The sequence below is a fragment of the Stenella coeruleoalba genome, assembly GCF_951394435.1.
Source record: "Stenella coeruleoalba genome assembly, chromosome: 7".
NCBI lineage: Eukaryota > Metazoa > Chordata > Mammalia > Artiodactyla > Delphinidae > Stenella > Stenella coeruleoalba.
The window spans coordinates 122131111-122196102 of NC_137153.1; the positions used below are offsets into that span (position 1 = coordinate 122131111).

At 60.2% G+C, this 64992-nt stretch overlaps 5 protein-coding genes across 8 annotated transcripts; 2 read left to right on the forward strand and 3 right to left on the reverse strand.

The window, feature by feature from the left end:
* Nucleotides 1–1536: 1536 nt before the first annotated feature.
* On the reverse strand, nucleotides 1537–6965 carry ENTPD2 (ectonucleoside triphosphate diphosphohydrolase 2; the record flags this gene model as incomplete). The annotated part of the gene is given in 10 exon segments (XM_079926980.1): nucleotides 1537–1740; nucleotides 1842–1976; nucleotides 2917–3036; nucleotides 3126–3380; nucleotides 3837–3900; nucleotides 3902–4044; nucleotides 4098–4257; nucleotides 4423–4573; nucleotides 5135–5252; nucleotides 6676–6965. Coding segments are annotated over 10 exon segments (1476 nt in total). The 5' UTR covers nucleotides 6802–6965.
* Nucleotides 6966–17151: 10186 nt separating this feature from the next.
* On the reverse strand, nucleotides 17152–23155 carry SAPCD2 (suppressor APC domain containing 2). The gene is made up of 6 exons (XM_079926779.1): nucleotides 22505–23155; nucleotides 19789–19901; nucleotides 19083–19229; nucleotides 18674–18781; nucleotides 18456–18578; nucleotides 17152–18382 (listed from the first exon to the last, which is right to left on the reverse strand). Exons 1-6 carry the CDS (start codon nucleotides 23088–23090, stop codon nucleotides 18254–18256), a joined length of 1206 nt encoding a protein of 401 aa, XP_079782905.1. The 5' UTR covers nucleotides 23091–23155; the 3' UTR covers nucleotides 17152–18253.
* A 4360-nt stretch (nucleotides 23156–27515) lies between these two features.
* UAP1L1 (UDP-N-acetylglucosamine pyrophosphorylase 1 like 1) lies at nucleotides 27516–34572 on the forward strand. 3 transcript variants are annotated; one of them, XM_079927299.1, is made up of 9 exons: nucleotides 27516–27847; nucleotides 28513–28717; nucleotides 28946–29121; nucleotides 29420–29592; nucleotides 29769–29962; nucleotides 30388–30528; nucleotides 31114–31299; nucleotides 31882–31948; nucleotides 32402–34572. In XM_079927299.1, the coding sequence occupies exons 1-9, from the start codon at nucleotides 27559–27561 to the stop codon at nucleotides 32483–32485; spliced, it is 1515 nt and encodes a 504-aa protein (XP_079783425.1). In that variant the 5' UTR covers nucleotides 27516–27558; the 3' UTR covers nucleotides 32486–34572. The 3 variants fall into 3 exon arrangements, with proteins under 3 accessions (XP_079783425.1, XP_079783424.1, XP_079783426.1); XM_079927298.1 differs by lacking the exon at nucleotides 31882–31948; XM_079927300.1 differs by lacking the exon at nucleotides 31882–31948 and having other exon boundaries at nucleotides 29835–29962.
* A 6282-nt stretch (nucleotides 34573–40854) lies between these two features.
* Nucleotides 40855–53067, forward strand: MAN1B1 (mannosidase alpha class 1B member 1). Of its 2 annotated transcripts, none has more exons than XM_079927133.1 (13): nucleotides 40855–41085; nucleotides 41467–41575; nucleotides 42277–42392; nucleotides 44033–44187; nucleotides 44448–44557; nucleotides 45589–45774; nucleotides 46500–46648; nucleotides 47020–47208; nucleotides 49208–49398; nucleotides 50080–50200; nucleotides 50745–50942; nucleotides 51028–51159; nucleotides 51796–53067. In XM_079927133.1, the coding sequence occupies exons 1-13, from the start codon at nucleotides 40975–40977 to the stop codon at nucleotides 51997–51999; spliced, it is 1971 nt and encodes a 656-aa protein (XP_079783259.1). In that variant the 5' UTR covers nucleotides 40855–40974; the 3' UTR covers nucleotides 52000–53067. The 2 variants fall into 2 exon arrangements, with proteins under 2 accessions (XP_079783259.1, XP_079783258.1); XM_079927132.1 differs by having other exon boundaries at nucleotides 51028–51149.
* A 72-nt stretch (nucleotides 53068–53139) lies between these two features.
* Nucleotides 53140–57849, reverse strand: DPP7 (dipeptidyl peptidase 7). Its single transcript, XM_079927135.1, has 13 exons — nucleotides 57674–57849; nucleotides 57491–57604; nucleotides 57266–57405; nucleotides 57020–57183; nucleotides 56659–56794; nucleotides 56498–56579; nucleotides 56236–56402; nucleotides 55989–56049; nucleotides 55436–55554; nucleotides 55184–55340; nucleotides 54978–55042; nucleotides 54584–54654; nucleotides 53140–54460 (listed from the first exon to the last, which is right to left on the reverse strand). The coding sequence occupies exons 1-13, from the start codon at nucleotides 57753–57755 to the stop codon at nucleotides 54280–54282; spliced, it is 1539 nt and encodes a 512-aa protein (XP_079783261.1). The 5' UTR covers nucleotides 57756–57849; the 3' UTR covers nucleotides 53140–54279.
* Between the last annotated feature and the right edge of the window lie 7143 nt (nucleotides 57850–64992).

Consider the following 64992-nt stretch of genomic DNA (forward strand, 5'->3'; position numbering starts at 1 on the left):
AAGATGGGGCTGGCTGCCCTCAGGTTTGTGAAATGGCTCAGAAACCAGCAGAAGTGTACGTGGTGCGTGCGTTGGGCAGGGGGGTGATGAGCGAACAAGGACTGCCATCCTCCCACACAAGGCATGACCAGACAGAAATAGTGTCTGAGCTCACTTCCCAGAAAGGGGGAGGCGGCGGGGAGATGCCGCCAAGACCACGCGTTCCCACGCTGGAGAAAACAGTGCTTAGGGAAGGGGGGTTGCAGGAGCGGCAGGTGGGGGCGGCTGATGTCTCTTGAGGACGCGGAAAACAGCACCCAGGCAGCAGGGACGCGACGTCTGGTGTGATTGCACGGCTTGGCGCCAGATCCAGGCTCCTGGCAAGGGTCATCCTTCTGAGCAATGGGCCCTTCGTCCGTCTTGGCCCCGATCTCCACATCCCCCGACACCACCTCCTGTTGAGGGTTTGCCCCTCACCTCCCCCCCGCCCCAGGTCTTCAGCATTGCCTGCACCCTAGGCAGCTGCCTTGCCCACTCACTCTCCGGCCTGCCATTCGCACCTGCACCCAGGCCAGCTCGAGGCCGGGGCCCAGACTCCAGTCTGGCCTAGGTCACTGCTGCAGATCTGCCATTGCTGCAGGGGCTCTGCTGGCCAGAGAAGACTCAAGGGACTCAGGGACTCTTTTAGGCCAACCAACTGGCAGCTACTCCAGGCCACAACCATGGAGCAAGAGACCAGGGTCAGTCAACACCACCCCAGGTCTGGGCCCAGAGAGGAAGGAAGTAGAAACAACCGGGGTCCTCCCTCGGGTCCAGGAGGGGGCCTGTGCACCCAACACAACTGCGGGGAGGGCTTCCCTGGTGGCTCAGTGGTTAAGAATCCGCCTGCCAATGCAGGGGACACGGGTTTGAGCCCTGGTCCGGGAAGATCCCACATGCCGCGGAGCAACTAAGCCCGCGTGCCACAACTACTGAAGCCCGCGCACCTAGAGCCCGCGCACCGCAACGAAGAGTAGCCCCCGCTCGCCGCAACTAGAGAAAGCCCGTGCGCAGCACCGAAGACCCAACGCGGCGAAAAAAAATTTTTTTTAACTGTAGCGAGGGAGGGCCGGCAACAGCAGAGACGCCCCACCCCACGGACATTCTCTCCACTGCTCTATGAAAAACTTTTTACTACAAAATTTTTACAAGTAGGCGCTGGGCTGGCTCCCAGCTTGTGGGCTCTGACCCTCCCCCTAAAACCCAAGACTGGGGGTGGGAGGGGACTCTCAGGACTCCATTCCCTGCGGACCCAACCCCGCATTCACAGGCTGAGGGCTGCGGGGTGTCTGAATCCCCACCCACAGTAAGAGGAGGAGGCACACTAGGCCCAGCGATGAAGCCAAGGCAGGAGTGGGCAGGAGGGCGCTGGAGCCGGTTGCCTTCGCCGATCCGGCCAAATGTGGGCGTGGTCGCCAGAGCCTTGCTCCCGGGCTTCATTAGGGACAGAGATGTTGAGAGTGGGGTGGGGTGAGGCATGGGGGACTTGGGGCTGGGGCAGCTGCCTCCAACCCGCCCCTAGATGGCGCTCGGCGACTTGGCAGAGCACGCCCGGTTCAGCAGAAGGACGAACGCAGCCAGGGTCATGGCGGCGAATAGCAGAAGGAGGACGACCCGAGAGCTGAAGTCTGTGCCCTTGCGCAGCCCGGGCGGGTCGGCGGGGATCAGGTTGGTCAGGTTCGGCATGTAGCCGAGCGCCCAGCCGACAGCGGTGTCCCCGGCCTACGGTCGGGAGGCGCGGCCTCAGCCTGGGCGCAGCCCGGGAGACCCCGCCCCCCCGCGCTCGGCCCCGCCCCCCTGCGCGCGGGCCCACCGGCTCCCACTTTCTTCTGGAAGGTCACGCCTCCAAAGGTGCGCTCGTCGAAGCCGTAGCCGCGGCACAGCAGCGGCTGCACGAATGTGGCCCCAGCGCAGTAGTCGGGCAGGCGGGCCCGCTCCCCCGGCGCCTGAGCCTGCAGCTGGAATGCAGGTGGGAGACTGTAGGGCCAGGGGCCACCGGGAGATCTCTGCCCCACCAGACACAGAAAGGCAATGCAGGGCTGGAGACCCCCCCGCAGGTCCCAGAAAGAACGAGGCTGAGGGGGCCTCTCCCAGGCAGAGCTCTTTCCTCAGGGCAGAACAGCGTGACTTCCAGATGGCAGCAAGAACCTGCGCCTGGGAGGGGGACCTCCAGGGGACAGCAGGGGTGGCCACGCAGCGGGCAGAGGGCTGCAGCAAACTTGGCGATGGTCGGGGTAACAGGAGAAGCTCTAGGCTTGACCCCAGGCCCCTGGGCTTGCCTCCCGATCCCCACTTTTCCAGCAGCCCCAAGTCTGTCTGAGACTAGCCACGAAGAGGACAGGATGGGGCCTCCGTCACCACCGAGCCCCACTCCAGAGACACTCCAGTGCCTCTCCCGGAGTCACCTCTTCCTCTGCATGTCCAAACCCCTCCATCCTTCACCTGAGCCAGTGTCCAGTCCATGGTGGCAGCCAGAAACCTGGGGGTTTCTCACTCCCCCACCCCCAGTTCTATCTGCTAAGTCTCCCCTGAGTCCTCTGCTTCTCCCCTGCTTGGCTGTTCTCCCCCACACTCTCCCAGCTACACGCCTCCCCACCCTGTCCACTCCATGCTCCCTGCTGCCCCAGGGCCTTTGCACTGGCTGTTCCCTCTACCCTCCTGATCTTGGTTCTAGGGTCAGGCCTCAGGGAGGCTTCTGCAATCTCATCTGGCTCCCGGCCTCCTTGCCGTAGCCTGGCCACTTTTCAAGTCTGATTAACAGTGTATCCCCCACTGCAGTGGGCACTCTGAGAGGCCTAAGACTCCCTCTACTCGTAGAGCAAACGAATGATCAGGACGCGTGACACTGGCTGGCGGAGCCCCCTGAGCAGCCCTGGAGGAGGGGGGTGCAGGCCTCACCTCACTCCACGTCTGGTTGCAGATGGTGACCACGGCCGCCTCTAGTTGCTGCAGGGTTGCCACGGGCAGCCCCATCCCAGTTCTCAGGAAGTCCGCCGTGTGGAAGAAAGCAGAGAAGGCCTGTGAGGGGGGTACAGTCACACCGTGACCAGACCCCAAGCACTTCGGGGCACGCCGCCGGCCCCCCAACCCCAGTCCTCTGGACTCACAATGAACTTTCCAGGCAGAGGGGGCTGGAAGATGCCGTTGAAGGAGCGTCTAGAGAAGCGGCAGGAGGAGAAGTTAAAGAGCTCAGACATGAGGCCACGGCACGGGGCAGGGTCGCTGCTTCCCGACAGGCTGACCTTGGCGCTCCTGTTGAAGGTCTGGGGCCGCTGGGCTGCAGTGCATGGCGACTCATACACATCCTGGAGCAGCACATGAGTGGAATAGCCCTTCGGCCAGCAGGGGTGGAAGCCGTGGGTCTGGGCAGATGACAAGGGTGTGTGTGGCAACACCGCCACTCCAAGCACTGCCCACCATCCCCGCCCTAAGACCCTAGGAGGGCCTCCCCAGAGGACCAGCTGATAAATCTCCCACAAGTTCCACTGTGGCAACATCACTTCTGAGCTCAGGAGCAATCCATGGCTCCCCCTTCTTGCTGGACAAAAAGCAACCCCCTTAGGCAGGCTGTCCAGGTCCTCTGAGATGTGGCCCTGGCCCTCCTTCCTCCCCAGCCAGCCACTCACCAGGCTCACCTCCAGCCCCTGGGCCTTTACCCATGCTGGATCCCTGCCCACCTGTCCTTACAGCTGGTGAAAGCCCAACTTTGGTTCCTGGAGAAGCCCCCCTCAGTACGGCTGCTGTTCGGGCTCTGCTCTGGGCCCTCGGCCCCCACTCCCCCTGGCTCCCTACCTCCAGAAGGACTCAGTGGAGGGTACCTGGAGTGCACTGGCCAGCAGCCTCCAAAGGACCTGGTCACGGCCATAGCAGAGGAAGCTGTGGGCCGTAGAGCCGCAGCTGGACCTCATTGGCCGGATCCTCAGCTGCGCTGGCCGTCTCGAAGGTGATCTGTGTGGAGGCGCCCCCCAGGTCCATGGCCCCCAGCGTCCCCTTCCTTGGCCGGAACCACTGGCCCACCCAGCCATACTGTGGGAAGTGGAGGTTGAGGTCAGTCAGTGGGTGGGGGCCACCGGGCCCACCTTGATGAAGTTCTCCAGCAGGCAGTTGGCGGCCACCCAGCCAAACACCCCCTCATCCTGGGCTGAGAGGATGCGGGCATCACGGAAGTCAAAGGGATACTGGGTCAGCGTCTGTGTCGCGGACGCGAGCACGTTGGCCGCAGCCTCTGGATTGGTTAGGCTGTGACACAGGGAGGATTCTGAGGGACATCTTCCCCAGATGGCCGTGATCCTGCTGCTGGGGTGCACAGCCAGCCGAGGGGGCCCCAGCCCAGGGCTGCTGCGGGGGACATGCAGGGCCCGCCCTGTGCTGAGGCCGTCGTGGTCCCCGGGGCCAGGAGGTAACTTGAGCAGGCGCATGCCCGCTGTGGCTCCCAGGTAGAGGGGCGTGCCCGCGTGTCTCTCCTTGGGCACATCCCGAAGCGCCTGGTTCAGGCATTCCACAAGACTCTGCCCAGCCCCAGAAGGGTTGTCAGCGTAGCTAGAGATGCCCCCACCTAGAGGGAGGCAGCAAGAGGGGCCTAAGCCTGGTGGGCAGCCTCTAGGTGGACCATAGGCCAGCAGGGCGGGGGCGGTGGGGGAGGGGCTTGCGCTCCTAACAGGCGGCAGTTGAGACCAGTTCAGAGACAAAAGGGCCCGCCCGTGTGCCACCCACAGTCTCTGAGCTGCCACCTGCCCAGTGGATGTGCACACAGGTGGCAGGACAAAGCACTGGCTATTGTCAACCCAGCCTAGCCTGCCCAGGGGCCTGCCTGGGTGTGCCCACTGGCTCCTCGGACCCCCTCCTGCCCCACCTGGGATGTAGAGGCCAGTCTTGGGCCAGGGAGGGCCCAAACCTTCCAACTGTTTCCTGGGGCTTCTCTTCCAGGAAAAGAAGGGACGCAGCCTGTCTTTGGGGGAGCTCCTGCAGCTCCTGCCTGGATTGGGCCCCACCTGGCATCAAGCAGCGGGTTCTGATGGCTGGTGTCTGCAAAGGCTAAGGCCGGAGAGGGCTCCTGAGACCCTACAGTGAGTGGGTGTCCAGGCCAGGGGGCGCCTAGTGCACAGGGGACCCTTACCACGCACATCACAGGAGCTGTGCTGGCCCACGATGCCTGTGTCGTTCTCTTTGTCCGCTGGCCACTTGTAGATGAACATGGATGTGTGGGAAGAGCCGGCGTCCAGAACGATGCCATACTGGGGGTGGGGGGAAGGTCAGCCTCGGGGGCCGCGGGGGCCTGAAGCCATGCCCTTTGACTCTCTCAGCTCTCCAGCCCACCCCACCCCACCCTGTGTCGAGGGTGGAAGCTTCAGAATGAAGCTCTGAGGCTCAGAGAAGGCCAGGGACAGTCACTGTGCCACAGCTTGCCTGGGGGGAGAGTGGGAGTGGAGGCGGATGGCCCTCTGACTGTGGGAGCCTTCCTGGCAAGGGCAAATGAGGGGCAGGATCAGAGCCAGGTGTCCCGGGACCACGCTTGGAACCTTGCCCGGGGGGGCATGAGGTCCCCAGGCTGCAGGAGAAAAGCTAGAGCTTCAGGAAGCGCCCCTTCGGGCCTGCTCTTCCTTCCTCCCCTCTGTCCTTATCTCTCTGACCTCAGCCCAACCTGAGGATGTGGAAGCGAAGGGGAAAGCTGGACTGAGGCTGCGCGTGGGCCTGCGATAAGCAGACACCCCCTCCCTGGGCCTCAAAGGCAGGGCCAGAGAGAGCTGCCCCGGCGCCACATGGGCCTTCCAGGCAGGTCGGGCGGGTGACGGTCAGCACCCAGGTTGCAAGAGCCACTTTCCAGCACCTGCCCCCAGGGGCCTGGATTCCAATAGGAGGAGGCGGTCTGGAGAGCATGCCCTCCTGAGCCGGGAAGGGGGCCCCTCTGGTCCTCTCCCTGACACAGGGAACTCCAGCAGCAGCAGGCCAAGTGGCCCGCCCCACCGCACCCCTACCGGGTGGTCGCCCTTGGCTACAGGGCACCCACCCCAGCGATCTCCATCCTGGGCTCCTGGGCCTTAGAGCACCTACCATCCACCCACGCATCAGGCCGGCCCACAAGCCCAATAGAGGGTTAGGGAGGGCGGGCTCCTGGAGGCTGAGTCTGGCGGGGATGCGTGGGGGGATCAGGCCTAGCCCGCTCCGACCCCTTCAGGACCAGCCAGGGCTGCCCCCTCACTGTGGGAGCCACCGGAGAGGCTGGGGAGGAGTCCTTGGGCCCCAGCTCCTGTCGCACCCCATCTGGGCCAAACCCCGAGGCGATGCCTCCCTGGAGGCCGAACGTGCTGGGGGCGCGGGCCGGGCCGCGGTCAGGGAGCCGCGGGGGTGTGGAGAGACGCCCCTCGGCCGCGCCGCGAAAGGCTCCGCGGCGGGCGCGGCGAGCGGAGAGCTCCCGGGACTTCGGCCTCCCGCACCGCGTCCCCCGGAAGCGCCGCTTCCGCGCCCTGGACCGGGACCCGGAGCGCTGGTGAGGGGCCTGGGACCTCATCCCGCCGGGCCGGGAGCGGAGCGCGCGGGGTCCCGGCTGCCACGCGGGCGCAGCCTGGCCCTGCTCGGTCCGAGCCTCTCCGCCCGGCGCCCCGGCCCAGCCAGCAGCTCCCGGACTGCGCCGGGTTGCCAGGGCGCTCCAGCGTGCACCTTGAGGCCGGGCGGCTCCCGAATGTCGCGGGTGGGGACACACAGCAGCAGGAGGCCGGCGAGGCCGGCGAGGCCCGCCGCGGCCAGCAGCAGCGGCGGCAGCAGCGACAGCGCCTTCCCGGCCATGGGGGCGCGGGGCGGACCAGGCGTTGACGGCGCGGCGGCGGGGAGCCGGGAGGCCGCGGTCCCGGGACCGCGGGGTAGGCGCCTGGGGCGGGGCGCGGACCGGTCCACGGCTGCCACGCCCACTGGTGGGCCGCCCCGCCCACCTCCCGCTTGGCTCCGGAGCACAGGTGAGAGACGCGGCGGCTGAGTCACCCGCGCTGCCCCTCTCGGCGCCCTGGTCTCAGCCCTGGCGCCCTGAGTCTATGTCCCACCTTCTTCCTGTCCGCTCAGCCCCAAAGATTCACCCCTTCTGACCTGTCCCGCTGACCTGTAAGCGCCTGCCGACCACGCTCTGCCTCTGGGCACTCCGCTCCAGCAGGACCTAGAGAGCCCCCAGCCCCTCGGGCCTTAGAGCACGGCGGCAGAAGGCCTGGCCTGGGGGTGGGCTGGGCTGCCGCCCAGGCAGGCTTGTTCCAAGGGTCTTGCCGCTTCAGAGCCGGCTGTCCCCCGGCCTGGTCGTGAAGGAAGGAGGCAACGCCAGCTACAGGAACCACGTGGGCTCCTGGCTGGGCCCCTGCCATGCCCTCCCGGCAAGAAAGGGCTGGCCAGCCTGCGATGCTGACCCAGTCCTGGGCTGCATGGCAGGGCATCGCCCTGGTCACCCCCCAGGACACTGAGCTGACCCAGGCTGAGCCTGCTCTGGAGGTGCTGAGACCTCAGAGCTGAGTGCCAAGCAGGGTGAAGCCAGACCTACTTCACACAGTTCCCAGGTGACAGATGAGGGCACAGGCAGAGAGAGGAACAGGGTGGCCACAGCCGCACCATGCCCAGAAACAAGAGAACCCACGCTCAGGCTGGCCCACCCCCCATCCCGGTGGCCCCCTTTTCCTGGGGGACCCAGAAGCCTGGGCTGGGGAGGCCAGAGGCTTCCCAAGGAGGGAGGAGGAGCCTCTGCGGATGAGGGAGAGGGTCCCCCAGGCCGGGCTTGTCAGCACCCAGGTCCCTGCACACTGGGCTAAGTGCTCAGCTGGTCGCAGGACCCAGCTCAGCCCTTCCACCCCATGAAATGCCTGGCCGCTATGCTTGGAATCCCCATGGGCCCTGTGTGCCACCCTGGCCAAGCATCACCCCCTTCTCTGGCCAGGGGCCACCCCCATTTTGTGCAAAATAGGAATTCCAGCAGCAGGGAGCCATGTGGCAAGACCACCCAGGAGAGCCAGCAGATGGGGGCGGGGTTAGGGGACCAAAAGGACAGCCTTTGATGGGCACAGGGTCTGGGCAATGGCCCGGCCGGGTGGAACCGGCAGGGACAATTGGGATCGCTGGGACGGCTGCCCAGGCTGAGGGTCTGGTGTCTCAGGCCCAGCAAAGGAGCCTTTCTTCCAGCTCAGGACCCCAGTGGGAAGGGTGGGCGACTCGGGACGTTGCTGGGCCTCCCCAGCCCCGCCGGGCTGGGTTCCAGCAGAGAGACGCTGGGTGCGGCAGGCCAGCACAGGGCTCCAGGCCCCGTTTTCCTGCCAGCTCTCCTCCCCCTCCCCCAGGCCCTTTCTTCCACCCCAGAAAGTTCAGAGGAGCCAGAGGCCTGCAGTTTAGGCTGAAATGTAAGAGACAAAGGCGGCCCAGAGAGAGGCCTTCACGTGAAAGGGCAGGAGACACTGGTGCTGCCGGCCGGCCCCTGCCCCCTCCTCACCCCTCTAGGCCCAAGGGAGCCCCACCAGACCTGAGAGGAGGGGTCCTGGAGAACAGAGAACTGGACCCTGCCCTGGTGCTCGTGGCAGGGGCCCAGACTAGCCTGGGGAGAGAAGAAGGGAAGAAGCCAGGGGACATGGAACAGCCACGGCGGAGACTGGGAGCGAGTTCTCTCCCAGGGAGACCAGGGCGGGAATCCCCTCTTGGCCCAGAGACTTCCTTCGATGGGACCCTGGAAACTGGGCTGGGGGACAGGCGGCAGGGAGGCCCTGGCAGGAGCCCACCGGCAGGAGGGGGCTCTGGCGGGGCAGCCCCAGGCCTTGGGCCTCCGGGAACCTCAGCAGGGGTGGGGCTCCAGATGTGCTGCACATGGCTTGGCCCTGGCTCCAAGCAGAGGCATGCGGCTGCAGAGAGGTGCCGGGAGAGGCCCTCAGGAGAGGGGTCCTCAGAACCCTCCTCCCCCCCGACAGGATCCAGACCTCCCAGGGGGGCCGGTTAAGGTCTTGGCTGTCCCTGGCTCAGTCTCTCCATCGGAAGCCACAGTGTCTCGTGGCTGAAACATCTCCTTCACTCACTGCGCCCTTTCTACACGTGCTCATCAAGTCATTCAACAGACGTTTGCCGAGCACCTCCTATGGGGCCAGAGGCATACCAGGCTGCGTGCATGCACGGTGAGCGAGGGATGCTCACGGACTCCATGGCATGTGGGGGGACCCACCACCGGTCCAGGGGAGAGCAGGCTTGTCAAAGGCTCCCCGGGTCAGGGGAGGCCCGTGCTGCCTCGTGAGATGCAGCAGACAGACAGGAGAGCAAGTGCGGTACACATGCCCTGTGGAAAGAATCACAGTGCAGGAACAGGCATATCAGAGAGCCTTCGGTTGTCCTGACCAGAGGTGTCTACTCTTGACTTTTGTACTTGCTACTCTCTTGCTTTTCTTTATAGTTTTCCATCTCTCTAAATAATATATTGTGCTATTTCTCCTGGTTGTTTCTTTTTTTAGAATTTTATCTTTTATTTATTTTTGGCTGCGTTGGGTCTTTGTTGCTGCGTGAGGGCTTTCTCTAGTTGTGGTGAGCGGGGGCTACTCTTGGTTGTGGTGCGTGGGCTTCTCATTGCGGTGGCTTCTCTTGTTGCGGAGCATGGGCTCTAGGCGCGCAGGCTTCAGTAGTTGTGGCACACAGGCTCAGTAGTTGTGGCGTGCAGGCTCAGTAGCTTTGCGGCATGTGGGATCCTCCTGGACCAGGGCTTGAACCTGTGTCCCCTGCATTGGCAGGGGGATTCTTAACCACTGGGCCACCAGGGAAGTCCCTTTCTTTCTACTTTTTTTTTTTTATACTGGAATACTGTTCTGGGATTTGCTTCTTTCACTCCCACTGTATTTTTGAGATTCAGCACGCTGGCTTGTGAAGCTGTAGATGGTCCGCCCTGTGGCTGCATCGTCCTCTGCTGTGAGTGTTGCAAAGCTCGCATTTCAGCTGTGAGTGTGTCGGGGGTCCTGGCTTCAGGCTGTTTTCACTAAGATTGCTCCTGTGCACATTTGCACGCGGGCAAGCCTTTCCCTGGGGAATAGCCTAGGAGCTGGTGACCAGAGCGCACCTGTGTGTGCAGGTTCACCTGCAAATAGCTGCACTGTTTTCAGGATGGTGGCGCCACCTGGCGATCTCAAGAGCACACACCACCATTTTGGTTGGTATTGTGCAACTCTTGGCTTTCTCTAGTTGCGGTGGGCAGGGGCTACTCTTCGCTGTAGTATGCAGGCTTCTCATTGCAGTGGCTTCTCTTTTTGCAGAGCACGGGCTCTAGGGCATGGGGGCTTCAGTAGTTGTGGTTCGCGGACTTCAGTAGTTGTGGCTCACGGGCTCTAGAGCGCAGGCTCAGTAGTTGTGGCGCACGGGCTTAGTTGCTCCACAGCATGTGGACCAGGGCTCAAACCCGTGTCCCCCGCATTGGCAGGCGGATTCTTAACCACTGCGCCACCAGGGAAGTCCTCTCTTTGAGCTTTTAATGTCATTTCCTTGATTACTGAAGAAATAGAGTCTTTCCTGTCTTCCATGAGGCATCTTTTCAAATCTTTGTTCATTCTCTAGGGATTGTTTATCTTTTCCTTATAGATCTGCAGGAATTCTTTATGTATACTGGGGACACGAGTCCTTTGCAGTGAAATCATAGAAGTGCTTGATTAGTCCAGATGTATCCATTTTCTGCTCTATCATTTGCTCCTTTTGGGTCCTGTACGCATAATCTACCATGAGGTATTTATCCACCGCTAATGGATTGGCATAATCTTGTTTAAAATATCCTGTTAGTGGGAATTCCCCAGTGGTCCAGTGGTTAGGACTCCACGCTTCCACTGCAGGGGGCACGGGTTCAGTCTCTGGTCGGGGAACTAAGATACTGCATACCGTGCAGCAGGGCAAAAAAAAAAATCCTGTTAACATCTACTTAATTTCTGCAGCATATGTTGTTATTTTTTTAAATTGCTCAATCATTTTATTTCTGCCTTTTATCTCTTTTATTCTTCACTATTCCAGGCAGATGCTTCTGCACTTCGTTAGTTTCCTCAATCAAGTCTTTGCCTTCATGGATGTTTTCTATAAAGTGTGTTTGTTTTCTATTTCACTAATTTCTGCTCTAACCTTTATTATTCTTACTCAAATATAACTTTATGTGAGCAGGAGTTTTTGTGTCTCTTTTGTTTGGATGTTCCCCAGCATCAAGAAAAGTGTCAGGGAATTCCCTGGTGGTCCAGTGGTTAGGACTCCATGTTCACTGCCAAGGGCCCGCGTTCAATCCCTGGTGGGGAAACTAGGATCCCACAAGCCACGCAGCGTGGCCAAAAAAAATGTGTCAAGTACATATATATAGTCAATAAAAATATTTTAATATAATGTGTTATAATTTCTTTCTTCTATATTCTTTGTATTTATTTCTATTTCTTTTTCCAACTTCTGAAGTTCAATGCTTATTCACTTCTTACAAGGCTTTCTTCTTTCCTGATGCATCTAAGTGTCTGTATACATTTCCCTCTGGTCTCTGCTTTCGAGGCAAACTCTTTTTATTTTCATTTAGATAATTTTTTTTCATTTTCATTGTGATTTCTTATTTGATGTATGAATTGTTTAGATGTGGGCGTGGGTTTTTTCCTTTTTTAAATTTATTTTTTCCTGTTTTTTATTTTTTGTGTGTTTTTTCTTTTTTTCCTCCCCTTTTTTTTTGTTGTTTCTTTTGGTTTTGTTTTTGGGGGGAAAGTGTGTGTGCTTTAATATCCAAAAGTCTGGGCTGTTTTCTAAGGTACCTGCATCGTGGTTGCATCATGTAGTCTGCATGAGAGCAATCTTCCGATATTTGTTGCATTGCCTTTTGGGCCCAGCATGTGGTCATGAATACTTATAGATGCTCTCCGTGTGCTTGAGAAGAATTCTCCAATGAGTGAGTGTCTCGGTCTGGATTTGTCCATTAGATCAACATTACCAATAATGTTCGAATCTACTATATCCTATCAATTATCAAGAGATATATGTTAAAATTTCTCACTGTGATGGTGAGTCTGTCAATTTTTCTTTATAGTTCTGATAAGTCTTGCCGTATAGATAGATAGATAGATAGATTTTTTTAACATATCGTACAATAGCAAAACCAAGAAATTGACATTGGTACAACCTAAGGAGCGTACTTCTCTCTCACTGGTTTTACTTGACTCATTTGTGTGTGTAGCTCTCTGCAATTTTACCACACGTGTAGCCTTGTGGGACCACCACGACAAGCAAGAAATTCAATTGACCCATCCCCACGAGACCTCTCACACCGCCCTTCAGCCAACCCACACCCTCCATCTCCATAATCATGTTATCTCCCGGTTGGTACATGCATGGGTCACACACAATGTATCCTTTTGAGATTGGCTTTCACCACCCAGCATAATTTCCCTGAGGTGCATTCATGTTGCTGTGTTATCAATAGTTCCTTCCTTTTCATTGCCGATTTGTATCCCGTGGTGTGGATGGACCATAGTTTCTTCAAACAGTCACCCACAGAAGGAAGGACATTTGAGCAGTGTCTGGTTGGGAGCTACTACCAGTGAAGTTGCTATGAACAATCATGTACGTGTTCCTGCGTGAAAATAAGTCTTCGTTTCTCTGGGATAAATGCCCAAGAATGCAATCGCTGTGTGTATGATGTGTTAGGGTGCTCCAGAGAAAGGAAAGAGAACCGACAGGAATATATATATGGGGGTGGCAGGGAGGAGAGAGGGAGAGAGGGAGAGAAACAGATTTATTTTAAGGAATTGGCTCATGCGGTTGTAGGAGCTGGCAAGTCTGAAGTCTGCAAAGCAGGTCAGCAGGTTGGAACCCAGGAAAGACTGGATGCAGCAGTCTTGAGCGCAAAAGCAGTCTGCAAGCCGACATCCTTCCTTTCGGGGTTTCTTGGTCTTTTCTCTTAAGGCCTTCAGCTGAGTGGACGAGGCCTACCCACACTATGGGGAACAATCTGCTTTACTCAAAGCCCACTGGAGTAAACGTCAGTCAACTGAGTGGACGAGGCCTACCCACACTATGGGGAACAATCTGCTTTACTCAAAGCCCACTGGTGTAAACGTCAGTCGTATCGAAAACATACCTTCACGGCAAATTCTGTGTTTGACCAAAGGATTGGGCACCCTATCCTAGCGAAGCTGACACGTGAAATTAACCATCATACGTGGTGAGTCAATTTTATGTTATTTTATTGGTTTTTAAAAATAAATTTATTTATTTTTGGCTGCGTTGGGTCTTCATTACTGTGTGCGGGCTTTCTCTAGTTGCGGCGCGCGGGGGTTACTCTTCCTTGCGGTGCACGGGCTTCTCATTGGGTGGCTTCTCTTATTGTGGAGCACGGGCTCTAGGCGCGCGGGCTCAGTAGTTGTGACACTCGGGCTCAGTAGTTGTGGCACGCGGGCTTAGTTGCTCCGCGGCATGTGGGATCTTCCCGGACCAGGGCTCAAACCCATGTCCCCTGCATTAGCAGGCGGATTCTTAACCACTGCGCCACCAGGGAAGCCCCTCAATTTTAGTTTTAAAAGGAATTGCCAAATTATTTTCCAGAGTAGTTGCATCATTCGACATTCCCATCAATAATGTGTGGGTGAGCCAGTGTCGTCTCCCCATACTCACCTGCACAGTGTTACCAGTGTTTCACGTTGGCCACTCTGATTGGGGCGTAGCCATTCTCACTGTAGTTTTTTTTTTTTTTTTTTTTTTTTTGCGTACGCGGGCCTCTCACTGCTGTGGCCTCTCCCGCCGCGGAGCACAGGCTCGGGATGCACAGGCTCAGCGGCCATGGCTCACGGGCCCAGCCGCTCCTCGGCATGTGGGATCTTCCCGGACCGGGGCACGGACCCGCGTCCCCTGCATCGGCAGGCGGACTCTCAACCACTGCGCCACCAGGGAAGCCCTCACTGTAGTTTTAATTTACATTTTTCTAATGGCTAATGACATTGAACATTTTTTCACATGCTTATACGTCATCTGTATGTCCCCCTTGGTGAAATGTCTGCATATCTTTGTGATTTATATTTTGGTATTGGGTGATTACAATTTTAGGGTTGCTATACCTTCCTGGTAAATTAAACATTTTATTATTAGATAGTTACTCTCTTCAACACTACTAATGTTTCTTGCCTTAAAATCTATTTTGTTTTATATTAATGCAACTACCTGAGCTTTTGTTTTTTGGTGTCATACTTCAGGCGTGTCTCTTAAAACAGCTTATATCTGAATTTCTAAAAATCCAATCTGATGACTCTTTCACTAGAGAGTTTAATCCATTCACATATATTGTGATTACTAACATATCCAATCTTATTATGTGTTCTCTTTTTTAAAAAATTTATTTATATTTATTTATTTTTGGCTGCGTTGGTTCCTCTTGCTGCGCACGGGCTTTCTCTAGTTGCGGCCAGCGGGGGCTACTCTTCCTTGCAGTGCGCGGGCTTTTCATTGTGGTGGCTTCTCTTGTTGCAGAGCACAGGCTCTAGGCGGGCGGGCTTCAGTAGTTGCAGCACGCAGGCTCAGTAGTTGTGGCTCGTGGGCTCTAGAGCTCAGGCTCAGCAGTTGTGGCGCACAGGTTTAGTTGTTCCGCGGCATGTGGGATCTTCCCGGACCAGGGCTCAAACCTGTGTCCCCTGCATTGGCAGGCGGATTCTTAACCACTGCGCCACCAGGGAAGTCCCTTATTATGTGTTTTCTGATTTTTTTATTTTTTCTTGTAGAGTTGAACTTCTTTTCCCTTTTCTCCCCCATTTCACTGTCCCTCCCTTCTTTGGAAGGTATACACCGAATAGCAGTTATTTTATCTGGTTCTCCCAGTTATTGTAACATACATATTTAATAAAATAAAATATAAAGTTAATATCTTTTCCCTCCTTATGATCAATTATACTTTATTATTTTAACACTTGATGAATTTTTAAAATTTACTATTAATTAATTAGGTTGCGCTGGGTCTTAGTTGCGGCAGGCGGGCTCTTTAGTTGCGGCATGCATGTGGGATCTAGCTCCCTGATCAGGAATCAAACCTGGGCGCCCTGCATTGGGAGCACAGAGTCTTAGCCACTAGAGCACCAGGCAAGTCCCCGAACAATTATACTTCAGAATTGTTTCTCTCCAATCACTCCTCCCCATTTTTATGGCATTACTGACATTATTTGGGTCCTGTCCTGCTCTCCCACCAATCATCATCATTAATTATTGTTACAACGGAGACAAGAAACGGCGATGTTTTGCCGACAGCCGTGTGGATGTGCTGTCTTGGAAGTGGGTCCTGCCTGTCAGTCGGCATCAGGGGAGACTGCAGCCCCGGCAGATCATCTTCACCGCAGCCTCACACGATTCCAGGCCAGAGCCACCCAGCTCCTAACCCACAGAAACGGCAAGAAAATATGTTGCCTTAAGCCACTAAGTTTTAAGTTGCCTCGTTCTGCAGCCACAGATAACTGACTCACCCCGGTCTACGATTCCTTCTTGAATTGTACCTTCTCTCTGAAATCCTTCTCTGGAATTTCCTTTAGTCAAGTGCTGTTGGTGGTAAACTCTCAACTTTGTACGGACATGTTTTCAGTTTGCCCTCACCCTCAAAAGACAGTTTCTCGGGACGTGGGCCTCTAGGTTAATAATTACGTATAGCATCTCAGCCACTGACGGCATTTCGCTCTCTCTGGCCTCTGATGCCACTGTGGCAGCTCTTTTGCAGCAAATTGTTTTTCTGTTTCTGGATTCTTTAACAATTTTTTTTCTGTTTATTTTTATTTTCTATTTTTTTCTATAACAAACATCTATAAGCTACATAAAACACACATATGCAACCCCCAACTAAAATCCTTCCATAGCTCTCTAACAGAGCTCAGGAAAAAGTACAAACTCCATCCATAGCCCATCGTGCCCTGGCTCTACGCCTCCTGAACTCTTCCTCTTCTAAACCTCTCCATTCCTGGCATGACCCATGTGCTCCCTTGCCTCTGTCTTACTCATCATCTGAGGCTTGGTTCAGGTATCCATTCACTTTTCAACTTGTCCAGGAGAGGTTTTCCCTGAACTGTCTCTTCACCCCTCCCCCAATAACCACACCTGCCCCCAACCCCACAGTAAAGGTTAGAGACGTCTCCCTCAATGTCTTTAGCAATCTTTTAAGAGAAAATGTCATTTCTTTTTATTCATCCTGGCTGGGATCCACTGGGATTCCTGGATCTGAGAATTGATATTTTTAGCCAATTCTGGAAAAATTTAAGCCAGTTTAACTTCATATATTGTCCCTCCTTCCCTAGCCTCTCTCTCAGGAAATCCAACCAGACAAGCAGCCCTCTCCCCCTTATCTTTCAAGACCCTCCTCTCGTCCATATTTCTCAACTCTGTCTCCCTGGGCCGTGTTCTGGACCATTTCCTAAGCTCTGTCTTTCAATTCACTAAGTCTCCCTTCAGCTATGCTGAAATTTTCCATCTGAGGTCCATTTGAGTTTTAAATCTTTATATATATTTTAAATTCCTGGTTCTATCAGACTCTTTTTCATGTTATCGGTCACCTTTATAGAAGAAAAGATTACACTTTTTTTTAACAGAATAAGAAACTATAAAGACTATTCCTTGTTCGTATTTTCTGGGGTCTCTTTTATTTCTTCAGGCGTACGAAACACAGCCATTTTATGTTCTCTGATTATTGAATATCTGAATCTGCTGTTTCTGCTGGCTCTCATGGTAGATTCTTTCCTTGTGGTGTTTGTGAAAATTTTGTTAAGCTGGAGATGCTCATTTTCCTTGGAACTTGGTCTGTAGGAGATCCTTGAGGCCTGGTGGAGTTGCGTTGCTCTAGAGCAGAGATGCTCAGCTAAGGGCAACTTTGCCCCCCGGGCACTGGCAATGTCCAGACATTTTGGTCATCACAACTGAGTGTGTGTGTGTGTTGCCGGCATCTAGTGGATAGAGGCCAGGGGTGGTGCTAACATCCTACGGGGCACAGACAGCTCCCCCAAGACTTAACGCGGCCCCAGACATCCCCCGTGCGTGGCTAAGAAACACTCGCTGCTCTAGCGAGGACGTTTGCTTCCACCAGCCGCCTGGGCCCCGCCAACCTGGGGCCACTCACGATTCTCCCCTTGGGGTCTCTAGGGCCGCACAGGCAGCCTGATTTCAGACTGCAAATGAATAGGATGCATTTTCCACCCTGCGTGGAAAGCCAGCGCCACGAGGCCTCTCCCTGAGTCGCGGGTTTCTTCCACACTCACCCTGCGGCTGAAGGGTCCGCCTTCTGTGGGCAGTACCCCTGGGGCAGACACTGGCTTCTGGTCCTGCCTTCCAAGTTCCGCGAAGACCTCAGGGGGAAAGCAGATACCCTCAGGGCAAAGGCTACCCCCTTTGCCGTTTCAGCCTCTGCCGGTTCGTTCCCTCTATATCCAAGGTGCAGGGCTGGGCAGGAGCCAGTCAGGTGAAGCAGGAAGTGGGTGTTCCCAGGGACGGAAGAGCACTTGCAAAGCCCAGAAACGGGAGAGCCCGGGCCGGCAGGGCTGGGGGCCGGGGATGTGGAGGCTGAACCCTGCTTGGGGCCTGGGTCTGCCCGTTTGTTTAGCATCTAAGGTCCGTGGGGAGGACCAAGCAGGCCAGCTTTGGCCCAGGCATGAATCCAGTGAATCCCCAACACCATGCCCTCGGGGCTCCCCTGGAACTGGACACAAGCAGAACCCCCTTCTTAGAGGACACCCTCCATCTGCTCCTGACTGAGGGACAGCCGCCTAGTCTTGAGCGGGGCAAGACGCCCTTGGACCCCCGGGGCCAATCACCCACTGAACCTGCAGGTGTCCCAGCCCGCCCCAGGTTCCCCTACTCCGGGCCCCATCTGAGACACCACAGCGGGGCCTCCAAGGCCGCAGTCACCAGCGCATGTGGCGCCCTCTGCTGGCCACTCTTGGGAACGCAGCCTAGTGTGATCAGTGCCTTCCACTGGAGACCCCAGGTGGGAGGGGAGACACACCAGCTGCCAGGGCTGCCCAGATCTGGTGAACACGAGGGGGTGTCCCCCACTGTCCACTGACAGTGGCAGGAGCAGCTTCGGGCTGTGTGTTGGCATGATGGAGTCCCACCCCAGGTCAGGCCCCCAAGACCAAGATGGAGTCAATGTCTGGGGTCTCAGGACATCCTGGGGTTAGGGGAGCCCGGACTGGAAGGGAGGAAGGAGGGCGGTGCTCGGGCTGGCCAGGGCGCCTTCAGCCTCAGGGCTGAGTGCCAGGCCGCGAGGCCCCTCGTCCATGCCTGGGGCCGGCTAGATGAAGGTGGAGTCCAGGGGCCCAGCGTCCTGCTGGCTGAGGGCACGGGCCTCAAACAGCTGCTTGATGAGGGCGGACTTCTCCTGCTCCAGCTGTGTGATACGCTCGCTCTTGTCGGTCACCTCCTGGGCGGGCAGGAGGGCAGTCAGGGCCTGCCCGGCCTCCGGCCCCGGGCCACGCACCCCGCCCGCAGCTCACCTGGGTGAGGAGCCGGTTCTGCTCCTTCAGCATGAGGACGGTCTGCTGCTGCCAGCTGGGGACCGCGGGCGAGGCGGGCGCCAGGGCGGGGCCCAGGGGCCCTGAGGAGGACGAGGGCAGAGCCTACAGGAGGGCACGGTCAGGCAGGCCTGGCAGCCCTGGCGCAGCCCCTAGGACAAGGGTGAGGGCGGCACCGAGCTGGTCTGGCGAGCACTCACCCTTCCGGCACAGGCCGCGGCCAGCAGCTCCCCCAGGCATCGGGCCACCTCCTGCACCTTGGGTAGCAGCTGCCCCAGCAGGCGGGGGCTCCCCTCAGCCCCGAAGCCCTGGGAGGAGAGTGGGGGAGGGGTGGTCAGAGCGCAGGCCGGCCAGGGGCAGCCCCAATGCCTCGAGGGGGGTCCCCACGGGTGGGGGGAAGTCACTGCTCTGAGCTGAGGGAGCCCAGGGGTGTCGCAGCAGGTGGGGAATATCGGGGGGGGGGGCGTGGCCCAGCATTCTAGGTGGAGGGACAGCCACTGTGCCCAGCTGGGGGTGCCCGGGTTTGGGTGGGTGATCACTGTGTGTGTTGGGCGAGGGCCACTCTGCCTGGGGCTGGGGGGCAGCCTAGCCCTGGACAGCATCACTCACGGCACTGGCCCTGCTTTGGCCCAGGCGGCGCTGGCGCTCCTGCACGCGCTGCAGCTGCTGCTGGTACCACTCCCGGCCCCGTGCCATCATCTCCAAGCCCTGCAGTAGCACCTCCTGCTCCTGTTCCAGCTCCTTCATCTGCTTCAGCTGCGACACACGGGCGCGCGCCATGCCAACGGGCGTAAGAGCGGGTGCCGCCTGCACCTGTCTGTCCGCAACTCACCCGGCCGCACAGGAACGGGCCCGCCGGCCCGCGTGCGCACACCCGCACTCGCGTGCGCCCGCCTGCGCTGGGAAGCACAGCCCGCCTCCTCCTCCGGGGGGCCCTGGCCTTCCTCGGGCCCTCCACGCAGCCCTCCCCAGGGGAACCTTCCCCTCTCTTTACGGTGAGTGGTAGCCCCCGGCTGCTGGGCCGGCCTACCATAGCAGGGAAGCAGGCAGGGGCCAGCGCAGTGCTGAGGAGGGGCCCAAACGTTCCCCCTAAAGGACTTCCTGACCTGGCCGCGGGCCGGCCCGCAAGGGGATTCAAAGCAGGATGGGGAGAGAGGTTTAGAACTGCCGACGTTCCTGCCACAGAATCCCCCAGAACCCGAAACCAGCTGTCCCCTCCCGGGCAGAGGGGTGGTCCAGCAGGCCACGTCTGGGGGCCAAGGCCAAAGCCAGGCAAGATGGAGAGCCCCCCAGAGCCCCCCGGGCCCTTACTCACCAGGTCGCAGTCCACACCGTTGGTGATGGTGTGTCTCCGACGTTCCCCTCGGGCACGGGGGCCCCACCGGGCGTCCCCCACGCCCAGCTCCCGGGCCCTGCAGGCCACTGCATCTGCAGCAGAGGCGAGGGCCTGGCTCACTTCCAGGCCTGCCAAGTCAAGCTTGACTCCCCCAGCCCCGCAAAGGCCCATCCCGGACCCCCTGCCAACAAAACCCAGCCATGCAGAGCCAGGTGTGCCGGCCTGCATGCCTCGGGATTCCTCAGCAATTCAGAACCTCCGCACCCTGCCGGTGCCAGGCTGGGGTCTGGGCCCCACTCGACCTCCACAAGCTCCCCTCACACCCGCCTTGGGGACAGCCGTGTGGCCGCTGAGGCTGCATGTTTGCACACACCCCACACACACGCCTCAGGTGTGAGCTCCCTGAGGGCAGGGGTTTCCTCTGGCTCATCTGTGCACACCCAGGGCCCGCACCTCAGGGGCTCAAAGGCTGCTAGGTAGGAGACAGCGAGGCGGCCTCTGGAGTCCACTCCTGTCTCCTTGCCCACCCAGGCCCTTTAAGGGTGACTGGAGTTCACGCAGGAGAAACGTGGGGCATGGGTGGCAGAGACCTGACTTCTCCCGGGAAGGTGACTGCAGCATGAAGTTAGTTCCCTGCGTGTGTGCACCAGCCGTGCCCTCAGCAGGCAACTCCTACAGCAAATGTGGCCAGCTGCAGTCGGCTGGGGGCTGGAAAGCCAGGTACTTCCCTGGGAGAGCCTCCTGGAGGGCCAGCAGGCTTTCCTGGGGGATGGGGGCGTATGTGCAGGGCTGCCCAGGAGGGCAGGAGTGGGGTGCGGGTGAGGAGGGCCCCCTCCACTGGCTCCCTAGCCCTGTGCCCTGCCCCGCACAGTGGTGGGCGGGTGGTGCAAGAAGGGGGCACAGGTATGCCTGCTCGGGGCACGCCCAGAGGACTGGCACCAGGTGGCCACGCAGGCCACCAGCCAGCCCTGGCAGACAGGCTCCAGGCAGGCCGAGTTCACGTTCCAACCTGCCGGGCTGCCTGGCAAGCAGAGAAGGCACCGCGGGGGAAGGGGGACAGGACACCCCGAACACCTGGGCTCGTCTGCACTGTCAGGTCTGCAGGGCAGCCCCGGGACCCCCAGAGGACGGCACGCTGGACGCCCAGCGGCTGAGCAGCAGGCAGAGGCATCAGCACCTGTGTCTGGGCCTGATAGAGCAGCGGGTACTTATGGAGCCCAGGCCGGCCTGCTGTGCACTCTGAGCTCCGAGAGGGAACAGGAAGCGGGACCTGGGCCTCTGAGAGGGCTTGGGAAGCTGTGCGCATGGAGGCCTTTCTCCTCCCGGGGTGCTGGGGGCTCTTGGAGCTCAAGGTTTGGCGCCCAAAGAGTGTGCCACACGCCCTGGCTGGGCCTCTGCCTGCAAAAGGTGACAGCGAGAGCGCTGGCCTGAAGCCGAGAGAGGGACGGATGTGAACCCTGCCCCGTGGCGGGCAGCAGGCAGCTGCCCGACCCCGGACCTGGACCTCAGAGGGCTGCAGTGAGGGACCCCACGTCACACAGGGCACCCGGGCAAAGCCGGGGGGGACGACAGGACTGAGGCCGCCAAACCCCAAACCCACGGCTGATTTCCAGCTGTGCAGCCGCGTGGATTGCGCCAGCCCTGGACTCAGGCCAGGCACACGCAGAAGCCCACTCCCCCTACACACGCCTCGGGGACAGGGAGGCTGGGCAGCGAGGCGCCTGCGTGCGGGAGCCCTCAGCCTCGGGTGGGCTGCTGGATTAGCTCACCAGGGAGGCTAGGGGGTCGCCGCAGCTCCAACTGGCAGTCTTGGGCTGGGGAATATGTCCAAGCCTGGGCGGGGGGGTCCAGCGAAGCTGGCAGAGCGGTGGGCAGCACAGAAAGGGCTGGCAGCTGCCCGGGTGGAAGGCCTGCACCTGCACAGGCTGAATGGGCCGAGGGGCCCAGCCCCCGCCCACAGCCATAAAGCAGGTCTTGTTCCCAGGGCAGACTCTGGGGGACAAACAGGGGACCATTCAGCCATCTCCTGTCCCTGCCAAGTGGACCGGACGCCAGGCCATCCCCAGGGGCTGTGGTCGGTCCCTCCCAGGTGTCAGAGGTGCCACGGCTCCAGGCCTGGAAAACTGGGCTGGAGACCACCCACCCCTCTGCCTTTTCCCGGCAGCTACGCCAGGTCCTCCTGCACCACCTCTGGCAGCTCCTGCCTGCCCCGGCCTCAGAGCGGGGCCGCGGGCCCAGGCCCCTTGGCGGAGCCGTCAGACTGAGAGGGACTCAAGAAGGCAGCAAGGGCCCTTCACAGTCTGGGGGTCCTCGCTCTACACCAGTGAGAACTGCCTCTGCCTAAGTCACCAGGTGAGCCCAAGGGCCCAGGTGTCCCCAGGTGTGGGCAGTTACTGGAGGTGGAGAGCCCCCTCATACTGGACAGGTTCCCCGGTGCCCCGCTAGGATTTGGTACAGAGTGGGTTCCTGGTGGGGTTTGCTGAGTCACCCACCAGCCCCTTGGCCCGGGTCCCTGAGCACACCGGCATGGGGACGAGGTTTCTTCCCCTCCGGGCCGCCAGGTGTGTACCAGGCTCAGAAGCCGATGAAGAGCTGTCCGCTCTTGTCCCCCCGCTGGGAGATGCTCGGGCAGCACCTCTTCGGTGCGCCGGCGAGGGGAGCTACGAGGCGGGGCCGAGGTCCGCCCCGCACTCACCAGCGTCCGTGTTCGGGCTCCGCTCCAGCGCCGCGCCCTGGGGCCGTTCGGGCTCCTCCGGGCCGGGCGCCGCCTCCGCCGGGCTGCACAGCTTCTCTAGGCTCCGGGCCGCGCCACCCGGGCCGGCCGGCGGGGGGCGCGCGCCCAGGGGCAGGGGCTTCCTCTCCAGGACCGTCCGCGGCTCGTCGGCCGGCGCGAACACCAGGCGCTGCGGCGGCGGCGGCTGCCCCCCGGGCCGCGCCGGGCAGCCTCCTCGGGCCGGGGCGCGCGCCGGGGCCCGCGTGCCGCCGTCGGCGCTCAGCAGTGAGGTGCGCAGGCCGGCCACGAAGCGCTCGAAGGTCAGGTAGCCGCTGGCCGGGGCCACCTGGCGCAGGCCCTCGAGTACGCCGCGGGGCAGCTCGCGAGCGTCGGCGCCCTGCCAGCGGGACTCGATCTCGCGCAGGTGCACGATGCCGCGCCGCCGGTCGTCCAGGATGTCGAAGAGGGTGCGCAGGCTCTGCAAGAAGGCGCGCGGCAGACCCTCCGTGCCGGGCGCGGGCGCGGAAGGCGGCCCGCGGCCGGGCTCGGCCATTGCGGCTCCGGCCATGGGCGCCCGCCGGCACGCCTCGGTCCTCGGCCTGCCCCGGGCTGGTCCCCGCGTGGCCCAGAGTCCGTCCCCGCGCGCCCCGACGGCGGGCCCGGCGGCACGCAACCCGTCGCGACAATAGCTGCGACTTTTTGAATGGGCTTCCTCGCGTTGTCAGCGCTCATTAGCATTCGCGGCGGCCATTGGCCGAGGCTGACCCATCTCCTCTCCGATTGGCTGAGAGGCCGGCAGCCCGGTTTGATTTTCGAGCGGAGGGGTCGGAGCCTCGCGCGGAGGCCCCCGGCCAGTAGAGGGCTGGGTCCCCCAACTCTGCCTCCCTCCCGACCTCGCGGGTGGGGGAGGGACCCCTGAGCGGCCCCCTTATACTTCCCAACCCCCACCACACCAGCCCTCCCGCCGCGGTTCCGCCCTTGCGGGGTTTGGCCGCCCAACCCACCTCCCAAGGGCGGGGCCAGGCGCCCTGCAGAAAACCTGTCCCCAGGTGGCCTCCTGGGATATGGATGGGGAGCACAGCCCTCCTGACACCCACCTTCCCCCTCTAGCTCCCCTGGGCGCTCTTCGCTGAGGGTCCCCCGGCGCAACCCTGGGGCTCCTTTCTCTTGCGCCAGGCGGGCCCCAAGAGGATTGTGGGCTCCAGCCAGCTGGGCGCTTCCCCTCACAGAGGCCTCTCTGTCCCCACGGCTGCTAGCTTTTCCTCTGGCCCCTGGGGATAGCCTGGCCTTTCCTGTCGGCTGCAGGACAAAGCCACGTTTCCCGTGTCCCCAGATTCCCGTCTGCTCGCAAGGTCCTCTGCTCCGGCCCCTTACTCTGGCTGGTCACTTCCTCCAGCTGCTCCTAGGGCTCTCATGGCCTCCTCAGGCCAGCTAGGCAGCCGTGTGTACCGCCGCCACCATGGCCTCTGGCTTCATTTCTAGCCAGGATGTGGTCACTCCATCTGGGCAGTCTGGGAGGGGACAGGGCTTAGCCTGCAGTCCAGCTCTGGGAGGCCATCTCAGGACCAACCGGTGGAACCCCTCCCCCAAACCAGGGACGTACCCCCTGGGACCCCTGCCTTCACCACAGCCTGTCCTCAGACCCTGCCCTGCTCCCTCCCCTCCCCTGCCAGTTTTCCACATGCAGCTGGCGCCTTGCCACTGAACACTGCACATGTGTTACCTGCTGCTTCAGAAGCAGACTGTCCGCCTTCAGGGGTAAAACAGCAAAGAGTCGCCAAACACCTCCTCCAGACAGGCTGCTGGCACAGGGCTCGGCTCCACCCTCTGGCTGGCCTGCCTACCTGGGTCTCTGTGTCCTTGGGCCCCAGGCACTGCTCTGTGTCTCAGGCTGTAGGGGCAGCTGCCCTGGCCAGGGAGTGTCCTGGGTCCATTTCTCCCCTGGGGTTACCCCTCAAAGTGAGGACTCTTTTGTGGTAAGGAATCTGGGGGTTACCTAGAAAGCCGTGAGCCTGGAGTCACCCCATGGAGACTGGTCCGTCCCTGTCTTCCCAAAGTGTCAGGACCAGCCGAAGTCCCAGGGGGCATTCAAGCCATTTGTCCTACAGTTCATCTCCCGCCTCCTTCTCTGCTTCCAGCAACACCCCCCCCCACTCCCCTATCCTTAGGGTACCAGCATTCCCTCACCTCTGGGCCTTTGCACTTGCTGGCTTTCCTACCAGGAACACCCTTCCTGTTTGCTCCTGGCTCAGCCCTGTGCTCTCTGGAAGCAGGGCCTGGTCCTCAGTGGTGCTCCGTGGAAACCACCCTGGAGGTCGCAGCAGAAAGAGCATCTTTGTGTGGGATGCCAAGCCAGGGCGAGGCCTGTGCGAGGGGGAGGCCTGGGGACAGCTCTATGGGGGTCAGTGCGGGTGTGGAGGCCGGCGGCCGGCCGCCAGCGGACAGCGAGTGGTACTGCTGCCTCTCAGGGCCACGTGGCCAGCGGGACCCAGACGAGACTAGGGCCCTTGTGAGCCTGCGCCCACTGTGTTGAGGAAGCAAAGGCCTCTCAGGGCATCTAGGGCTGTGGGGAAGGTGGCCCCCGCTGGCCCTTGGTCTGTGGGCTTTCCGTGGCCCCGGGCTAGGCACTGGAGGAAGCCATGGAGGCAATTGGAATCAGTGGCAGCTCTGGGCGTGGGACTAAGACGTGGCCCCCGTGTCCTTCCTATCCTGAAGTCTGATCATTTCCTCCTTCCAAGCTGCTTTCCAGCCTGGCCCACTTTCCCAGCGGCAGCTTTCAGATTTGCTGTCACCTGGGGCAGTTTCCTAGAGCCCCAGGCAAGGCAGGTGCTCTGCGGCCCTTAAACTTTTTGAGGTAGCCACCTCAGTTGTACCTTTCACTGTGCCAGCCTGGAGCTCCCTGGAGTGGGCAGGGGCCCTGGGCCCCTCTGTCCCCAGCTAGCACGGGGTGTGGGAGGAGGGACAGGCACCTGCCTCCAGTCCGGAGCGGACCCCAGGGCTCTCTGGCCTCCACTCCCACAGTGACAACCAGGAACCCTTGTTGGCCTTGGGGTCCTGCTCCCCCGAACCCTTTGGACTAGGCCCTAGCCCAAAGGAAAGGTGGCTTCACGGCCACAAGCGTGCCCTTGGCAGGGGTCCGGGAAGCTGTCGCCCGCCCCTGCCTCCTTGCTTCTCCCGCGTGTTTGCGCCCCGGCTGCCCGGGTGGGTCAGCTCCCACGCTCTTGGCCCTGCAGGGGCCTCTGGCTTCCCAGCCCCGATCGTCCCAACCCTGCTGATCTCACTTTCACCCACGCCTTGAGGTGGGATTTAGGGGTTACCCTGACCAAGATGGACCCCAAGTTGATGTTCTGACACCTGCCTTCCAAGGCACGTGTGCGGGGGCAGTAAGAGCTGGGTGGACTCTGGCCTGGGGTGTGGAGCCTGCTCTGCTCCCTGCTTCCCTGCCTTTCACGTCCAGCTCCAGCATCTGCCCCGGGCCGCCCTTCTCTGCCACAGGCTACAGGAGCAGGCCATCCACTCATTCAGCACGCGCTCTCGACCAGTTGTGTGGCCCAGTCACTGTGCTAGGCTTGGGGTCCAACACGTTCGTTCCGTTAACAAACACTGACTGAGTGTCCACTGTGTGCTGGGTGTGGATCTAAAGTGAGGGACAGGGCTTCCCTAGTGGCTCAGTGGTTGAGAGTCCGCCTGCCGATGCAGGGGACACGGGTTCGTGGCCCGGTCCGGGAGGATCCCACATGCTACGGAGCGGCTGGGCCCGTGAGCCATGGCCACTGAGCCTTCGCGTCCGTAGCCTGTGCTCCGCGATGGGAGAGGCCACAACGGTGAGAGGCCCGCGTACCGCAAAAAAAAAATTAAAGTGAGAGACAGAGCAGTGAACCAGACAGCATCCAGCTCTCATGGGGTTTACTTCTCATCGGGAAGTCAGGCAGGGAAGAATGTAGAAAGGCACGAAGGAACAGAAGAGGATGGGAAGGTCTCTCCAACTGTGACTTGTGAGGCGAGATCTGGCAAAGTGGGGCAGAAAGTCACGTGACTTTCTGAGGACGAGCCATTCAGGTGCAAAGGCCCTGAGGCAGGCTGACTTCTTTCAGGTCCAGGAGAAGGTACAGTGGGCCCCCAGGAGGCTGTGAAGCGCCACGTCCTAACCCAGAAAGGGTAGTGGAAGGGGTGGGGCTCTATGGGCAGAACCTGCCTGCCAGGAGAGGCAAGGGCCTTAACACAGGTTCCCTGGGACAGGCTGGGGGAGATCTTACTTTTCATTTTGGGTCCTAAAGCACCATTTGAACTTGTTTTAACCATGGGCATGTATTACTTTCAGACTTAATAAAACTCATTTCTAAAAGAAAGTTTTGTCTTCAAGTGGCTGAAGCTACTCTTTCATATTTTTCACAAGGGAGTTTGTAAACAGCAAGATGTTTAAAACCAGATAGCTAAGTAACAAGGCAGGGTGAGGGGCAGCTCCTGCGCGGTTCCGGTCACGTGGCAAGGGGAAGGAGGGAGGATGTGAAGAAGGGAGCCCCCAAGGAGGCAGGGTGGCCCTGCTGGGTGGCACCCAGCCCTGCTGGTGATCTGGCTCTGTCCTCCCCAGCCCAGCCGTGAGTCGGCTGGCCTCTTCACTGAGCCCCGGACTGTTGTCCCCGGCGCCAGGCGTCTTGGTAAATGCAAACAGGTCCACGGGCAGGGACAGACCCTAGCCTCTCCCTCGGGTGCCCCGCCCCCCAGGGCTGTGGGCAGGTTGGTGAATTAGAACTGAAGTCAGTCCTCCTGCGCCTCCGTGGGCAGGGGCGGGGCTCGGCGTGGCCTCCGGGGCCGAAGAGAGGCGGGGAGGATCGGGGGCGGGACCGGGGCGGGATCGGGGCCGAAAAGAGGCGGGGCGGGCGGGGGTCCGCGACCCGGCCGCGCTGGGCCTGGGCGGGGTCAAGGCGGGGCGCCCCGGGCCCGCCCAGCTGGGGTCGGCACCGCCCGCCGAGTCCCGTGACGCTGGTCCGAGAGCGCGGGTCACGAGTGCCAGCGGGGCCGACGGCGGCGGCGACATGGCCTCGGAGCTGGACGTGCGCGCCCGGCTGCAGCGCGCCGGCCAGGAGCACCTCCTGCGCTTCTGCGCCGAGCTGGCGCCGGGCCCGCGTGCCGCGCTGCTGGCCCAATTGGAGCTCCTGGAGCCCGAGGCGCTGCGCGAGCACTGCCGGCGCGCGGCCGCCGCCTGCGCGCGCCCTCCGGCCCCCGCGCCTGACCTGGCCGCGCGCCTGCGGCCCCTGCCTCCCGAGCGCGTAGGCTGCGCGAGCGGGGTCGCCCCCCAGACGCGGCGGCTCTGGGAGGAGGAAGGTAGGCGGGGCGGAGGTCCAGGCGGCGGGCGCCCCAGCCTCCGGAAGGCGGCCTCGCCCACAGAGCGGGGCGACAGGGGAGGGGGTACTTGGAGTTCAGTTTGCCTCCTTCGTGAAATCGACGCTCTCACACGCACCAGCTCGGGGCTGGGGTTTGGAGCCCCCGAACGCTGCCATGCTGGCAGCCGCCCCTAGGCCGCACTCCCTGGGGAGAGTGTTCTGTGCTGGGCACGCCTGGATGGCCAGCTGCCCAGCCCACGTATTGACAGCAGGGGACCCATAAGACACTTGCACACGCTCCTTTTCACACCAGCGCCGGCGCAGCTGCGCCCTTTGCCTCTTGGCCTGGAGGGGAGGCAGTCGCTCCTGCAGGGGAGCCTGCCCAAGGCCCCTGCTGGACAACTCCGGCCAGGCCCACCTGGTGTTTCCTCTGGAGGACCTATGTTGGGAGTGAACCCAGGAGGATATGGTCAGTGCCTCGGCGGGGCCGGGGCAGGGTTAGGTTTGGGTGAGGCCCAGGCCCAAATCAGAATGCTATCTGGATCGTTCTGTTCTGCGACTATCAGACGTCTCACCGTCCCAGGCACAAGTTTGGTTTGCTCTAAAACGAAAGGGTGGTTGTGTGACGGGTTCCAGGCATCCCCTCATGGCGCCCCATGCCCCCAGGTTTCCACCAGATCGCCCTGAACAAGGTGGCTGTGCTGCTGCTGGCTGGTGGGCAGGGCACTCGCCTGGGCGTGACCTACCCCAAGGGCATGTATCAGGTGGGGCTGCCCAGCCAGAAGACCCTGTATCAGCTGCAGGCAGAACGGATTCGGCGGGTGGAGCAGCTGGCTGGCGAGCGCTATGGGACCCGCTGCACCGTGCCCTGGTGTGCCCTCCTGCGTTACCCTGGCCCCAGAGTGATCCGCCCCGTGTAGCCCTAGCCCTGTTCTACACCAAGACTTGAACCCCAACCCCAGCACAGCCCCGGACAGAGCCCAGCACCCACCCAGGCGGAGGCCTGACCGCTGCCCTAAGGCTGCACCCTGATGTCAGCCCGTCTACCGGAGGGGCCAGGCCCTCCAAAAGCCTGGCTCAGGTTTGCCTCCCCTTGCAGGTACATCATGACCAGTGAGTTCACTCTGGGGCCCACAGCCAAGTTCTTCAAGGAGCATGATTTCTTCCACTTGGACCCCAACAACGTGGTCATGTTTGAACAGCGCATGCTGCCTGCTGTGACCTTCGATGGCAGGGCCATCCTGGAGCAGAAAGACAAGGTTGCCATGGCGCCAGGTACACCCCCCATCCCTGCGGCAGGGAGGGTCCGCCAGGCCTACCACGTGGAGCTGGCTGGGGGTCAGGAGGCCGGGGACAGAGGCCGCATGGTCCTGAGCCAGTGGCCTTCCCTCTCTGGGCCTTGATTCCCACCTGTCACGTGGAACAGCCGCAGGGCTACTTGGATGGCGACAGACAGCGGCCTCAGGCACAAGGCCCAGCCCCGGGGGCCCTCGCCTGCCTCTAGCGCGCCCTCAACTAGCTGGCTGAGGCCGGCAGGAGCCCTTCCAAGACCCTTTGCTTTCTCCCTCTGCAGATGGCAACGGGGGCCTGTACTGCGCGCTGGCGGACCACCAGGTCTTAGAGGACATGGAGCGGCGCGGAGTAGAGTTTGTGCACGTGTACTGTGTGGACAACATCCTGGTGCGACTGGCCGACCCGGTCTTCATCGGCTTCTGCGTGCTGCGGGGTGCCGACTGTGGAGCCAAGGTGAGCCTGCCGCCCCCTCGCGTCGCCCTCGCCTCTCCTTTCCGCCCGCCCTCCGCGCCCCGCCCTGCCCTCCGCGCCCCGCCCTCCTCCCAGGCCCTGGCCCCGCCCCTTCCTCCCCCGCACGCCGGGCCCGACCCAGTCAGCTGTCCCCGCCCGTCCACTCGTGGCGGCCGCAGGTGGTGGAAAAGGCGTCCCCCGAGGAGCCGGTGGGTGTGGTGTGCCAGGTAGACGGCGTCCCGCAGGTGGTGGAGTACAGCGAGATCAGCCCCGAGACGGCCCGGCTGCGTGCGCCCGGAGGGGGCCTGCTCTACAACGCGGGCAACATCTGCAACCACTTCTTCACGCGAGACTTCCTCCAGATGGCCACCAGGTGTGCAGGGCGGCCAGCCGGGCCACAGGGACTGGGGGCAGACCTGAGCTGGGTGGGGCTGTGGGGTGCGGTACGGAAAGGGTCTTGCGCTCAGACAAGCTGGAGGCAGCAGAGCGCTCCAGTATCTGGTACAAGGCTGTGGCCGAGTGGGCGTGGCCCTGCTCCCGGGAGGGGGCCGTTGCCCGTAGGCACCACGTCCACCCCGTGGCTTGGGCAGGGATGTGGCCGATGGTGCCCAGCTCTCAGGCCGGGGTGCATGAGGATGCCTGGCCCTCCAGAGACAGGGCTCAGCCCCCACCGCCCTGTGCCTGCTGTGTCCATCTGTCCACCTGCCCCGGCTGGCCGGGCATGGGGGAGGTGGGCTGGGGCTTCAAGATGTCCTGTCTGAGCTGTGTCTTTCCTCCCCTTGGCCTCCTGTCCCCCAGGGAGTTCGAGCCCTTGCTGAAGCCACACGTGGCTGTGAAGAAGGTTCCCTACGTGGATGACCAAGGGAATCCAGTAAAGCCACTCGAGCCCAACGGGATAAAGATGGAGAAGTTCGTGTTTGATGTGCTCCCGTTTGCCAAGTTAGTGGAGAAGTCATTCATTTCTTCCTCCTTCCCTTCCCTGACTTGGTGGTGGTTCTGAGGCCCAGCCAGGCAGGGAAGTGGAGGCTGGGGGCTTCACAGTGGGAGTGCCCTTTTGCAGGGGGGAGCTGGGGGGCTGCAGGCGGGTCTCAGGGCAAGAAGGCCAGAAGAAGCAGCCCCTGGGGTGGGAGCACAGGGAGCGTCTGGGGCAGTTGGAGCCCTTGGGGTTGTGGACTTTGGGGGGCACCCATGTTCTCTCCTGAGCCCTCCACCTGCCCCTGGCCGGGAGCTAGGAAGCTGTTTCCAGGCGAGGTTGCTGGGGACTCCCAGGGTATGTGGCCCTCACCCTGGGGTCCCAGGTTCTGGGGTGGGGTTGGTGGGAAGGGGAGGGAAGGGAGGACTAAGGGCAGCTCCGGAATCTCAGGAACAAAGACTCACGCGGTGCTTGCGGGGCCCTCCCCAGCCTGCTGCCTGCAGACCAGACCCCCACGTAGTCCTTGTCGCCCGGCCTGGCCTTCACCTGCCCAGGACCAGGGTGTCTGGGCTGGGAGGTTGGGTCCCCAGCTGTCGTCCCCGCCCTCCCAGGAACTTCGTGGCCTTCCAAGTGCTGCGGGGGGAGGAGTTCTCCCCTCTGAAGAACGCTGACTCAGCTGAGAGAGACAACCCCTCCACGGCGCGGCGGGCCCTGCTCGCTCAGCACCACCGGTGGGCCCTGCAGGCGGGAGCCCACTTCCTAGACGCACACGGGGCCCGGCTCCCCGAGCAGCCCAGGTGAGCGTGGGCTGCAGGGTGCGACCCGAAGGATGGGATGTCAGGGTGTCGTGGCCCAAGCCCCAGCCCCAGGGCCCTGCTGGCTGTGCTGTGGTCTGAGCTGGGGTGGGCACTTCCGCCCCGGCCCCACACCGAAGGCAGATGGCTATGTGCCCGGCCCCCGGCCCTCAAGCTCTGCTCAGAGCCCCAGGGGACATGGGGGTCACGCCTTCCCTGCTCATCAGAAGCTCTGAAGCCAAGACCCAGGCGTGACATCCAGAAAGCGGCACCAGGTCATTTTTCAGGGTGCAGAAAGAATAAGACCTTAGGTGTCTCCTTCTGTGATTGTCAGCGGCCGCCCCCTAAGTCTGGTTGCCCGGGCTCTGTGTGAGATGCCTGCGAGGGGCGAGAAGGGTTTTCCAGCCTAAGTCAGAGCCTGCTGCTCGGGTGGGGTCGGTGCCCGGGGCCCAGCTGTCCGCGAGGAGGGCGGCAGGTGTGGTGGACAGCTCGGCTGGGTGGGGACTGGGCCAGCCAGTGTGGGAGGGCAGGGGAGGGCCCTGGGGTACGCACCCCCGAGCAGATGCTGACAAGTGCACCCCCCAGCCCACCCGGCAGCGGAGAGCCTCCAGCCATCTGCGAGATCTCGCCCTTGGTGTCATACTCCGGAGAGGTGAGAGCCGCCAGGCCCATCTGGGGCTCTTCTGGGGTCGGGCTTGTGTGGTCAGAGGACGGGGGCGGGTTGGGAGCTTGGTGGGAAGTCACAGCTCTGCCTCAGTCGACGAGCGGGGTAAGCGGCCCCTTAGTTGCAGAGGACTTTCCGAGACGTGGGCTGCGGTGAGGTGTCGAGAGGCCTCGAGGGGTCAGGGAGGACAAGCCAGGTTCATCGGAGCCTGGGGTTTGGGCCGGTGGGAACGTCGCTGGGGCAGGAGACCTGGCTCCCCTTTCTCTGGAAAGTTCTGGCCTGCACTGGGGGACGGCTTGCCCTGACCTGAGGTCTCAGGACATCCAAGCCTTGTTTCTAGAAGCCTCTCTCCCCTGCCCCTCGCTGACTCCAGGCTGACTTGGCATCTCACCCGGAGCCCAGGGGCTGGATACCTGGGCATCATGACCTGCTTGTTTCCAGGGACTGGAGGTGTACCTGCGAGGCCGGGAGTTCGGGTCCCCACTCATCCTGGACGTGGACACGGCCAGGACACTGCAGGCCTGACTCCCTCCTAGACCTGCCGGCCCCGGGGTCCCCAAGGCTGAGGAAGCAGCCCCGGCCTGGGCTCCAAGGAGGAAAGCAGGCTGCTCTGAGTTTCTGACTGAGAACATGGACCACAGAGGGTGGGAACTGTCCCGCCTCCCGCTCCCCTGGGCCCGTGACCGCAGGCCCGCTGTGGGCCCACTCGGCCTCTCTGGCTTTGCTTCTGCTGTGGGGTCCAGGCCGCAGGCAGAGGGACTCAGGACCTTGCGCAGTGGGGCTCAGAGGAGGCTGATGGGGCCCGAGGGAGTGTAGCCGCTCCGGCCTGAGCTGAGGCCTGACGGGACAGGACGGGGCAGGACGGCATGGTGGCTCCCCGGCCCCAGGCGAAGCCTCACGGTGAGAAGCAGCAACCGCCCCGCGCTTCTCTGCAGAGATGAGGACAGTGTCCTCCCCTCACGGGGCGACAAGTTGGAAGCGGCTGCCCCTCCCTCCCTGGCAGCTGAACCTAGGGGCCGCGGCCCAGCCCCCTTCCCCGCCCGGCTGAGACCGACAGCAGGTCGGGATGGCTATCCGGAAACTTGGCCTGCACGCCTGGCACTGAGTTCTCTCGAGTTCCGCCCGAGGCCTCGGCCCCCAGGAACCAGTGGGACTGATGCCGGTGCCGGGGGCTCCCGTGGTGGCTGATTAGTCTGGAGTTTCACCAGGAGGGGAGCGCCGTCCCCGCTCAGCCTGCCGGCAGCTGCTGACGGATCCCGGGGCTCACACTCCGCCCCTGCTCTCTGGGGCCGTGGCCCCCTTGCTGCACCCCGGCAGCCTGGCCGAGGCAGGGAGAAACCAGCTGGCTCTGGTCTCTTGCCCCTGGCGTGGCTGCTCTGGGTGCCAGTGCCCGATGTCCCATCTGGAGAGCAGCAGGCGGCACCGGCCTCCTCCTGCTGACGTGGAGCGCATCATAAAACGCAGCCTGCCCAGCCGACGCCGGCCGCCCCCTCGCCGCTCCACAGTCCACGCGCAGCAGTGCCTTCCCCCGGGAAGGATGCTGTCCGGCGGTGGGTTCAGAGGCGGTGATCCCTCTAGCGACTTGGAGTGGACGGTGGCTGCGTCCACGCCTCCCGACCTGGGTGTGCCGGCGGGGTCAGGGCCACGCCCAAGGCCCACAGGACGACTTTGCATCCACCCAGGCGCTGCCACGTTTTTCAAGCCTCAGAATCGAACCTTGTGCCTTAGTTTCCTTCTCCCCGCTGCTCCACAGGCGAGCAGAGGGCCTCGGGCAGCGGAGGGTCGCCAAGGGGGAGGCCGAGGTTGAGGCTCCCGCCGCGGCCCAGGGGCTCCTGACTGCCACACAGGGGCACCCGGCAACTTTTTTTCTACACAAGTACAGTTAGTGGGGTAAACTGTTGAAGCAGCTCGCTTTTGAAAACCCTTTTTATTTCCACGGGAAGTTTCACACAGCACAGAGGGGTCCGGGGTATCCTGCACTGGGTTTCCTGCAATGTTTGCATCTTCCGTGATACTAGGACACCGTGACCAGGAGACCCTGCTTGTGCTGAGCCCTTTCTCACAGGTGAGGCTCCCCTGTGCCCACCTAGCACTCGGGGGCAGCACGGTCGGTGGGTCCCTTCGCCACAAGGGCCTCCCTCCTGCTCCCTTGAGGGCCACACGCCCCCACCATCTCTAACCCAGACGGCTGCTAGTGAAGCAATTGAGTTGAAAGACGGCAGACCCTCGATTTTCCACAGAATGTGGGGATTCCCAATAAACACGAGGTGCTATGATGCCACCCGGCCTGCTGACTGCAGTTTCTGACCAACACGTGTGGGAGCAACACCGACTGTTCCCAGGGCCGCGTCCATCCAGGGGCTGCAGCCGGCTGGGCCCTGAGGGGACAAGAGCCCACAGGCTGTGCTGACCCCGCTCTGGACCACCCAGGGATCTGCCCCATGCTCCGTCTAGCTCTTTCCCAGGGTCTCAGGGGAGCCCGAGGTGACCTAGTGGGGCTGGCACCCTGGGGGCGGGCCCAGAACATGCCCTTTGAACCAGGTCTCGGGGGGCGGAGGCTCCTGCGCCCTCAGGTTTGACAGCCTGTGACTTGCCCTCCTGCACATGCATCCTCCAGATGCCAGCGTTTCCCTGGTAACTCACTGCAGGGAGGGGCGCGTGAGGACATCGCTGGAACTGCCAGCAGAGCTGTGTGTGGGAGAAGACCCGAGGAGACCCCAGGGACGACCCCTAGAAGGGAAGAGGCAGGAGGGAGGAAGATCTTTCTGGAACGGGTTCAGACAAGCCTAGGAGCTGAGCAGTAGGTGCACGTGCTGGGGAGCCCTCCTGAGGCCCAGAAATGTCAGAGCTGAGAAGGCAGGAAGCAGTGGGCTCCCCACGGAGGGAGTGGGCAGTTGGGGCCTGGAAAACACCAGGGAGGGGCCCTGAGCTGAGGGAGGCCTGAAGGGGGAGCTTGCTTGCCCCTGGGCCCCCCACTCATCCCTGGACAGGAGGAAGGCGACAGCCCAGCCAAGGAGACTTGTCACCACCCTGAACTCTGTTTCCTCCCATGGACTTTCCCACAAGTGAAACATCCCCTTTTTCTCCGCAAAGTAATGGTCCTGTGCTTTCTTCTCCGCACTTGCCTGTGGTTAGCCGTGGTTTGCACGTCCTGAATTCTAATTCCTCTGCTATTCCCAGATAAACTCATCTTGCTGGTAAAAGAGCTAATAGCTGCTTTACTTGTAAAGTGGACATGACTTGGTGTCCAGAAGTGGGGTCTGAAGGAGAAGCCTGGGGGCTGACGGCCCTGCCACCCGATGCCCTGGGCCAGTCTCTGGTATTCAGGCCCTCCTGGTTGAGCTCTCTGGCTTTATCTGGGATCCATCTGTTCTGTTTTTTGGCTTTTGGGGAAGGCTCTGTCCTTTTGCTGAATACTTGTTTGTTCTCCTTATTGGAAAACAAGGAGACACGAGGTGTGTCCGCCCAGCCTGTGCTGGAATTTTCGTAACACTTCTTTGGGGTCACGTCATTTAGGATTTTCTCTTTTGCTCTCGGGAAATCCTCTGAGAGATGCGATCCCAGTCATCTCGATGCCCTAAGTGCGGCCCCTCTTCAGGAACCTCAGCTGGTTTCATGTTTAAAAACTATGGTCCCGGGCTTCCCTGGTGGCGCAGTGGTTGAGAGTCCGCCTGCCGATGCAGGGGACACGAGTTCGTGCCCCGGTCCGGGAAGATCCCACGTGCCGTGGAGCGGCTGGGCCCGTGAGCCATGGCCGCTGAGCCTGCGCGTCCGGAGCCTGTGCTCCGCAACGGGAGAGGCCACAGCAGTGAGAGGCCCGCGTACCGCAAGAAAAAAAAAAACTATGGTCCCTTAACCAGAAATAATTCAGAACACTAGTGGCCATTGTGGGGAACTTTGGTTTTCCCCAAACTTGTTTGTCTGAGAATCAACTCAGAAAGCCATGGCTCTGAAACTAAACAGACTGAGTGGGATTTTTTTTTTTTCCAGCCTGTGGGATCTTAGTTCCTCAGCCCAGAGATTGAACCCGTGGCCCCTGCAGTGGAAGCACAGAGCCCTAACCACCGGATTGCCAGGGAATTTCTGGGATGCTTATTTTCATTTGTACCCTGAGGCTTCCAAACATACCCAGGACTCTAAAATTGCCTCTTTACAAAATACTACTTCTAACCTAACTAATGGAGGCGAGCAAACACTTGAAAGAACACGAAGTGGCTTCTGAGGCCTTTCCCCTCCCCTCCTTGTGCCCCCAGCCCCGCCTTCCCTTCACCCTCTGCCATCCCCACCTCCTCTGGGCCTCCCACCCCCTCCTCTTAACCCTCCTGCTGAGACTCCCCTTTTTCTCAAAACCTCTGCCCACTTCCCCCTCCCCTGAACTTATTAAAGTTAAACCTTCTGGGGGTCCAAATGCTAAATCCCTAGTGTTTTATGTTCCCCGAACTAAGTAAAGTTGAATTGTTAGCCATCCATAGATGGCTAACAATTGGATTCAGAAAATCCAAAGATCTTCTGAAAGTAACTGAGAAACCCATAGGTTTGCTGAAGAATTTAACATTAGTGATTCAAACTTGTCAGCCTGGCTTCTCAGATATGTATCAGTTAGTCCACAGGCTTATTAGTGAAGGTCAGGCCCCATACTGAATGAAACCAAGTGGGAATCTGGAAGGGATTTGGAAAAACAGACCCTGACTCTTGACAGGCATGGGGACTTGCTGGAGATCTTTACTGAACATTTCAAAAGCTTTTCCTAAGCTTGTTGATGGGAACAAAATTCAGGCTGGCAGGCAACGATCTGACAAACGTGTTCACAGCTATTCTAGTCGACTTCAGGTTGTCCTTAAAGAAAATTCTGGTCTTCCTCTGGAGACTGAATCTGTACACGAGCAGGACACTATGGGGGCCTTCCCAGAACAGCCCCTCCCCCCCACCATGTCCTCCACCTGCCTCTTGTCTGTAGAAAACCTTTAGTCTCCCAGGCCTTCCCCGAGTTCCAAGAGTACCTTTAATCAGAGAAGTGAGAAAATGCAGAAGAAAGAAAAACAAACAATACCAAAAAACAATAGTTTAGCCATTAAACAAAGCCAAGGACCTTTAGTTCCTCCTCAAGGGCTATAGATAATATTCTGAGCCATGTTCTTGAGCTGTGTTGCAGATACTGAAAACCCCACCAGGTGGAAGAAGCTAACTGTATTCCGTCCCTCCAGCATGTAGACCCCAGACCAGTTGGAACCAGAAGGTTGATGATGCTGATTCCCAATAACCTCATCACCAACCCATCAGAGAATGTCCAAACTTCCCTCGCGGCGCAGTGGTTAAGAACCCTCCTGCTGATGCAGGGGACACGGGTTCGAGACCTGGTCCGGGAAGATCCCATGTGCCACGGAGCATCTAAGCCCGTGTGCCACAACTACTGAGCCCGTGCGCCACAACTACTGAGCCCACGTGCCTACAGCCCATGCTCTGCAACAAAGATGAGCCACTGCAACAAGAAGCCCGAGCACTGCATCAAGGAGTAGCCCCCGCTCGCCGCAGCTAGAGGAAGACCGCACGCAGCGATGAAGACCCAACGTGGCCAAAAATAAATGTTTCTTAAAAAATCAGTAAAGTTATTAAAAGAAAAAAGTGTCCACGAGCTGATCACACACCCCACAACCCTCCTCCCTCACCCTGTCTTTAAAAACCTTTACTTGGGGCTTCCCTGGTGGCGCAGTGGTTGAGAGTCCACCTGCCAATGCGGGGGACGCGGGTTCGTGCCCTGGTCTGGGAAGATCCCACGTGCCGCGGAGCGGCTGGGCCCGTGAGCCATGGCCGCTGAGCCTGTGCGTCCGGAGCCTGTGCTCCACAACGGGAGAGGCCACAGTAGTGAGAAGCCCGTGTACCACAAGAAAACAAAAAAACAAAAAAACAACAACAACCTTTACCTGGAAGAGTTAAGGTAGTTTGGGTCTTTTGAGCACTAGCTGCGTGGACTCCTTGCTTAGCGCCTGCAGTAAACGCTGCCCTTTCCTTCCTCACACGCTGGTGTCAGGAGATTGGCTTCACTGCATGGACGACCAGACCCAAGTTTGCTTTGGTCACGAATCCACTCAGGTAGCCTTTAACTCTGTGTTCATTAACAGGCGTAACTGGGATCCTTCCCTTCTAGATAAAAGGACCAGGCTTGAACCGGAAACCGTGTCCACTCCAGATTTAACTAATTTAGCCACCAACTCATCTGCACTCTAGACTATTCAGCTGAAAGGAAGTCCACTCAAACCCTTAACCTTCAACTCCAGCAAATGAAGGTCCCGAGACAAAACCCAAACCCTCCTAGTTCCTGCTATTATCGCAAAAAGCCAGGACTTTGGGGAAAAGATTGTCTCAAGTGTGCGTGCTTCAAGTGCCTTCAGCCCTCTAACCAGCCTTTCCAACGCCCTCCTGACCACCACCAACGGGCCTCTGAGGAACCACAGGGGTTCTTCCCAACCCTCCCTCTTCATCAGCTCAGAAAAACAACTCTCCAGATTGGGAATCAATCTCTTCTGGCACCAGAGCCTCACTCTCAGTTCAACTGCGGTAAAGCAGCCCCGGCCTCGGAGCACGAAAGTGATCCAAGTAGTGGGGGTCTCTGATGAACCTCAACAGGGTCCTGTCCCTGAACCTGCTCCTTTTTGCTTAGGCCCTGAGAGATACCCACACTTCCCTCCTTAGTCTCTCCGCCCCTATTCATTTATTGGGCCAAGACAGCTCAGCAAATATGCTGGAATTTCTTTCTCCCAAAAGGGGAAATAATTCTAGAATTTCACAGTAACAGTCAAAATAGCCAACCAGGTGAGTTCAGTGACCCTTCACTGGCTTGGCTTGGCTTTGTCTCTGACGGTCCTGGAGCTGATTCGGGAGACGCTGATCATTTATCCCTGCTGAGTCAGCTGCCATCCTCCTTATGGGCAGAACTTCTCCAACTGATACTGGCAAAACCCACAGTGCTCTTCCCATTAAGACTCAAATAGGTCCCTCGAAACCTCTCCCCAGAACTAATCAATACCCTCTGAGGAAAGAAGCCCTTCAAGGTGTAAAGCCCGTAAGAGGATTCCAAGGCTCAGAGCCTCACTACCCCTTGTGCTAGTCTCTGTAATACTATTAAATATAGCCCGTGAGAAAGCCCAACGGCTGAGGATGGAGGCCTGTCCAGGACCTGCAGGCAGTAATCAACGTGCTGCCCCTCGACACCCTGTCGTTCTTAACCTCCATACTCCACTCGCATCCGTTCCTACTGAAAGCAAAAATTTCACTCTAGGTGATCCATGCAGCACACGCTTTGCAGGCACACCTCGGAGATATTGCGGGGTTGGTTCTAGACCGTTACAAAAAGGCGAGTATCACGATAAAGCAAGTCACGTGAATACTCTGGTCCCAGTGCATATAAAAGTTATGTTCATACTCTAATGCAGTTTATTAAATGTGCAATAGCATTGTGTCTAAAAAACGATATACGTACCTTAATTTGAAAATACTTTATTCCAAGAAATGCTAACCATCACGAGCCTTCAGCAAGTTCTAATATTTCGCAATAGTAACATCAAAGATCACTGACCACAGGTCACCATAACACATATAACGGTAATGAAAATGTTCGAAAAATTCCAAGAATTACCAAAATGTGGCACAGAGACAGGAAGTGAACAAATGCTGTCGGAAAAATGGCGCCCACAGGCTTGCTGGATGTAGGGTTGCCACAAACCTTAAATTTGAAAAAAACACAAGATCTGCAAAGTGCAATAAACCAAAGTACAATAAAACGAGGTGTGTCTGAATTCCAGTTGATAAGGCTAGCTGAGACCTTGTCAGCCTTCACTTGGGAAGGACAATACATCTGGACAGGAATGCCCCAAGGTTTCACTGAAATTCCTTCCTCCTTTTCCCAGGCTTAAAGGCTGATGCGGATGCTGTTTCCTGCAGCCTCTACTTTATTACAGTATGTGGATGACTATCTGCTCTGCTCGCCTCCTCAAACCTCTTCACAGGAAGACATCATCCAACTGCTAACACTTTTGGTTTCAAAGGAGCATTAAAGCCTCCAAGGAAACACTGCAGTTGCTCGAACTCAGGATCGCTCTTTAGGTCACCGGATCTCGGAACAAGGACGCAGTAGGATCCAGGTAGGCTTCATGGCATTCTGAACTTCCCCAAACCTAACAGTAAGCCCCACCTCCAATGGACTTTCATACAAAGCAGCGCTTCCCAACTGCCCTTTTCTCTCTGTAAAGTACTATTGCTTTCCCTGGCCTCTGGACATGGCTATTACAGGCTACATTTGCACACCCTTAACTGCGATTCCTCTGCCATTCCTGAATAAACTCATTTTGCTGATAAAATAGCCAGCTATTTTTAAGGTTGATAGGTCCATGGATGAAAACTCCCAGAGCCTCTTACTGTGCAACGGGCTCCCCGTCCTCTCGCTGACCCCGGCCCCGCCAGGCCCCAGTCCCTCCAGGCTCTGGGGCAGGCACCCGGATCAAATCCACCTGGTGGGGGAGGGCGGGGTCGAGATCTGGGGTCTGGGGCGCAGAGGCACCCCGCCGACATGGCGGAGCGGTGGCACACCTGCCCGGTGTCAGCGCCAGCCCGAGAAGGCCCGGCCCATCCCACGGCCCACGGGCCCTGGGGAAGCCGCGCGGGGCCGCAATGACAGGGAAATCCCAGGGGAACCGGCTCGAGCGGAAACCCCACAGGCTGCGCAGCCACACCAGCGAGATGTGCGCAGGAGCGAGCAGGGGGGGCGTGACGTCACCGCGCACGCACGGAGGCGCGCCGTGGGATGTAAGCCCGCACGCAGGAGCAGCGACGGCGGGCGCAGGCGCAATGGGACTCCGAGGGCGCGGCAAAGGCGCATTGGCTCAGAGCGATGGGCGGGGAGTCGACGGCGCCGCGATGGCCGCCTACCGGCGTCGGACCTGCTGGCCTCACTGCCTAGCTCGGAGCCGGGCCTCTTGACGGCGCCAGAGGGCGAAGCTCCCCGGCCCGCTGCCGCTGTCATGTATCCGCCGCCGCCGCTGCCGCCGCGTCGGGACTTCATCTCGGTGACGCTGAGCCCCGGCCGGAGCTACGACGGCGGCCAGGGCCTGAGGCGGCGCTCGTTCTGGCGGGTGAGGGGCGGCCTGGGGGCCTCCCCGGGGCGAGCGCACGAACGCGGCTCCCGGGGTCTCGGGCTGCAGGGCCGAGGCGAGGCCGGCGGAGCCTGAGCCAGCACGCGCGGGCTGCCGGTCTTTCCCCGCTGTCCCCGTGGCAGCCAGAAACGGTCTCCGCGTGGGTTTGCATTCTCCTCGAACGCGGGCCCGCGCGGTGTGTCGTCTGCAGCAGGATCATCCCAGCCTGCGGCCCCTGCCGAGAGGCAGCTTCCTCCGGTTCAAAAGCAGCAGAGCCCACGCTGGGCTCCGGAATTCCTCGTCGCCCCCACGGAGTGTGTCACAGTGGGAGAGATTTCCAGCTGTGCTCTTGTCGGTAAAAAGTGTCATTGTCTGTCTCAGAAATGGAAGCAGCTGTCGCGGTTACAGCGGAACGTGGTCCTCTTCCTGCTGGCGTGCCTGATGCTCTGCGGCCTCCTGTCCTACATCAGCGTGGCCGACGAGTGGAAAGGTACCAGCTCCACGATTCCGCTGGGATCCGTGGGGGTTCCTGGGGTCGGACTAAGCGGCAGCAGCGCGCTCTCGCAGCTGCAGGAGGCATAGACTCGACACAGTGGCAGGAAGTCGAAACAGAGAAGCCTAGAGTGTTCCCAAGCCTCGGCTAGGAGGTGGCTGTTAATTTGAGGTTGTGTGGCTGTTCCCCAAATGTCTGCTGTGAGGACCAGCATCTCACCCTCTCTGTCTCGCAGTGAGATTCAGGTCCTGAGGCTGAATGCTGAGTCCGAACGCGTCGCGTGGATTCCTCACACGCGCTACCGGGAGCTGGGAAGGGCCGGGCAGGGTGCCAGGGAGGAGGTGCAGGGTCCCTTCCGAATTGCTCTAGTGTGGCTTCTTTGAGGAGGAGGGCTACAGAGCTGCTGTAGGTTTGCTCCAGTAAATGGCCCGTGTGCCACCTTGTGGCCTTCCCGAAACGGAAATCACAAAGGCAGAGCAACGGGGATGTGGGTGGGGATAAGGACAGAAACGGCCAGGTGCTTTGGAAAAGGTTTGATTCCCTTTGGCCATTCTTGAATTGCTTGAACGGCCCTCTCCGGAGGTCCCGCCGCGTCCTGTTACACGGAGTCATAGCTGTGTGGATGCCGTCTCGAGTGCACGTTGAATGTTCTCCAGGCTTTGTGGCGAATTTGAGATAAAGTAGATTCTCTTGTTTAGCCGTGGGCAGCAGGTCGGCAGAAGGGCCGAAGATGAGACCCGCAAATCCACCCGTCTTGCCAGCTCCTCGGAGAGCAGCTGAGAACCCGGAAACCTTCGCGGGGGCGTCACCTCAGGTACTTTGAATAAACTGTACGTGGAGTTGTGACCCGGGCCCGTGCCAGAAGCATTTCGAAACAGTGCGTGCTGTTTCAGACAGTCTGGGAAGGGTTCTGTTTCTTACCATTTGTTAGAGGTTTTAACCTCACACTCCTTGCTCTGGGCTGGTTGGATGAAGGAGACGGGGCAAAGGAAGAGGGCCATTCTGTCCCTCGTCTTCTTTGTGCATCTGCTGTGCCGGATCCTTGGTAGGTGTGAGACCCATCCCTTTTCTCTGGGAGCTACTGGCGGGGGACACGCAGGTGGGCACTCCGCTCTGGACCTGCCCGAGCGTCAGTCGGGGCCTGGGAGAGAGGTTTGGGAGTGTGCAGGTGCGTGGTGCCTGCTGTCCAGAAAAGGGGAAGTAGGGGCGAGGCCTAGCCCTGGGGCGCCTTCCGGCGGGGGGGAGGTGGGGCGGGGGGAGGACGTGGAGACTAGAGGGCAGTCTGGGCAGCCAGAGAGCCAGGGAAAGTCCCCTGCAAAGGGCGGTGGCTCTGAGGGGGATGGCCTTGGAGAACCCAGGGCGCTCTGCACCTGGGGACACCCTGCACTGCGGGTGCGCCGAGGGCCCCCCAGGGAGAGGATCCTGGGGCGGGTGCTGGCCTCACACCCCTGCAGGGCTGCCCCGGGGAGACACAGGCAGCCGTTCTCCCCGCGTCTCACTGGAGGGTCTGTGGGTAGAAGAGGGAATTTCTCCTCCGGAGCCACGAGCATTCTTCCTGCCGCTTCTGTGGCTGCTCTTCTGCCTACCGACCTTCACGGTCCTGTGAAAGCAGAATGCGGCACGTTTCCCCACTTCAGCGTCCACGACCCCGTCTCTGGTGTCTAGGAGGGGCTGGACGTGAGGGGCTGAACACCCGTGTCTCCCCTGGCACAAGTCTTGGGGCCGCTCGGACCTCCTCTCGCGCTCAGACGCCAGCCCTCGTCCCCAGGACCTGTTTGAGCAACGATGCATCCTTGTTTCGGCCACACCCGCGCTCTTGACCAGGGGGGCCCAGCTGGGTGGGGTTTGAATCCCTGGAAGGAGAATGCTTTCCGGGATCTGCCAGCAAGGTTTCCACGGATGCTGAAAAGCAGAGTCTTCTCCATTCACAACTCAGCGTCCTCACATCCTGGAGGGGTCGCCATCATGCACACTGGTCAGGGCTGGCTGGGCGCCAGGAGGGGCGCTGCCCTCCCCGCAGCGCTCTGTCACTGACCGGCCACCCCTGCCACGCCCTTCTGAGGATGAAGCTGGGGAGTCCGGGCGCGGGCCTGCGACGGTGTCTGCGGCTCCATCCATGGGGCCGTGCTGGCTCTCACCCTGCCGGCCCTGCTACCCTCAGGGTCTGACACCCGGAAACGTCCCTGCCAGCGGCTTAACCCGCTGTCCAGGGTGGCACTCGCCCGTTGGCAGCGCCTCCAGCCGGGTAGTCAGGGCCAGGAGCTGGCGAGTAAGGGGCTCCTCCCAGAGCTGCCCGCCGTATGAAAAATGAAAACAATTTCCTCTGGGAAATTGCAGCTGCTCCGCCAGTCCACAGTGCTCCCTGCACGGGGCCGGGTCAGACGGGGGCAGCGTCCCAGACGGACGACTGAATCATTTCACGAGTGACTCTTGTCTCTGCTTGTGTCTGTCCAGAAGCCTCCAAGGCATTTCCGACGGGGACCACCCAACCTGCAGATCAGAGCCCCCGATGGAGACGCCAAGGACAGGAGGCAGGACGAGGCCCAGAGGAGGGCAGAGGCAGCCGGCGAGGCTCGCTGGGAAGACGACGCGCAGGGGAGCCGCGTCAGGTACAGCAGAGCTGGACTGAATGGGGACGCAGAGGCCGCCAGGCGGTCTCTGTGGTGTTTCTTTTCCTGGAAAAGAGAGAAACAGCCTGACGCATAGTGCACCTTCTGGTTTCTGTTCCTCGCAGACAGTGTGTGCCCCGTGGGGGGTGGGAGGGCGTGGAGGCCCAGCCTGAGCCCAGCTCGGCTGCGACCTCGACCTCGACCGCGGGGCCTCAGCACCTCTGCCCCTGCCCTGAGCTCTCTCTCTACTCCCGCTGCAGCTGGAGGGGCACAGGGACCGAACCGGAGCAGGGCCCCCAGCTCCCTCCGAGAAAGGCAGAGGCCGCCCCCAGGCCTTCCCCGCAGGCCCTCAGGATGAGGAACAGTCCAGGTAAGGTCCCGCCTGCGCCCTCTCGGGCCTCCCCCGGGCACTCTGAGGGAGGGGGCGTGCGGACACGCACAAGAGCGGCGGGGGGGCGGGGGGCTCCTGCTGTCCCAACAAGCGCTGCTCAGCCTTGGACACCCGGGTGCAAGGACGCACGGGTCTCGGCGTCTGGCACCCCTTAGAGCTTTGCTGACGACGTGGGGCTCCTTGGTGGCTGTCGTCCCGTGTCCGGCGCTGCAGCCGCACAGGAACGTGTGTGCGGGAGGCTCGTTTCCTGCCTGTGTCCGGGCAGCCAGGGGCCTTGGGTGCTGCGGTCCTCATGTCGCCCCTTGAGGGCTCAGTCTGTCCTGTTCCCATTCCATGGACAGGAGAACTGAGTCTGGCTCCCCACTGGGACCCTCTGCTCTCGGTGCTGGAGCCCCCAGGGAGGACAAGAGAGCCCGGAGTGGGGACTCGTGGCCATGCACGTGGGGACACGGGGCGACCGTGTGGGGTTAGAAATGGACGGCAGAGCCGTGGGTGTCGACACTGACGGGACATGTGGTGAAGCTGTGGACACACGTGTTCCCCTGCGCGGTAGCCACGTGTGTGCACGTGGTCCCCCCGCGTGTGGCGGGAAGCAACCTCTGGACGCGCCCCGAGGGCGCCCTGGGGAGTGTCGGGGTGGCCTTGGTGGTTCTGCTCCCCGTTTCGTCCCCGTTGGAAGTGTCCGCAGCTGATCGGGCAGGACGCAGCACCGCCAGACAAGGTATTTTTGTCCGGGTCACCAGCGCCTGTCACGTTTGATGTCCCCAAACCAGACTGCACATCGCAGCCGTAGTGGTCCCGCGGCGTCCGATCTTCTGCTCTGCGAGTGTTCACTGCCCCCCGGAGGGTGGTCCCCGCCGGGCTCTGGTGGAGGCGGATGGGCCCGGGCCAGGCAGCGGGTCCTGCTCAGACCTTCACTGCAGCCCACGGTGCCCCCCGTCTGCCTCCCTCGCCGAGGGGCTGCAGGACAGCTCTGTCCGGGCGCCCACGCCCCGCTTCCCTCCTCGCAGCCTCGCAGAACGAGCGCCAGAAGGCTGTGGTCGCCGCTTTCCGCCACGCGTGGGCCGGATACCGCAAGTTCGCCTGGGGCCACGACGAGCTGAAGCCCGTGTCCAAGTCCTTCAGCGAGTGGTTCGGCCTCGGCCTCACGCTGATCGACGCCCTGGACACCATGTGGATTTTGGGTCTGAAGAAAGGTATCTGCTCATCCCTAGCTTGGGGGGCCGAGCTCTCGTGCGTGACCCTCGGGCCCGAGCGAGCCTGGCCTGGAAGGTGTCCACGCGCCGTGTCCCGCTGGGCTGCGCCTCCCCTCGTCCTGGGCGCCAGGGTGGCCGTGCTGGCCGTGGGCAGTTCCTTCGTCCCCTCACGTCCAGGCGGCCTGGGGATGCTCAGGCCAAGTGTCCCCTGCGCCCCCTGCCCAGAGCTGAGTGAGGCTGTAGGTGGGCTTCCAGGGGCGTTCCCAGCCCGTGTTTCTGTTGCAGTCAGGCGGGGCCCGGTGGTGGGAGGTGACACGTGATCTGACGGAGCCGCCAGCGCCCCGAATCTCTCCCTAATGTCCTCCTGTGCCGCGCAGATGGGGCTAAGTTGGGATGGTGTGTCTCTAGGTGTTTCTAAACCGGCATTTTAAACACCTGCTTTAAGTTTTCTGATTGGGCTGAAGACCGCCTGCCACTCACTCGCCCTCGTGGTCCTTCGTAGCGTGGCTGTGGTTGTCGCGCACTTGACCTCGTGCTGCATGGCCTTCCCCCAGCTGCACACTGGCTCGATTTTTTTTGCGGGATTGGAAGCCTTCAGGGCACCCTCTTGCACTAGGAAGTGATGTTGAAACCCTGCAGGGGATGCATGTGGCCCCAGAGGGAGCAGTCAGGGAAACGCTTGGACTGTTAATTTGTTCCTGTATCTCTGCTGTTTCACGTGATAGAATTTGAAGAAGCCAGGAAGTGGGTGTCCCAGAAGTTACTATTTCAGAAAAACGTGGACGTCAACCTGTTTGAGAGCACCATCCGTATCCTGGGGGGTCTCCTGAGCGCCTTCCACTTGTCCGGGGATGTCCTCTTTCTGGAAAAGGCCGTGAGTGTCCCGGCACCAGGGCGGCTCACGTCCTGGGGGCCCTGGGGTCTCGAGTGCCGCACAGTCGGTCCTTTGCTCGTGGGATCAGGGCGGGGAGGCGTTGTTCGCAGTCTGCGCTCCCCTCTGCGCGCTCGAGCCTGTTTCCGTGCACGTGCGTGGCTGAAGTGGCCCCGCTGCCCGCAGGCGTGGTCATTCAGAGCTGGTTGAGTCCAGCTCGGTTTCTGCAGCTCTTCAGGGGTGGGGCCACATGAAGCCAGCAAACTCAACTCTCCACTGGATTAGGTGGAAACGGGTGACAGGTTAGTGTCATGCCATGGAGACAGGCCGCTCTGGGACAGGGATCATTGACTCGTCGCTGTGTTGTGTATCAGGAGGACTTTGGAAATCGGTTAATGCCTGCGTTCCAAACACCCTCTAAGATCCCGTACTCCGACGTAAACATCGGCACTGGAGTTGCCCACCCACCGCGTTGGACCTCTGACAGCACGGTGGCCGAGGTGACAAGCATTCAGCTGGAGTTCCGAGAGCTCTCTCGTCTCACGGGAGTTAAGAAATTTCAGGTATGGAGGGGCTGTGCTTCCAGCTGGAGCGGGTTTGCAGCGGGGCCGTCTCTGCTTCAGTGGGGCAGGTGCAGGTCTGTGTGGTCATTGATCCTGGGGCCAGAGACCAGTGAGTTTTTGGTTTTGTCCCACGTTTTTCCTGGTGAATCCCATTATCTCGTGATATCAGAGGTGCAGGCATGAAAGGCATTGACTGGAGGGTGAGTCCTCTGCCTGGCCCAACCCCCGTGCAGTCCTGTGTCCTCAGGGTCCTGGCAGTGGACGTCTTGTCGTGTGGCGCTGTGCGTGGCCCCGGGTCCACCTACTGTTGTCCGGGACTCTTCTGAGCCAGCGAGGGCGGCCGGCTCTGTCGTGGCTGCTGCCGTGGGATGTGTGGAGTCACCGGGTTTTGTAGCCAGTTCAATGCAGATGACACCGTGGTCGTCCCAGCTGTGGCACCTGGACTGTGCCCACGCACATGTCTGTCCTGGGCGGGCGGCTGGAGCGGTGTTGCTGGCATGGCTCCTGCTGTGTGGTGGGACCAGCAGGTGCACGTGGAACGGAGGGCTGACTTGTGGGTTTTGTTCTTGGCTCTCTGTGTGTTATTGCCTCTAGCAGTGTCTGCTCACCGCCTTAGGCAGGGCCCCTCCTGTGGACGATGTCTCTGCTTGTGGGCCTTCCTCTAAGGTTGCCTCTATTCCTGCAGCTTTTTTTCTCCCTCTCCTTTTTCTCCCTCTTTTTTTTTTTTAAAAGATGGCATTTTATTTGTTTTATCTTTTTAATTAATTAATTACTTATTTTTGGTTGCGTTGGGTCTTCGTAGCAGTGCGTGGGCTTCTTATTGTGGTGGCTTCTCCTGTTGCAGAGCATGGGTTCTAGGCATGCAGGCTTCAGTAGTTGTGGCTGCAGGGCTCAGCAGTTGTGGCTTGCGGGCTCTAGAGCACAGACTCAGTAGGTGTGGCACACGGGCTTAGTTGCTCCGCGGCATGTGGGATTTCCCGGACCAGGGCTCGAACCCGTGTCCCCTGCATTGGCAGGCGGATTCTTTTTTTTTTTTTTTGCGGTACGCGGGCCTCTCACTGTTGTGGCCTCTCCCGTTGCGGAGCGCAGGCTCGGCAGCCATGGCTCACGGGCCCAGCCGCTCTGCTTCATGTGGGATCTTCCCGGACCAGGGCACGAACCCGTGTCCCCTGCATCGGCAGGCGGACTCTCAACCACTGCGCCACCAGGGAAGCCTTCCCTTTTGCTTTTAATTGAGATTTAGTTTACATATCGAGAAATCCTGTCTTCTGTGTACATTGCGTGTACTCACATGTCTGTGACCGTCGTCGTTATGTAATTCCAGAACAATTCCCTCACCCAGATTGAACCCAGCACTGTTTGCCGACCCCCCTTGGCAGCCGCACAGGGCTGGGCTCTGGCATGGGCCCCATTCTGGTCAGTTCGTGTCCCTCCTGCAGTGACTGCAGTCTGGGTGCTGAGTGAGCACGGAGTCCTCAAGGTTGCAGGACGGGTCAGAACCCTTCCTTTCCAAGCGCAGACAGGCTTCCTCGTGTGGGCTGACCGCGTGTCTGGACGGTCACCTGCTGAGCTCTGGCCTGTGTCCCACTGGGGATCTTGACAACACGGCTCCTGTCGGGTCCCGTCCTGCACAGACGTCCTCGTGTGTTGTCCAGCCATGCTTGTACCTCTTCGTGGGTGTGTGACTGTGTCTCGCTGGAGCAACTTTTCTGACAGTCAGTGGTTTGTTTTCTGAGTTTGTGTGTTGGGCTGCTGTGTATCTTCGCGTATAAGTGAGTCATCAGGTCCCTTGCCTATCGGTGGACTGAAGGGGTCGTGTGCATGTTGTCAGGACGCATACACGTGCTACGGTGGCCACGTGCTCCTAAGATGTCCCCCAAGGGTGGGGGCTGAGAACCGTGGCGAGGGCGGGGTCAGCCCTGTGGTCAGGCCCGTCGGGGCGACAGCATCCAGGGAGCGCAGCCCGCCCTGCTCACTGCACTGCCCTCCTGTGCCCCAGGAGGCCGTGGAGGAGGTGACCAGGCGCGTGCACTCCCTGCGCGGGAAGAAGGACGGGCTGGTGCCCATGTTCATCAACACCAACAGCGGGCTGTTCACCCACCTGGGCGTGTTCACCCTGGGCGCCAGGGCCGACAGCTACTACGAGTACCTGCTGAAGCAGTGGATCCAGGGTGGGAAGAAGGAGACACAGTGAGGCCCGTTTCTCAGCTCTCGGGGTGGTGGGAACAGGCAGCCGCGCCTGCTGGGGCAGGGCCCCTCCGCGGGGTGGGGTTCTCCTCACAGCCTGTGTGCAGAGCCAGGGCCCGGCTGGCCGCTGGGGTCCACGGCTCGTCAGTGCCGGGCAGCCGGGGTCTTCCTCGGGCCTGTGGCCGCCCCTCTGGCGTCCGCTCCCGTGGCAGACGACCGGGGCCACCTGGGCCTCCTCGAGCTTAGTGCCCTGACCCTGAAAACGCACGCTTTCCCGGGGAGCAGCCGTAGCTCCTTGTCAAGGTTGGAAAATAGAGATTAACCCTCAAGTCTCAGGCCCAGGGGTGACAGTGACCCAGAATCAGGGGCAGGGGCAGCTCCAGGCCATCACCCACGGGTGAAACGAGGGTGTCACCCACTGGGGAGCCCACGGGCTGGTTCAGAGAACCGGGGTGAGCGCGTCGGGGCCAGGGGCTTGGCAGAGACTGGTCTCTGGTGGCCCCTTGGGGCTGGTTGGGAGGCACGGGCCCTGGTGAGGGGCGGGGGCAGAAGCCCACGGGGCTGACGCGGGCCTCCACGCGGAGACTGGCGGGGCACCACCCCAGACAGGGCAGCCGCGAGAATGGGGACGGGCGCTCAGGGTCGTGCCCTTTCCCGGAACACGGGCCCCGCTGGTCCGCACAGGCTACTGGAAGACTACCTCGAAGCCGTGGAGGGCATCAGAAAGCACCTGCTGCGCAGGTCTGAACCCGGCCAGCTGACCTTCGTGGGGGAGCTCGCCCACGGCCGCTTCAGCGCCAAGATGGTGAGCCTGGGCTGACGCGGCCAAGTGGGGTCTTGGGGCTCCGCCCTCTGTCCTTGACATCGGACGGCTCTGAGACTCCGGACGTCGGAGGGAACCATGCGATTCTGGCCACGGAGCGTGAGCCGTCCCGAGTGGACGTGGGCTGCGCAGCCTGGGCTGTCCCGTGACAGGGGGAGCTGAGGTCTGTGTGGTGCCAGGGCCCCTCCCCTGCTCCAAGCCCCGCCTCCTGTGCTCCAGGGGACCCCTGCCCCCAGCCCCCCTTCCCCCGCCCTCCTGCAGCTGGTGTTCCATCGGCCGTTTGGGGCAAGAGGTGAGGGAGACCCGGCTCAGCATGGGCTCCCCGGGAGGTGGTGGTCCTTCTAGCAGCTTCTGCCCTGTGCACGTGGGGCCCCGGTGTGTGGCCTGCAGTTCAGTCCCCTGTTGGAGCCCTGCCGGCACTCAGGCCTGTTGGCTCCTGGGAACACGGGAGGCCTGATAACGCTGGACCCGTGTGGAACCCGTGAGGCCGCAGGTCCATGGTGGTGAGGTGACCCTCTGATTCCAGGACCACCTGGTGTGCTTCCTGCCGGGGACGCTAGCTCTGGGCGCCCACCACGGCCTGCCCGCCGACCACATGGAGCTGGCCCAGGCGCTCATGGACACCTGCTACCAGATGAACCGTCAGATGGAGACGGGGCTGAGCCCCGAAATCGTGCACTTCAACCTGCACCCCCAGAGGTCCCATAAGGACGTGCAGGTCAAGGTGAGCCACGCCGGGGCCGGTGCGGCGCAGGGGCGCCAGGGCAGGGGCGTGGCGAGGCTAATCGTGAGCCCGCATCCCTCCCCAGGCCGCCGACAGACACAACCTGCTGCGGCCCGAGACGGTGGAGAGCCTGTTCTACCTGTACCGCCTCACGGGCCAGCGCAAGTACCAGGACTGGGGCTGGGAGATCCTCCGCAGCTTCAACGCGTACGCGAGGGTGAGGCCGCCCGCCCCTGGGTCTCATCCCCAGCTCCTCGCTGTCGCCTGCCGCTGGACTGGGTGGGGGAGGGCCCAGGGGGCCAGGGCATCCCTCCTCCCTGTCTCGGGGGCCAGCCTGGGTGGGGCGGGTCCCTGCAGCGGCCCGAGGTGCACAGGGCGTGTCCCTCCTGGGTCGTCTGTGTCTCGGCCGCTGCTCCCCAGGACGGGTGCCGTGACCGCCACCACCCCCGCTGTGCTCAGGCCCAGCCGCCCATCGTGCAGCCGGGGCCATGGCTCAGAGAAGGTCTCGCCCTGCACAGGGCCCAGTGCCCAGTGCCCAGCCCAGCAGAGCTGAGACTTGGTCTTTGCCCCGTGGCACGTGAGGTGCTGGGTTGTACGCCCCTCGGGTGACCTCCGGGCTTTTGCAAGACCTGTACAGGTTTTGGAGGTCGCACTTTCCATCTGGTCACTTGCAGGCTGCTGGCATCCCCCAGGGGGTCCCTGGAGGAACCACGGCTGACCTCCGGGGCGGCCAATCCCCTTGTGGGCCTTGGTGTCCTCACCGCCCCAGACCCTGCCCTGGGGGGCCTCTAGCCTGCAGCCCTTGAAAGGGCTGAGCCTGCGTCATGACGCCGTGGCCTTGGCTCTCGTGCAGGTCCCCTCGGGCGGCTACTCTTCCATCAGCAACGTCCAGGACCCGCGCAATCCCCAGCCCAGGGACAAGATGGAGAGCTTCTTTCTGGGGGAGACGCTCAAGTACCTGTACTTGCTCTTCTCCGACGACCCAGACCTGCTCAGCCTGGACACTTACGTGTTCAACACGGAGGCTCACCCCCTGCCCATCTGGGCCCCCTCCTAGGGCGGGACGGCTCCCGAGTGGGTGCTGCCCGGGGGACTGATGAGTCCTGTCATGGAGCGTGCCTGTGGGCAAGACCCTGGCCCTGACCTTGGCTGTGCGGTGTCCTCCCAGCCGGCTGGAAGTGCTCCAGGCCGGGCTGATGACCGAGGCCAGCGGCAGCTGGGCCAGGACGTTTCGGGGCCTCACAGCTGCTTGGGGTGGCCGCTGGGCTTCTGGTGCTCTGCCACGGGTCTGGGCTCCTTGCCTGGTTCTCGTCGGGACACCGTTAGGAACAAGTAGGAGTAAATCAGTGCTGTGATTCAGGGAGGTCCCGTCCACCCGGGGAGCCTCTTCCTTCTTCCTGAGAAAATGAATTCGTGACTACATTCCTGAAACCCGAATGCCCTCCTGCTGGCCGTGCATGGCTTCCTAGGGGTCCTGGGCCACACTGGGTCTCCAGAGCCCATGACGAGATCAGAGACAGGTGCTGCGGGGACAGCCTGGGTACAGCTCAGCCTCGAGGCCTCACAGCCTGTGAACACGCCCCAACCCGGGGGTCTCAGGGGGCATCCGTGGCCTCATGGGGATCTGGGCCCCTGGCTGGCTGTGCTGTTTACACGTGGGACTCAGGGATCCTCCCCTTGCCCTTGCAGGGGCTGGGCGGGGCTGGGCCGGCAAGTTCACTGGCTCCCAGGCCAGCCCTGATGGATGGACTTTTCAGTGGAGATAAAAGTACATTTGTTCTAACTGGCACCTGCTGTGTCTTTGTTTCCGGAATCGCAACTGTGAAACGGGGAGGGGCGGCAGGGGCAGTGTTTGGGTCAGGTCTGACGTGTCCAGAGGTCAGCTGTGCCCCTGCCCCCGGGGGGAGATTTGGGAGCGTCAGCTTCCCAGGGCAGGTGCTGGCCACACTGGTGCCCAGGGTGAGAATATGCCTGTGACGGTTGCCGGCACCAGTGAGCATGGCGGGCCCTACCTGCTCTGCCCGCTTCCCTGGCGTGTGGGGTGTCCGCGCCTGGGGCTCCTTCTCAGGGTGCCTGGTCAACCTATTTCATTCCTTCTTTTAAAAAATAAATTTATTTTATTTAATTTTGGCTGCATTGGGTCTTCGTTGCGGTGCGCGGGCTTCTCATTGCGGTGGCTTCTCGTTGCGGAGCATGGGTTCTAGGTGCGCGGGCTTCAGTAGTTGTGGCTCGTGGGCTCTAGAGCGCAGGCTCAGTAGTTGCTCTGTGGCATGTGGGATCTTCCCGGACCAGGGCTCGAACCCGTGTCCCCTGCATTGGCAGGCGAATTCCTAACCACTGCACCACCACGGAAGCCCTCACTCCTCTTCTTCAGCCGGCTCCATCCATGCCTTAGGACTGACCCCGGGGTAGCTTTCCAGAGAGAAGCCAGGATCCTGGGCCTCGGCTGGCCCTAGCTCCCAGGCCCTGGTGACCCTGCAGGACAGGCCAGCCCCTTCTCTGTGTTGAATGTGAGGAGACTTCGTTCTTACCCCTAGAAGCCTCTACACAGGCACTGGACCCAGGGTCAGCCAGGGCCTGGCCTGTTGCTGTGGCCCCTCCTCCGCTCGCACCTTGTGCGCTCCCCCTCAGGCAGGGCTGCCGCCCTCCACTTGCCCACGGGCCCTGCAGGCTCCGTGCCCGGCAGGTGTGCGGGGCCCGTGTCTCAGTCGGCCTCTTGCCCTGCCTCTCACGGCTGTGGCTGCCTGCTTGGCACGACCTCCCCAGCTGGGGGGGCACGTGATGCTCCCTGTCGCTACCCCCGCCCCCCATACCCCAGCGCAGGAGCCTCTTGGGCAGCGGTGGGTGTGGGACTCGGGACAGCAGGGTTCCCACACGGTGGGGCCTGAGTCCGCCGAGTGAGGCAGACTGCCCCCCGGCCCCACCCAGGCCTGGCCCCAAGCAGGGGGACTTGGGGGCTGCAGGGCTCCCCAGATGGACTCTGCAGTGGTTGGGGACGAAGAGGATGAAGAGGACAGCTGAGAAGGGAGGTGGAGAATCACCGGGGTGGCCTCTCGTGGTGGTGTGGATTGGCCACCGCAGGAAAGGCCGGTATCCCCCGTCACCCAAGGCACAGATGGGAGCTGAGGACGCTGCTTTATTCATCAGCGGAGTTTAAGAGGGGGTGTAAGTGTGTTCACTGTGTCCGGGGCCTCAAGACAGGACAGGACGTCGGACAGGACATGCCTGACAGGCCACCAGTGTTTGTCCGGCCTCTCCCTCGGGCAAGGCCCTGCCCACCCTGGCCGAGCTCCAGGTTCAGGATGTCGGGCCAGGGCTCCTCCCCCGCTTACTCGCCTCAGGCTCCCAGCAAGTCCTCCCTGGTCCTGCTGGGGGAGCACCCCTCAGCCTCGGAGCCCCTGTGCTGTGCCAGCCGCAGCCGCTGCTCATGCCTCGCTGCCTCGACCCACTTGCCGATGAGGGTGGCCTCTAGCCTGCGCGCCTCCACGACAGATGCGGGGTCTTCTGGGTGGGACGCTCTGAGGAGCAGCGTGGGGGGCACTCAGCAGGGCTGGCAGGCCCCGAGCCTCACGCCACCCTAGCCCACGTCCACCCATCGGCCCAGGCCAGGTACTGCACCCCCTCCCCAGGCAGGACCGCACCTGAGGTCCAGGTGATGCGCTCCCCCGTGGATGGTGACGGCGAGGACTGACATGCTCAGGTTGCTCTGAATCTATCATTGAAGGAGCATCCGTGTCAGGGGTGCAGACTGTGCTCTCGGCCTCAGCCTCGCAGCACAACCTGCTGGGAGGCTGCATGTCCCAGCCTGTGGGGCGCAGCTCAAGCAGTAGCTTGAGGTGACTGCATAGCCTGAACGGTCCCATTAGAAATGAAAGGCGAAGACGAACGAGCCAGAAGCCAGGCCGCCATAAGCAGCAGGGGAAGAACCAGCAAAGGGAGAGGAGGGAACAAGGGAGATCGGAACAAAAACCAAGGAGGTGCAGAGCCAAGAGCGCCGGGACCCACACAGGGCAGGGACTTCCTGGCCTGACTCACCCCTCCCCCGGCCCAGGGGTCCAGGTCACCGTTGGAGAAGATGATGTTGCTGGCAGCCGTGAGGTCTGAAACGGACAGAGCAAGCAGTGGTGGGGACCGGGTGGGCCCCCCCCAAGTCTGTGACCCAGGGGCTAGGGAGTGTGGGAAACAGAGGCAGCTCAGTGCAGGGGGAAGGATGCCGCCCCCAACCCTGTCTTGAGCCTCACCGCCTCCCCCAAAGCTGGTCTGCAGCCAGTCCTGCCGGGGCCACACGCCCCACGTGTCCAGGCAGTACTGCTGGCGCAGGGCTTCAGTGAAGGGCAGGTCAGGGAAGATGTCCGACACATTGTTGCTGGAAAACGTCAGGTTGATCTCAGTGCAGGCCTGCGGGACACCCGCACCACCATCAGGCCAGGGGGCCAGGACACCACGTGTAGCACCCCATACCTGGCAGTCCCAGGCCCCCAGCTCCCACATACCTGGTAGTCCCAGGCCTTGGCATCAGGGCCCAAGCCGCAACCCGTGGGGTCGGCACAGACCTGGTACTGCAGGTAGATGTCATAGCAGGGCTCCGTGCCCGAGGAGTTGTACACCAGGCCTGGGGGAGAGGGGTACTGGGGCTGGGTGCCTGGACACTCACCCTGCCCCTTTAGACGGGTCCAGCAGGTGTCAGGGGCTCTGGGGTCCTATGGGCCCAGTGAGGAGTGGATCTGTACTATCAGCTCCTGTCCTGGCTGCTGAGGGCAGCTGGGCAGCCCACCTTGATGTTCTCCCTCCCAGCAGGGTGGGCCGAGGTGGGGTGTGCTGCCCTTTGCACTAGGGACCTCCCAGAAGGCCCTTGGGTTCGCGCTCTCCAGGCCGGGCCATGAGGGGGATGGCCACTTCCTGCCCCAGGGACCAAGTGGAGGCTTCTGCGCTCCCCGCCCCCGTACGGCCCTCATTGCTGCCCGCCCACTCCTCAGCCCACCCGCTCCCCTGCCAACACTGGGCCCCTCACGCTTGACACCAGCCCAGGCAGGTGGGCAGACGCACCGGCCAACGATCGGAGCCCCTTGATCCTCTGGCTCTCGCTCAGCAGCCGGTCGCAGCCAACCTGTGGGTGCCAGCAGAGCCCCTCAGCCGGCCACCCCCCTCGAGACCTTCCCTAGTCCCAGGTCCCAGAGTGGGTGCAAGGTCCTGGGGCTGGCCAGCTCTGACCACCCCAGGGCAGCCGGGCCCTTCCCTATCCACAGGACACTGCCCTCCCCGGGCTCCCGCCAGCCAGGGGTGGGTGCCTCGCCTTGACGGGGTTGGCAGGAAGGTGTCCCACGAAGTCGGTAGGGTACGGGTAGTCCATCATGGCCAGCAGGGTGAAGGCATTCCGGGCAAACCCGAAGAGTTGGGTCAGGTCCCCTGGGCCAGAGAGTGGCCAGCAGGTGCCGAACTCTTGGCTGACCGTGTCATAGGCTGCCAGGAGGAGCAGGACAAGGGCCTCTGGAGTCTTCAGGCACACGTGGGGGAGGGGGAATGGGGGGCAGGGAGGCAGGGGGCGGCCTCCTCACCTCCCTGTAGGAACAAGTCCTTGATCTGCCGGAAGGCGTCCCGCACGGCCTGGGCACACTTGGGACTCTGGCCCTCAAAATCCTGGAGGAAGGAAGGGTGTGGCTGCACCCGCAGCCTGGGCTGCTTGGGGGAGGGGTCGGGGGCCGGAGGCTTCACTTACTGCTGAGACGTCGCGAAAGAACTGGTAGGGGTCACCGAGGCCTGCCACCGAGACGACAGGTGCGCTGGCTGCCAGTGCCCCCGCCACGAGGTGGGGGTACTTTATCCTCATGTAGGCGCTGAGCATCCCCCCATAGCTGGGCAGGGGCGCAGGGTTAGCTGGGTGGCTCCCCACGCCACCCTGCAGCAGCCCGCTCCCGCCGGCCCCAGTGCGCCTCCGCGACGACACCAGCCTCCTCTCTCCTTTCTCAGAGCCCCCCACCCCATGCCTCCGAAGGACCCCAAACTTCTAAGACCCACAGAAATTCTGGCCGGGGCCAGGCTTGCATTTGTTCCGGGAGAGAAAGGAGACGAGGACGCACCTCCCGCCAAAGGCGATGGCGGGGGCGTCCTGGGCCCCAAGTTCCTGCCGAAGCGCCCGGAGCAGCCCCGCGTAGTCGGCCAGGGCCTGCTCCACCGTCAGCAGCTCCGTGTACCCGCGGCACGTGGACCGCTCACCGAACGGGAGAGACTTTCCGTAGTACCGCTGTGGGCAGGAGACCGGGGGTCACTGACCCCGCGCCCCGGTCTGGCCCCCACTCCCACCCCCAGCCCCAGCCGGTACCCACGTGCTCGGCAAAGACGACCAGGGCCCCCTGCTGCGCCGCCAGCTCCAGGATGAACCCCGAGTTGTTGGCGAAGGACCACACGTCCCCCTCGTTGCCCGTGTAGAAGAATATTGGCCCCTCGCCCCTCTTCCAGAACTTCTCTGTCGGATGGAGGCAAGGGGGCGGGTGAGGCGTGGGGTGCCCGTCCTCACCCGACAGCAGGAACTGTCCCCTGGGCGACCTCACCTGACAGCAGGAACCGCTGGCGGAAGGTCTTGTTCCCAAACCTCTCGAAGTTGAAATGGTCCAGGAGCTGCTCGAAGTAGGCCTCCTGAAAGTCAGGGTCCGTGGCTCTGTGGGCTGGAGGGCACAGCGCTCAGCGGGGGCACCTGGGGGTGCCGGGTGGGGGGCCCGCGGGCCGGCACTCACCCCCGGCCTCCAGGCTGCGCAGCTGCAGGGCCAGCACCAGGGCCAGGGCCCACGTCGGGGCCGCCCGCGGCGGGGAGCTCATGTTCACTTTGCCCGCCGGCTCCGGGTCAGGTGGGCGGGGTCACGTGACCGCAGGACGCCCTCACGTGACGGCCTGGGCGGGGCTGTGAGCAGCTCTGCCGTGTCCCGCCGGCGGCCAGCTTCCGGGTCCTCAAGCTTCTGGCGCTCCTGTGTCACCACGAAGATGGTCGCTGTGGGGGCACAGGAAGTGGGCAGAGGGCTCGAGGGCCCGGTGCTGGGGCGGGGACGTGCCTGGCCAGTCACCCGTCCTCTAGCGGCCACTGCTGAGGGCCGGGCGCCGTGCCACACACGCACCGGGCGGAAGTGCCTGCCCCGCTGCCCAGCCGCCTCCCGGCCGCACGGCGTTGTCCTGGGTCGGGCCCGCCAGCGGGCAGCCCCAGGGGAGGGTCACCGTCAAGGGCAGGGCTGGGGAAGTCCGCCTCCTGAGCAGCTGCTCAGAACGAGCCCTGAGAGGGAGGGAGGGAGCCTTAGGAGGATGGGGGTGGGGGCTCCGTCGAGGAGGGTCGGCCGCCGTGGAAGAAGAGCCTGTCCTGTCCGAGCAACAGTGAGGGCCCGTGTGGCTGGGCAGGGGGCGGGCGAGCGGGGGCCTCGGAGCCCAGGCAGGAGTTTGGGCAGCTGGTGGGGGTGGAGAAGGCTAGGAGGCCAAGCCTGGGATCTGGGACCCCCTCCCCTCCCCATCAGGCCAGCCCCCTCACTGGCTCCGCAGTACCCAGAGGACGGAAGGGCCACCTCTCCCCCGGTGCCAGTCCAGGGCCCGGTGAGGGGCCAGACAGGCCAAGCTGGGCGGCCCGCTCAGCACAGGTGGGGCCGTGCTGACCACAGTCCTGCTGGGGACGTGGGCAGTGAGCCAGGCAGCAGAGGGAAGGGGAGCCACCCGTTCCCACTCCCAAGACTGTCCCCGGCCAGCTCGACCCCCAGGCTCTGCCCAGGCCTGGACTGTCTGGTGCTGGGACGGCCCAGGCTGGGCTGGGGTCCTGGGCTCTGGCCACAGCCGGGAAACCGGGCCAGCTGGCCCATTGGCTTCCCCTCACACAGTCCCAGGACTGTTGCAATGGCAGTCAGCATGGTGACAATGACTGTCCATCACATGACACCACCCTATGGGTGTAGTCACCCTGAGGTCACCCAGTGCCACCCCACAATCATCCCACAGCCCCTGTTCCCATCCCCATGTCCCTGTGTCCCCGTCCCCATGTCCCTATCCCTGTGTCCCTGTGTTCCTCACTTTCCCATGTCCCCATGTGCCCACCCCCGTGTTCCCATGTCCCTATGTCCCCATCCCTGTGGCACCATCCCTGTGACTCCATGTCCCCCACGGCCCCGTGTCCCCATCCCTGTGTGCCCACCCCCGTGCCCCCATCCTGTGTCCCCATGCCCCCTTTTCCGTGTCCCTGTGTGCCCAGGTTCCCATGTTCCCATGTCCCTGTTCCTGGGTCCCCATCCCCGCACCTAGGGATTCCTGTCCTGTGTTGAGAGAGCTACACTTGAAGGCCCCCAACGGCCTCTTCAGGGTGGGGGCAAGGACAAGACACAAGGACTCACAGCCCCTTCCCCTGGATGGCAGCCCCTCCCCAGGCTGCTCTCACTTGCATCTCTTCCTCTATCAGCTCAGGGGCCTGATCCCAACACCCCCACCACAGACCCACCACGTTCCCCCCTCCCAACCCTCCAGGCAGCTCCTCCATGCCTGGGGTGGAACCGAAAAGGCCCAGAGAGGTGCATTCTGAGACTGTCCTGCCACACCTGGTGACCCTGAACACTCGGGTATGCCTAGGGGTCCAGGGCCCTTCCCCCAACTGCCCGGGGCCACTGACTTTGGGGACAAAGCTGGGGCCTGATTCCCCCTCCACAGCTGACAGATTTGGGGAGCCAGGCCCAGTCCCTCATCACAACCTACTCTGCCCTTTTCAGACCTCAAAGCTGCCAGGAACCAAGGGTGGGGAGGGGGGATGGATGGGAGGTACCAAAGTAGGTCCCAGGGCTCTCAGCTCTGGCCCATTAAGTTATACACTTTCAACCACATTTAAATGCATTGGCTTTCCCCCCCCAAACACAAATAATCTTTCACTTACTTACTTACTTATTTATTTATTTGGCTGCGCTGGGTCTTAGTTGCAGCCTATGGGATCTTTAGTTGTGGCATGTGGGATCTAGTTCTCTGATTAGGGATAGAATCTGGGCCCCCTGCATTGGGAGCGCAGAGTCTTAACCACTGAACCACCAGGGAAAGTCCCTAAATGCACTGGCTTTAACGCATCATCATTATTTCTAAAACAAGTTCATTTTTCCAAACAGAAACCATTCACTCATTAAACAACAACTCCCAATTCCCCCTCCCCCAGCCTGGGGTGACCTCTATTGTCCGGTCTCTATGAATTTGCCTATTCTAGATACCTCATGTAAGTGGAATCATACAGAATTTATCTTTTTGTGTCTGGCTTGTTTCACTGAGCATGACATCTTCAAGGCTTGTCTATGTCACAGCTTGTATCAGGATTTCCTTCCTTCTTTTCCTTCCTTTTTAAGGTAAATAATATTCCATTGTATGAATGGCCCACATTATGCACATCCGTTCATCCATCAGTGGACACCTGGGTTGCTTCCAACTCTTGGCTATTGTTTAAAATGCTGCTGTGAACCTGGGTATACAAATATCTCTTCAAGACCTTGCTTTCAATTTTTGGGGGGGTATACCCAGAAGTGGGATTGCAGGATCATATGGTAATTTTATGTTTCATTTTTTGAGGAACCTCCATATGTTTTCCACAGCATCTGCATTTTACATTTCAACCAGCAGTGCACAAAGGTTCCAATTTCTCCACATCCTTGCCAACACTTGTTTTCTGTTTAATAGTAGCATCCCATGAGTGTAAGTGGTCTGTCATTCAGATTTCGATTTGCATTTTCATGATTAGTGACGTTGAGTATCTTTTCATGTACTTATTGCACATTTATAAATCTTCTTTGGAGAAATGTCTTGAATGGGCAAGGGGTGTCCCCAAGCAGGTCCCAGTGCTCTCAGCTCTGACCCACGCGGCACCTGCAGTTATGCCCACGTTCATGTGTGTGTGTGTGTGTGTTAAATTATACATAACATATAAGGTACCCTTTTGACATTATAAAAGGTGTTTTCATTCTTCATTTTGTTGAGTTTTAGTTTTTTGTTAATTTGGGTTTTTGTTTTTGAGGTTTGGTTGTTTGTTGAGTTTCAAGAGTTTTTGTTTTTGTTGTTGAGTTTTAGAAGTTTTAAAAAGTATATTCTGGTTATTAAACCCTTATCAGATTTGTAGTTTGAAAATATTTTCTCCCATTCTGTGGGCTGCCTTTGTACTCTTGATAGTGTCCTTTGCTGCACAAATATTTTTACTTCGATGACGTCCAACATGTGTCTGTTGTTGCTTGTGCTTTTGGAGTTTTATCTAAGAATCCGTTGTCAAACCCAAGGTTATGAGGATTAACCTGTATGTTTTTTTCTAGGGGTTTTGTGGTTTTAGCTCTTATATTTAGGTCATTGATTCACTTTGAGTTAACTTTTTGCATATGGTGTGACGTAGGGGTCCAACTTCATGTGGAAATCTAATTTTCTCAGAATCATTTGCTGAAGACAAATTATTTCCCGCATTAAATAGACTTACTGCCCTTGCAGAAATCAATTGGCCATAGATATATGAGTTTATTTCTAGAGCCTTACTTGTGTTCCATTGGTCTATGTCTATGCTTATGACAACACCACACTGTTTTGAACACTGTGCGTTTGTAGGAAGTTTTGAAATTGGGAAATGTGCGTCATCTAACGTTGTTCTTTTCCAAGATTATTTTGGCTATTCAGGGCCCCCCTTGCAATTCCATATGAATTTGAGGATTGACATAAAATTTCTGCAAAAAAAAAAAAAGAAAAAAAACACTGCTGGAATTTTGATAGGGATTGCATTGAACCTGTACATCACTTTGGGTAGTACTGACATCTTAGAATTAAGTCTTCCTGGGACTTTTCTGGTGGTCCAGTGGTTAGGACTCGGTGCTTTCACTGCTGGGGCCGTAGTTCAACCCCTGGTCAGGGAACTAAGTATAAGCCGCGTGGTGCAGCCAGAAAAAAAAAAAAAAAAATCTTTCTACCCGTGAACAAAGGACATCTTTCCAATTATTTAGGTTTTCTTTAATTTATGTCAACAATGTTTTATGGTTTTCAGTGTACAATTAAATCACCCCCTTGGTTAAATTTATTTCTAATTATTTTATTCTTTTAGATGCTATTTTAAATGGAATTGCTTTCTTAATTTCCTTTTGAATTGTTCATTGCAGGTGCGTAGAAACATAACTGACTTTGTTTGTTGATCTAGTACCCTGCAACTTTCCTGCATTTATTATCTCTAGTAGCTTTCCTGTGGATTTTTTTGTGTATATCTTCTAGATATTTTCTTTGCTTACCAGGGAGACTGCACTTAACATCCTAAATTTATAACAGCGTACTTGAGGTGGACAACTTCACTCAATCACATAAACTATGCTTCTAAGCAGTTCCATCTGCTTTATGTTGTCATTGCAAACTACATGTTTGTACACGGTGTGCACAATTACATGAATTTGTAATTGTTTATGCATTTGTTTTCCAAATCATGTAGTAAATAAAAAGTGGAGTCATAACCCAAAATACAGTAATACTGGTTCTTATACTTGCCCATGGTTTTGCCTTTACCACAGATCTTTATTTCTCCCTATGGCTTTGAGGTACTAACGTCCTTTCATTTAAATCTGAAGGGCTACCTTGAGCATTTCCCGTAGGCCAGGTCTGGCGGTGATGAACTCCCTCAGCTATTGTTTATCTGTGAATGCCTTAAATTCTCCCACATTTTTGAAGGTCAGTTTTGCTGGATATAGAATTCTTGGTTGACAATTTTTCCATCACTTTATTTTTTAAATTATTTATTTATTTTTGGCCGTGTTGGGTCTTTGTTGCTGTGTGTGGGCTTTCTCTAGTTGCGGCGAGTGGGAGCTACTCTTCGTTGCGGTCTGCAGGCTTCTCTTGTTGTGGAGCACGGGCTCTAGGCGCACAGGTTTCAGTAGTTGTGGCTCGCAGGCTCTACAGCACAGACTCAGTAGTTGGGGTGCATGGGCTTAGTTGCTCTGTGGCATGTGGGATCTTCCTGGACCAGGGCTTGAACCCATGTCCCCTGCAGTGGCAGGCAGATTCTTAACCATTGAGCCACCAGGGAAACCCCCAGCAGGCACATTTATTGAAGTGAGGTCAAGTTCAATGTTCACAACTTAAGTTCGGGAGCAGAGATGTGAAAGAAACTTAAGAACCAGAAGGGACCTCTTGCAGGGTCTGTCTGGGGAAAACGCATAAGAGTTTTGTTTTTCCTTAATTTTTATGAGACCATGAGAGAAATTACAGAATGAAGGTAAGGAAGATCATATTAATTGTTTTGTTTTGTTTTTTCCTCCTTTGGTCTCCTATCAGTGGCTGGACAAAAACCTCCTGATTCTAGGCAGAAGTAAGACAAAAGCAGCATTTGGGACACAGACACCCGAATCAGAGGAAGAAGTCCTTATAAAGTTTTAAATGGTGACGGGGCAGTTTATCAAAGGAAATGGGTTTGAGAAGAAACCTTCTGAATGTCTTAGCTCAAGAGGGCAGCTTGAGGAAGGACAGACGATTGAAGACATGAGAAAGCAGACAAAGCGCTAGGGAGCAGATGTCAGCGGCCAGGAAACAAAATTCCACCTAATTAAAATACAAATCCAATCAGATAACCAAAACCCCACTGACGGAGTTATTCCCAGAAACACACACACACACTCAATGCGGAGGGTGTCAATGAAATACCAGAGTTCAGCGTGAACTTACTTCCCATTCAAGGACAGGTGGCTCCTCGGACAGACAGAGGCACAGGGGCCTCAGATGGGCCCACCGTTACCGAGCCCAGGGTCCCAGTCCAGGGTCCTTGTGCCAAAGCCCACCACAGACAACTGTGGTTAGCAAGGTGGGGTCCTTACTCCAGACACCGCGGGGACTTGGGGGCGGGGGGTCTCGGGAGGAGGATGCCGGGAAGAAACCGTTCGGGGAGCGGAGCTCTGGTCGGGGGTCGGGGAGGGCTTGCTCTAGACCAGACGCCGGCGGAGGGTGGCGGCGAGCCTGACTGGGGTCCTGCGCTCAGCGGGAGTGGGAGCGCCCCGCCTCGTCTCTCCTCACGGTCTCAGATGCCCGTGTCCGAGGCTGGGCGTCCCGTCCCGGGGAGGCCGTCGCGGCCCGGCTGTCCCACGCCAAGACTCGGGCCCGGCGCCGCCGGACGCTCACCCGCCAGCACCAGCAGTGCCGCCAGCAGCCGCCGTCCGGGCTCCGGCCCGGGCTCAGAGTCAGCGCCCAGGCGCCCCCGGCGGGGCGGGCCGCGGACCCGTGAAAGCGAGCGGGCGCTGGCGGCGTCAGGAGGCCGGGCTCCCGGAGACGCGGAGCGCTCGGCGGGCCTGACGCCCCCACGCGTCTTTCGCGCGGCCGTCAACGACCAGCCTTCGCGGCGCAGCGCGCGTGCTCAGAAACGGGACCTGCAGCGGTTGGCGGCGGCGCCATTCTGCGCATGCGCCGACCGCTTCCTAGCTGGACGGTGGCCAAGGCAACAGGAGGAGCTGGCTTCCGGCCGAGCAGGTCTCGCCGGGATCCGCGGCTTTGCGTCCTGTTGCGCCCCGGTGCGGCTCCCCCAAGGCCTGTGAGCAAGCAGTGGGGATCGGCCAGGCCTTCTCAGTTGGCTCTAACCCTGAGCAGGTGTCCCACCGCTCCGCCACGTCGGCGGGGAGCTCCTGTGCCCCGAACCCCAGGTCTCGACCCAGGGGCCTGCCCGGGGGCCTGGAGGGGCTGGGGCCTGGGGGGCCCGCCGTAGGGTCAGCGGCAGGCGGGCTCTTGGGGTCTTCATCCATTGGACCTGTGAAAAGTAATAAAGGGAACCCTCACTAAACTGCAGCCAGGAGGCCAGAAGGGGGAGCTCTCACACCCTACCGCGCAGCCTTAATTGCAGACCCAACAGGAAGGTTACTACTTACTACCCAGCAGGAGGAAGGAGGATTTTGCTCCCAGCAACAGCCCAGCCAATGAGACACCATCACAGTGCAGCCAATGAAAAGCCACCACACTTCCAACTCCCAGTTTCTTCCAATGGATTCTTTGATTAGAACAGCCCCTCGCAACTCCCACTTCTCCTCTATAAAAGAGTCTCCTCTGCTTTGTTCTCTGCACTCCTTTGTTC

Coding starts and splice junctions, on each gene's coding strand:
- MAN1B1 (XM_079927132.1), top strand. CDS start 40,975: ATGTATCCGCCGCCGCCGCTGCCGCCGCGTCGGGACTTCATCTCGGTG. Junction 44,558..45,588: donor CAGGATGAGGAACAGTCCAG/GTAAGGTCCCGC, acceptor CCCTCCTCGCAG/CCTCGCAGAACGAGCGCCAG. Junction 47,209..49,207: donor CGGGAGTTAAGAAATTTCAG/GTATGGAGGGGC, acceptor CCTGTGCCCCAG/GAGGCCGTGGAGGAGGTGAC.
- DPP7 (XM_079927135.1), bottom strand. CDS start 57,755: ATGAGCTCCCCGCCGCGGGCGGCCCCGACGTGGGCCCTGGCCCTGGTG. Junction 56,795..57,019: donor GCCATCGCCTTTGGCGGGAG/GTGCGTCCTCGT, acceptor GCCCCTGCCCAG/CTATGGGGGGATGCTCAGCG. Junction 55,043..55,183: donor GACCAGCTTTGGGGGAGGCG/GTGAGGCTCAAG, acceptor TGTCCGTTTCAG/ACCTCACGGCTGCCAGCAAC.
- SAPCD2 (XM_079926779.1), bottom strand. CDS start 23,090: ATGGCCGGAGCCGCAATGGCCGAGCCCGGCCGCGGGCCGCCTTCCGCG. Junction 19,230..19,788: donor ACGGTGTGGACTGCGACCTG/GTGAGTAAGGGC, acceptor CGTGTGTCGCAG/CTGAAGCAGATGAAGGAGCT. Junction 18,579..18,673: donor CCGCGGCCTGTGCCGGAAGG/GTGAGTGCTCGC, acceptor GCCCTCCTGTAG/GCTCTGCCCTCGTCCTCCTC.
- UAP1L1 (XM_079927298.1), top strand. CDS start 27,559: ATGGCCTCGGAGCTGGACGTGCGCGCCCGGCTGCAGCGCGCCGGCCAG. Junction 27,848..28,512: donor GCGGCTCTGGGAGGAGGAAG/GTAGGCGGGGCG, acceptor CCATGCCCCCAG/GTTTCCACCAGATCGCCCTG. Junction 31,300..32,401: donor CGGCTCCCCGAGCAGCCCAG/GTGAGCGTGGGC, acceptor GCTTGTTTCCAG/GGACTGGAGGTGTACCTGCG.